This window comes from Vigna unguiculata, chromosome 10 (assembly GCF_004118075.2).
Source record: "Vigna unguiculata cultivar IT97K-499-35 chromosome 10, ASM411807v1, whole genome shotgun sequence".
Taxonomy (NCBI): Eukaryota; Viridiplantae; Streptophyta; class Magnoliopsida; order Fabales; family Fabaceae; genus Vigna; species Vigna unguiculata.
Window position 1 is genome coordinate 15066188 of NC_040288.1, and position 72089 is coordinate 15138276.

Below are 72089 nucleotides of genomic sequence, written 5' to 3' on the forward strand. Positions count from 1 at the left end.
GACGCTCCAGCGCGGCTCTGCGCCACCGTCCCGACGCTCCAGCGCCGCAGCTTCTTCTTCTTCGACCAACCACCACCGCACTGCTGTGCCCTTCTCCGACGACCAGCGCAGCTCTGCGCCACCGTCCCGCACACCTCCGACGTTCCAGGGCATTGTTTCGTCGCAGCACCGCACCGCCGCGGCTTCTTCTTCTTCTTCGACCAACCACCACCGTCGCTCCACCTTTGAGGAGTCGTGCACTGCCACCGGAGCCGTGTTTGTTCTTTGAGCAACCATCACCAACGGCTACTGCAATTCTGTTCGAGGAGGTTCTTCCGGTGCCGTTGCCATTGCCTCCATTCAATCCACCGCTCCTTGGTATGTTTATTTTTACGATTTGGATTATTTTTGGATCCGCTGGATTTAATTTTTTTGGATTGCTTGTATGTTTTTATATTTTCAATCTTGAATTTGAGATTATTAAAAATATGGAAGAAATTTTGGATTGTTTGTACTAGAAGATAATTTGGATCCTAGGAGTTAGTATGTATCAATTTCATGAGAATTTATTTTAAACTTTTGACAGTGTTGACGTAGTATCCCTGTTGTCCGACTGTGGGTACTGAAATTTTAAAGATTACTGAAATTGTTCACACAATTTCAGTATATAAACGTATGGATCGAGACTGGATTTACTTGCCACGCATCAGTGTTGAGTATGAGAAAGGAGTAGAAGAATTTATACAATTTGCGCAACGTTATGAAGGTAGAAGTGATGATGAAGTGAAGTTTAGATGTCCTTGTGTGAATTGTTTGAATGCGAGAAAGTTGAATGCAACTGCAATTAGGGAACATCTTATTTGCGATGGTTTCCTTCCAAGTTATACAATATGGACATGGCATGGCGAATTAATAGACTTTCCAACTGTCTCCCGAACTGAAAATTTTGTGGATTCCATCGTGGAAGATCAACATGAAGAAGACAAATTAGAGGACATGATTCGTGATGTTGGCGCTGAAGCTTTTGCCCAAGCGCACGTGTATGAGACAATCTCTACTGATTCAGAGACTCCGTTGTATGTTGGTTCAACTAAGTTTACAAGGTTGTCAGCGGTGTTAAGATTGATGAATTTGAAGGCGACTAATGGGTGGACCGATAAGAGTTTCACAGAATTATTAGTGTTGTTGAATGAAATGCTTCCAGATGGAAATACACTACCCACTCGCAACTATGATGCCAAAAAAATTCTTTGTCCGATGGGTATGGAGTATAAACGGATACATGCATGTCCTAATGATTGCATACTCTATAGGAAAGAATTTGAAGGATTGAAAAAGTGTCCGAAGTGTGGCTTATCACGGTACAAGGAGAAAATCAACAGTGAAGATAAAGGTGAGTTAGAAAAGGATGGACCCGCTTTGAAAGTAGTCTGGTACCTTCCAATCGTACCTAGACTTAAGCGTTTGTTTGCGAATCCAAAAGACGCTAAAAACCTTCGATGGCATGCAGATGAGAGAAGATGTGACGGCCTGCTTCGTCATCCAACTGATTCAATGCAATGGAAAAATATTGATCACGAGTTCCCCCAATTCGGTGAAGAATGTAGAAATATTCGCTTTGGTTTAGCTACTGATGGAATGAATCCATTTGGTAATTTAAGTACCAACCACAGCTGCTGGCCCGTTATATTATTTATTTACAACTTGTCTCCTGGACTTTGCATGAAGAGAAAGTACATGATGTTGTCTATGATGATATCCGGTCCAAGACAGCCTGGAAATGACATAGATGTTTATCTCAGTCCAGTAGTTGAAGACTTGAAGATGTTGTGGGAGGATGGGGTTGAAACATTTGATGCTTTTACTTCTAAGACTTTCATGATGCGTGCAATGTTATTTTGCACAATTAATGATTTTCCAGCTTACGGTAATTTGTCAGGATATAGTGTCAAGGGTCATAAAGCATGTCCTATATGTGAAGAAAATACTGCAGCTCATCAATTGAAATACGGAAGGAAAATAGTATATATGCGCCATCGAAGATTTTTGCAATCGAATCATCCTTATCGAAGGTTAAAAAAATCATTTAATGGACATCAAGAGAATGATGATGCACCAATTCCATTGAATGGCTTTCAAATTCATGAAAAAGTTAATAAAATACATCATGTATTTGGGAAAACCTCTAAGAAATCATCTACAACGAGCCCTTGGAAGAAAAAATCAATATTTTTTGATCTTCCATATTGGTCGAAGTTAGAGGTTAGACACTGCATAGATGTAATGCATGTGGAGAAGAATGTGTGTGATAGCTTGATTGGTACACTACTTAACATTCAAGGAAAGACAAAAGATGGAGTAAATGCTCGGTTGGATATGCTTGAAATGAATATTCGCAAAGACTTGGCACCAAGGGAGGCTGGTAAGCGTACTTATTTGCCTCCCGCATGTTACACCATGTCTAGACAAGAAAAGATAAGTTTTTGCCTTTGTCTTAAAAGTGTCAAGGTACCACAAGGATACTCTTCAAATATTAAGAGTTTAGTGTCAATGCAGGATTTGAAGCTTGTTGGCCTGAAGTCTCATGATTGTCACGTCTTAATGCAACAATTGTTACCGGTGGCTATTCGTGGAATTTTGCCAAAAAATGTTCGACAAGCTATAACTCGTTTGTGTTCATTTTTCTCTTCAATTTGTAGTAAAGTCATCGATCCTTTAAAGTTAGATGACCTTCAAAGTGAGATTGTTATCATCTTGTGTCAGCTGGAGATGTTTTTCCCTCCATCCTTTTTTGATGTTATGGTACATTTGCTTGTTCATTTGGTAAGAGAAATCAAGTTCTGTGGGCCAGTATACTTAAGATGGATGTATCCTATTGAACGCTATATGAAGATTTTGAAAGGGTACGTGAAAAATCAATATCGTCCAGAAGCTTCAATGATTGAAAGGTATATAGCAGAAGAAAGTATTGAGTTTTGTTCAGATTACATGACAAAAGCAAATCCGATAGGAGTTCCTCCTAGATCATGGTTGAACAGGTGTTCTATAAGTAACAGCATCCGGGGTGTGAATGTGGTAACCAAATCTCGCGCAGAACTATTGCAAGCACATCTATACATATTGAACAACACTGATGAGGTGATCCCTTACTTATCTGCACACAAAGCCATTGTAAAGAAACAACATCCAAGACAATCAGAGAAATGGCAGTTGATGGAGCATAACAAAACGTTCATGCCTTGGTTTAAATCTGAGGTTTTGAAAGATTCACAATCTTCTGAGACTTTGATGTGGCTAGCAAATGGATTGAAATTTGATGTCGTAACTTCTACAGGTTATGAAATTAATAATTGCACATTCTACACAAAGTCTTTGGATGATAAAAGCACAGTACAAAATAGTGGAGTGAGTCTTGAAGCTGAGTCGCTGCAATTTTCCACATCCAAAGATCAAAATCCGGTAATTGGGTCAATGACGTACTATGGTGTAATAGAAGAGATATGGGAGGTTGACTATACTGTGTTCACTATTCCACTCTTCAAATGTAAGTGGATTGATAATAAGAGTGGTGTCAAAATTGATGAATCGGGTATGACTCTAGTTGATTTTCGAAAGGTGGGTTATCGAGACGAGCCTTTTATCATGGCACATCAACCATCTCAAGTTTTTTATGTAAAAGATCCTGCAACTGAACATTGGTTTGTTGCTCTTCATGGCAAGAAACAAATTGATGTTAATGAAGAGAATTTGAGTAACCTTCATATTGCTGACACTCATCCATTTAAAACAGCGATAAATTTTGATGAGGCCCCAGTACTTGACGATGTACAAGCAATTCGGGAAGATCACGATGAGGGAATATACATATGACCAATCCATAACTTTATGTATGAATCTGAATTGTTTATATAAATTTACGTGTTTTGTGAAATAATATATTATTTGTTATTAATCTTTTGTATTTTTTTGTTTTAACAACAGATATATGGCTGACCATCAGACTTCATCATCATCATCGGAGGATGAATTGCCTAAAAAGAGAACCACTAGAGGAGCCACTAGATTGAGGAAGCTTATGTTGAGAAAAGCTAAAGGTAAGAAGACTCATGTCATTATTGACGTCATCATTGGTCAAGCTTCAGGTCGTAATGGAGACCTCTTTAGAAGCTATTTAGGAGTACTGGCACGTGAAAGAATATCCATCCTTACTCCTAGTTTCGATCATGTGTCTGAAGTTCAACGGAACATGATATGGCAGGATCTAACGGTAAATTATGTCACGTAATTTTTTTAATTTATATTTTTATTATATTGGTAAAACACTTATTGATGTTCATTTTCTTTATTGCAGACGACATTTGATATTCCAAATGTGCCGACACTTAAACATAGATGTCTGGCAGCAGTCGCCGAAGATTTTCGTGGTTTTAAGACAAAACTAACGTCTAGGTATGTCTATGGATCTAAAAAGAATGAAGATCCACGTGAGCTATACACTTCAATTGATGAAGACACTTGGCGTCAGTTTGTTGAGTCTCGTACATCTGAGCGATGGAAGGTTAGTTTACTTGAATTCAAAAATTTGTTGAAATTGTCTACAAGTTGAACTAATTCATAAAATCAATTATATGTTACAGGAAATAAGGACAAAAGCCCAAGCAATAAGTAAAAAAAATAAAAACCCACACATATTGTCTCGTGGTGGGTATAGAAAGCTTGAAGAAAAGATATTGAAGGAAAAAGAAAAATCTAGGCCCCCACCTTCTGAAGATGATTGTCTTGCGCCTCCTTCACCACCATCTCGTCATCAAAAGTGGAAGTTAGCCCGCCTACGATCATCGGGCACCTACACTTCCGAAACTGCACGAGAAATCTCTGAAAAAATTGTAAGAGTTAACTTTACTAAAATATTAATATCATTTTATACTGAGTTTCTCTTAATTTTCTTGTGTTATATTGTAGGACTCCTTGGTTGAGCAGAGCTCCCAAGGTACTTTCATTCCAGAAGGTCGTCATGATATTCTTGCTACTGCAATTGGACAACCTGAGCACCCCGGACGTGTGCGTGCTGCTGGATCAGGAGTCGGCATTCGTCAATTTTTTGGTGGCTCCTCTAGTCAATCTTCATGGACACATAGTGCTGAGTATGAAGAAAAACTGACTCAACGGTTGACAGAACAAATCACTGAAAGGGTTATGCGTCAATTCGAGCAACATTTTGGTGGTCATGGCAACCCTCCGCAACTAATTCCCCAAGCAGAACCTTTTGTGCCCCCAACAGGTAGAAGCAAAAAGGGGAGTTGCTCGGGTCCAGCTGTACCAGGGGATGATGCAGACAACACTCATCGATGTGAACTATATGTTGTGCATGGTACAGGGAAGACACTAGTTGCTCGTGGAACAAAATTTGAGGCAGCCACTATTCTTCATGGTATGGAGCTGGCGGATGATGAGGTTAAGGTCACTGTAGAGGAAGTTATTATACCAGATGCTTTAGTTCCTGTGCCAACAGATGAGGTATATACTGTGGCACAGGCATTTCAGTCTTTCCTCGCCTGGCCTAAAGATTTAGTTGGTTCTATTTCTGACCCTTCGGTATGGATCCCCAAACTCACCTTATAGTACTTTGCATTTTAAGTTTACATGTTATTTATGTTCACAATCAAATTATTTTTTCCATGTACTAATAGTCGCATGAAGTGGAAAGTCCTGAACCTATGAAGATTCCAATATCTTTGGACGATCCTCTTGGTGCATTACACCAGCTTGCTGACATCATTAGTGATAAGCCGATGGTAGTTCCATGGGATTCTGATGTATTTGGGAGAGATAGTGACATCCCAATGTACCTGCATAAGCAAGATGTCTTAGAGCTTGCGTCGGGTACAGAAGAACTGAATATTACCCTTATTCAGTTATGGATGATGTAAGCATCTAAACTATTCATTATGTTTGATTAATTTATATAGTAACTTATATTAAATAAATGTTTTTGTCCAGGTATATTTTTAGTGTCAGTAACAATATGGGGTTGAGTGATGTATATGGGTTCATAGACCCCCAACTCACTCATGTAGGCAATAAATTTGATGACATTCAAGCATACGTCACTGAATGCTTTGGACAAGGGAAGCAAATATATTTTGTCCCTTATATTTCTGGGTAAGTGTAGTTTGTTGACTTCTAATTATAATATATTATTTTAAGGTACAACAACGAATTTTTTTTTTATTGCAGGTGTCATTGGCAACTAGTTGTAATTTCCATGAAGGACAACATTGCTGTGTGGCTTTGTTCCTTGCACAGGCCTCCTCCTAACCATCTGAGACAAGTTATAGATTGGTAAGAACCTTAATTTTATGAACTTTCTTTCTTATATAATTGTATCTTAACACATTACCTTTTTCATAGTTCAATCGCTGGACATAGCATGTTGTTAGGAAAATCAACTGCTATGACAAAAAGGCTAGCATGGTTGAGCCTCAAGGTTTGCTATTTTGGTCTATAGTATTATAATTATTCAATTTCTTTTCTTCATCAATTACTTATATATGTGCATTCATTGTAGTGTAATTTACAAACCGGCTCATATGAGTGCGGTTACTATGTAATGCAATGGATATCAACCATTGTACGTGCTCGTATCACAAGTGGTTGGGAAACGGTAATTGTTTCACTATATGAAATACTTATATGCAATTTTGGCTTAGTTTATATACTAATTTAAATTATTCTCTTATGTGCAGAGATTTGGTACCAGTACATCAATCCCCGTCAAGTCCATCAAATATTTAAGGATAGCTTTGGCAAAGTATATTATTCAAATATACAATAGTACTTAGTATATTTGTTTATGGAAGCACATGATATTGTAATGAGTGCTACAATATGAATAGTATTTAAGTATTGTAATGAGTCCATCAATTATAATATGATATTGTTTCTGGCTGGGTTTGTATTTCTGGTTCAAAATTTGCAGGTTAAATGTGCTAGATTTGAATGAAATAGGACCAGAATTTAAAAAAAAAAAATAGCTTTATGCCTCGGTTGTAACCAAAACCGAGGCAGAAGATCATCGAATTTTTAATTTTTTTTTTTTTTTAAATGGCCATATGCCTCGGTTATACCAGAACCGAGGCAGTAAAATGCGCTTTCTGTCGCGGTCAAAACAGACCCGAGGCAGAAAGTACATTAAATTTTTTTTATTTTTTTAATTTCTGGTACGCATTAGGCCTCGGTTGGGCGGAAACCGAGGCAGTAAATATTTTATATGCCTCGGGTTGTAACCGAGGCATAAACTACTGGCTTTTTACCTCGGTCGTATATGCAGCGGTTGCGGACCCGAAGCCAAAAGCTGAAAATAACCGCTGTCATTTCCCTTCCCTGCACTAGTGTGTAAGGGTGGATACTTTGTAAAACTTTTGAAATAGTGCAAAGTCAAGCTAAGGTTGCCTTGACAAACTGGATGTAGCTCAGGTTTGAGTGAACCAGTATAAAAATCTCGTGGTGTCCTCTCTTTTCTAACCTTTCTCTCTTGCATTTTCATTTTAAAGTTTCCAGAACTTGTGCTTTAATTATCTTTTTCATGTTCTTGCATGTTTCCATGGCATCTGCCGCATTTAGCATGTTTGTATAATCCTTTGGAACTGGTCTTGATCATTCTTGAGCATTGTTTCTGGTTTAAAATTTAAATTTGCATTTCTGTATTTTTCCCAGTATTTCAGTCCACTATTTTCCTTTTTCAATCGGTTGATTATACCAGAACAGAATCTGTTTAGTAAAATCAATTGATTAACTCTGTTTTGATCGATTGAAAGTGTACAATTCAGTACTATTTTCATCCTAACTTGGTGATCTATTTGATTCAATTAAAGGTGGTTTTTAACTTGCAAAGATAGCCTAAATTTTTAACTAGCCAATTCAACCCCCCTTCTTGGCTTTTCAACCATTTCAAAACTAACAATTGGTATCTAGAGCAAGGTACTTGAAATTTTATCAAGTAAGGTCCTAAATTTGTTTTGAACAACTTGAAATGGCTGAAAACAAGTTACCCTTTGGTTAAGGTGCCTCAATTCATAGACCCCCTATGTTTAGTGGCATTAATTACCAATTTTGGAAAATTAGGATGAAAATCATTATTGAGTCAATAGATCAAGGAATATGGGATGCAATCATAAATGCACCATATACTCCTAAGCATATTGTTGATGATGTGCAGGTTAATAAGCCATGGACTCAATGGAATGAGGAAGAAAGGAGGAGAGCCCAATATGATTACAATGCAAAGAATATCCTCACTTTATCTCTCAACATGGATGAGTTTTTTTGTGTTTCACAATGCAAGAGTGCCATGGAAATGTGAGAGGTTCTTGAAGTGACTCATGAAGGAACCAATGATGTTAAGAGAACAAGAAAGCATACCTTGATTCAAGAGTATGAGCTATTCAAGATGAAACAAGGAGAATCCATAGCGGATGTACAAAAGAGATTCACTCACATAGTCAACCATCTCATAGGTTTGAATAAGGAATTTGACAAGGAAGAGCTAAACATCAAGGTGCTAAAGTGTCTTGATAGATCTTGGCAACCAAAGGTCACGACCATCTCAGGAATAAGAGATCTATCCACTTTGACTACAGCTGCATTCTTTGGTAAGCTTAGGGAGCATGAGATTGAGATGCAAAGGCTTAATGAGCTTGAGTCAAGTGAGAAAAAGGTTAAGAACATAGCCTTGAAGACTAGCACCAAGAAGAATGAGGAACTCAAGGATGAGGTGGCTGAATCAAGTGAAAGTGAGAACTTGAATCTCCTTGTCAAAAGGTTTGGTAAGTATCTCAAAAGGAAAGGTATCAAAGGTAATCCCAAGAGGTATACTTCTAAACACAATGAATCAAACTCTTCTAATTTTACATGTTATAACTATGGAAAACAAGGACATATCAAAATTGAATGTCCAAATGCTAACAAAGAAAAGGAGAAGAATGTTGATAGGAAAAAGGAGAAGAAGCCAAAGGAGAAATGTGCATACATTGCATGGGAGGACAATGATGATTCAACAACAAGTAGCTCCTTACAAGATGAGAGTAAAGAAGCCAACTTGTATCTCATGGCTGGTTATGAGTCATCTTCCTCAAGCCAAGTAAGTTCTCTAGACTTAAATGATTATAATAAATTGTTGCATATTTTGAAGAGTTGCATAATGAAGCAAACAAGATTTTTGCATTAAACAATTGATTGAAAGGCTTAAACAGCTGGCTGGAAAACAAAGTTAGCCAACTGGAAAAAGGAACAGCTGATTTAAAAACTGATTTTGAGCATTTAGAAATCATTCACAGTAATTCAACTAACTGTTTTAGAAATCAATCGGCTGAAAAACCCTGTGAAAACTGCACAGTTTTGAAAAATCAAGTGAAATACCTTATAAAGACCTGTGCAAGGTTCACAAGAGGGGAAGCAAACTTAGGCTCTGTTCTTGGTTCTCAAAACTGTGTGTTTGACAAAGCTGGACTTGGTTTCAATCCTTCTTTTCAAAAGAAAACCAAGAAGTTCTCTAGTTTCTTTTCAAAAAGTATGCCAAGTGACATGCCATTCATTTCATGCAACTACTGTATGCAAAAAGGTCATGTTATTAAGAATTTTCATGCTAGAAAATATGATGTTCCTAAAGGGATTATGAAATGGATCCCAAAAGGATCTAGAAAGGCATAACCATGATGGACCCAACCTATCAAAGGGTACCAAATAATCCAAATCTGTTTTGCAGGTCATGAAAGGTGATAAGAAAGATTTGTGGTACCTTGATAGTGGTTGTCCGAGACATATGACAGGAGATAAAACCAAATTTGCAAAGTTGGAATTGAAGGAGGAAGGGTTTGTAACCTATGGCGACAATAACAAAGGAAAAATCCTTGGAAATGGAGTCATAGGGAATGGATCCTCTTTCAACATCAAGAATGTGCTGGTCGTAGAAGGACTCAAACACAATTTGATAAGTATAGGTCAACTATGTGATAAAGGCTTTAAAGTCATGTTTGAACCAAATAGTTGTTTGATATATGATGCACATGGTAGTATTGTTTTGATAAGCAAAAAAGTCAATAATATATATCTATTTGACCTGCATCATGCATCATTCAGTATCCATTGTTTGCTTACAAAAGAGGATGATACTTGGTTATGGCATAGAAGACTTTGTCACATACACATGCAGCATTTCAATCGGCTGAATAGAAAACAGCTGGTTGAAGGACTACCAAAACCCAAGTTTGAGAAGGATAGAGTGTGTGAAGCATGTCAAAAAGGAAAACAAACTAAAGTCTCTTTTAAATCCAAAAATGTTGTTTCAACTAAAAGACCTTTAGAGATGCTTCACATGGATCTATTTGGTCCATTTCGAACCATGAGCCTTGGTGGCAATCTTTATCATTAGTCATTATTGATGATTTCTCTAGGTACACATGGACTTTGTTCTTAGCTGCCAAAAATGACAATTTTCATGCTTTCAAAAGACTTGCCAAGATGCTTGAAAATGAAAAGAGTTCCAAGATAGTGTCTATTCAAAGTGACCATGGTTGGGAATTCCAAAATGAAAAGTTTGAACACTTTTTGTGAAAAGCATGGCATTAACCATAATTTTTCTGCACCAAGAACCCCACAACAAAATGGTGTTGTTGAAAGGAAAAACAGGTCACTTGAGGAACTAGCTAGAACTATGTTGAATGAAAACTCATTACCTAAGTACTTTTAGGCTGATGCAATCAACACTGCTTGCTATGTTTTAAATAGAGTGTTGATTAGGCCAATTATGAAGAAAACCCCTTATGAGATTTTCAAAGGGAGGAGGTTTGTTTTAAGTCACCTAAAAGTATTTGGGTGTAAGTGCTTCATCTTAAATAATGCCAAAAAAGTCTTGCAAATTTGATGCAAAAGTGGATGAAGGTGTTTTTCTAGGCTATGCTACACAAAGTCATGCATATAGAGTCTATAATAAGAGATTGATGATTGTTGAAGAGTCTATGCATGTTGTATTTGATGAAACTAACCCAAAGTTGCAAGATCAAGTGCCAAAGAATGTAGATGAAGAAAATCTACTGCAGAAACAAATTTTTGGTACAGAAAAGTCTACTGTTGCAGGAAATCAATCGGCTGAAAAGGCAAAATAGTTGACTGAAAAAGCTGCAAACAACAACTTGCCCAAGGATTGGATCCAGCCTAGAGGTTTATCAAAGGAAAACATCATATGTGATATCAAACAAAGAGTATCTACTAGACGTAGGATTGTATTTTGTGAACATGTTGCTTTTGTATCTCAAATTGAACCTAAGAATGTGAATGATGCTTTGAAGGATAGTAATTGGATTGTAGCTATGCAAGATGAACTCAATCAATTCACAAGAAAGGATGTGTGGTTTCTGGTGCCTAAAACTAATGATGTGAATATAATTGGAACCAAATGGGTTTTTAGAAACAAAATGGATGAAGATGGTAATATTGTAAGAAACAAAGCTAGACTAGTTGCTAAAGGTTATAATCAAGAAGAAGGCATTGATTTTGATGAAACTTATGCACCTATAGCTAGGCTAGAAGTTGTGAGATTACTCTTAGCATATGCTTGCATGTGTAACTATAAATTGCATCAAATGGATGTGAAAAGTGCATTCTTGAATAGTTTCCTAAATGAAGAAGTGTATGTATCACAACCTCCTGGATTTGAGGATCATCTTTATCCTAACCACGTTTTCAAATTGAAAAAGGCCTTATATGGTTTGAAACAAGCACCAAGGCAATGGTATGAAAGGCTAATGAATTTTCTCTTATCAAAAGGCCATGCTAGAGGTGTAGTGGATAAAACACTCTTCATTAGAAAACATGATAACGATGTTATACTTGTTCAAGTGTATGTTGATGATATCATCTTTGGTTCAAATAACAACACACTGTGTGAAGAGTTTGTTGCAGCTATGCAGGGAGAATTTGAGATGTCCATGATAGGTGAGCTTACCTACTTTCTAAGGCTGCAAGTCAAGCAAATCAAGCATGAAACATTTTTAAATCAATCAAAATACTGTTTTGACTTGTTGAAAAAGTTCAAAATGGAGGATTGCAAAAAATTTGCCACTCCAATTGCAACAAATTGTCTTATGGATGCAGATGAGGCTGGCCAACCAGTGGATTCAACCAAATATAGAGGGTTGATTGGGTTTTTGCTCTATCTTACAGCAAGTAGGCAAGACATTTAGTTTGGACTATGCTTATGTGCTAAGTTCCAAGCAAATCCAAAGGAATCACACTTTAAGGCTGCAAAAAGGATTCTAACGTACCTTAAAGGAACAACCAATGTTGGTTTATGGTATCCATGTGATTCTAACATATCTCTTAGTGGCTTTTCAGATTCAGACTATGCAAGGTGCAAATTGGATAGGAAAAGCACAAGTGGTACTTGCCATTTGCTTGGATCAAGTCTAATCTCATGGAATAGCAAAAGGCAAGCTTGTGTGGCACTTTCCACAGCTGAAGTTGAATATATTGTTGCTGGACATGGCTATGCACAAATCATATGGTTGAAACATAAACTTTTGGACTATGGTGTAAGGCTAAGCAAGGTACCTTTGTATTGTGATAATACTAGTGCAATCAACTTAACCAAGAATCCAATACAATATTCTAAAACCAAGCATATAGAGATTAGGCATCATTTCATTTGTGATCATGTTCAAAAGGGAGATTAGGAAATCAAATTTGTTAAAACTGAAAATCAATTGGCGGATTTGTTTACAAAACCATTGGCTAGAGATAGGTTTAACATGCTAAGAACTGAACTAGGCATTTTAGACATCAAGAATGTGGTCTGATGTGTTTGTAGCATGTTAATCTTATGTACTCATGCATTGGTTTCATAAAAATATGTTGTTGTATGCAAAAGTTGAAAACTATCATATTCAACCTGTTGATTTTGCATTTCAACGTGTTGATTTCACTTAAATCTGCCTCTATTTGCACAATTCATGATCTGTCAACCTGTTGATTTTGTTTTCAACATGTTTATTTCACTTAAATTGCCACTGAATGATGAAAAATTGATCTGCTATGATTTTTAATCTGTTGTTGATCACATTAAACTAAGCATTAAAATTGGAATCAATAATCAAATCTGAATTTGAACCCATATTATTGATAGGGGGAGCAGGATCACATTTGTATACTTGTAGCTTGTGTGTATTGCTACTGTAAAATGTTTTTCAGGTTCACAAGCTTCAAGCTAAGGTATCACTTCATCAATTGGTATCCAACAAATGGAAGCATTTTGCAATGGAAGATAGAAAAAGATAGATGAAAGGAAATAGAGGTTGGCTTCATCAAATCATGGGGAGATTGTTGACATGAGAAGCCAAGGTGGTTTGCTTCTTGAAGATTTGATGAAGATTAAATGAAGCTCTTTTGAACTATCTTGGAGCCATTACCATTGGAATGAAGCCTACATTGATAAGGAAAGGAGATTTGATGATATCCATGGTGATCAAGGCTAGAACGTGTGCTCTCCATGTAGTTATATCATTTAGAAAGTGAATGTGTAGTTTGTAATTCATGTTGTACACCTTGTAGCATTAATTAGTTGTAGTTTGGTCTTTATAGTGTTTTTAATCTATTGAATGGTTTTTCAAGAGGTTAAAATGTCTCTTTTAGTCTGTTGAATAGTTTTTCAACAGGTTAAGAAATTGGCTGTAGTAGTCTTAAACTGCAACAAATTCAATCAGTTGATTTAGTTTTTAATCGACTGATTTCACTTAAGTCAAGTGAAATCAACCGATTGATTTGAAAATCAACCCGTTGAATTTCGTAACAATTTGACTATAAAAGCTGTGATTTTTGAAAGAGAGGTATGTTGATCATTTTAGAGCACAAATTTGTTCTGGAAACTTGTGGAAACTCTCTCCTTCATGATCATACGTGTTGCAGCTCTTGAAGATTGATCTTGGATCAATTCTTGGAGCTTTTGGCTTGGTTTGAAGCTTGGAGAAAGTGGTTTGTGGTAGGATAGGTTGTGATACCATTGAGGTTTGATCTTTCTCAAGCTTTATGTGTGTGCCTGGTGGTTTTCCAGGTCTACAAGAGGGTTCTTGTTGTGCCGATGTGATTCTTGTGTGATTCAAGAGTCTTTTGTGGTGTTTTTGCATATTTTGGAAGTGTAAGGGTGGATACTTTGTAAAACTTTTGAAATAGTGCAAAGTCAAGCTAAGGTTACCTTGACATACTGGATGTAGCTCAGGTTTGAGTGAACCAGTATAAAATTCTCATGGTGTCCTCTCTTCTCTAACCTTTCTCTCTTGCATTTTCATTTTAAAGTTTCATGAACTTGTGCTTTAATCATCTTTTTCATGTTCTTGCATGTTTCCATGGCATCTGTAGCATTGAGCATGTTTGTATAATCATTTGGAACTAGTCTTGATCATTCTTGAGCATTGTTTCTGGTTTAAATTTCAAATTCGCATTTCTGCATTTTTCCCAGTATTTTAGTCGACTGTTTTCCTGTTTCAATCGGTTGATTATACCATAACAGAATCTGTTTAGTAAAATCAATCGATTAACTCTGTTTTTGATCGATTGAAAGTGTACAGTTCAGTACTGTTTGCATCCTAACTTGGTGATCTATTTGATTCAGTTAGAGGTGGTTTTTAACTTGCAAAGATAGCCTAAATTTTTAACTAGCCAATCCAACCCCTCCTTCTTGGCTTTTCAACCATTTCAAAACTAACAAGAAGGAAACAAAAAGAAGAAGTAAAAGACTTAAAAACAAAATTCTTAGTGAAGGTGACATATACTAAAATGAAATAACAATTAGGAGACTGAGAAAAATATTTATATCCTTTTTGTGATCTAGTAAACCCTAAAAAGCCATATTTGTGTGACCTAGGAGATAATTTATCAAGGCTAAGACTAAATTTACGAACAAAACATGCGGATCCAAAAACTGTAAAAGGTAAGAGATGGAAAGGCTCATATGGAAATAAAATAGAATGAGAAATTATGTTATCTAAAATCGAAAATGAAATACGATTAATGATATAATATGCACTAAGAATAACATCAACCCAAAAACACTAAGGAACCTCACCATTGGTTAAAAACAGCAAATTACATCTTTAATAATCATCAATAATAGTGGAAATAAATATTTAAAACATAAATTTAACTTCACACGACTGTCCTTAAATGTTTAAGTAAGGAAGAAAGGGGTGAAACATTTTGTGAGATACTTCTAGGGAAAGAACTACGATTGTGTTTTCCTAATTAACATGACTTATAAGAAAAACTAGGAACAACTTGTTGCATCTTGGCTAGGTTAGGATGACCTAGTTGAACATGAATAAGAGAAGGAGAATCAACTACCAAACCAAACTATGAAAATGTCCATAGATGATAAACTTTGACATTCATACGTGATGCTTGTTAGCAAAACAAGAAGAATTGTGTTGCAAGATTTTGATGATGACAACCATAAGGAACCTCAAGAAAATATTAGAAAGACATTATGGGAAGGTTGTTTGTTTTTCACAAAATGCACGATGATAATCGATTATCACTTATGATAATTGATTATCATAAATATTTTTCAATTTTCGGAAATAACTCTTAAATAATTGATTATCAGCGAGAAATAATGTTTTCAGAAACTGCTCTAGAATGATCGATTATCAGATGTATTAAGAGGCTATTGTTTTTTTCTATGTAGGGGTTGTGAGAGTACAGGAAGACGTTTTAACGAACCATTAACATCTACAAGGCTTGCAATTGAACACAAACTACAGAAAACACCAAAAGGATGTCAATGTCTTATAGATTATAGATAGATGTCTTAGGAAATAATCTATAAATAGATTGGTTTGGAAAACATCTTTGGTACGCTTGTATCTAAGTTACTAAATGGAATTTGCTTATGCATATAAAAATTGTACATAATGTTTGATGGTACAATGTACTTATTTGTAAAAGGGATAGAATACCCAAAGTGTTCTTCTTTAATTTTATATATCTTTTGTTGATAAAAGAAATATACCTTAATTTTACACTATATTAATTTAATGCAAAACTTAAGTTCCAACAGATAAACAAAACAATACTTGTAAAAATATTACTCAATGATTACAAACGTTGATGAACATAGACAAATTATTAAGATAACAAATTAGTTAGAAAAAAAAAAGAAAAAGAACATTTATCACATTGCTAAAATAAAGATGCGGTGAACGTGGATCGAACACGTGACCTTCAGATCTTCAGTCTGACGCTCTCCCAACTGAGCTATCCCCGCTTAATGTCTTCATAATTATATTCTATTACAAGCGAACATAATATTTAATTGAAAAACACAATATTAATTTAATGAAAAACTTAAGTTCTAACAAATAAAGAAACAATACTTGTAAAAACATTACTCAACGATTACAGTTATTGATGAAAATAGACAAATTATTAAGATAAAAAATTAGTTAGAAAAAAAAAAGAAAAAGAACATTTATCACATTGGTAAAATAATGATGCGGTGAACGTAGATCGAACTCGTGACCTTCAGATCTTCAGTCCAACGCTCTCCCAACTGAGTTATCCCCGCTTAATGTCCTTAGAAATATATTCTATTAAAATGGAACATAATATTTAATTTAAAACACAATAGTAATTTAATGCAAAACTTAAGTTCCAACAGATAAAGAAACAATACTTGTAAAAACATTACTCAACGATCACAGTTGTTGATGAAAATAGACAAATTACTAAGATAAAAAATTAGTTAGAAAAAAAAAAGAAAAAGAACATTTATCACAATGGTAAAGTAATGATGACGCTCTCCAAACTGAGCTATCCCCGCTTAATGTTCTTGGAAATATATTCTATTAAAATGGAACATAATATTTAATTGAAAAACACAATATTAATTTAATGCAAAACTTAAGTTCCAACAGATAAAGAAACAATACTTGTAAAAACATTACTCAACGATTACACTAGTTGATGAACATAGAAATATTATTAAGATAAAAAATTAGTTAGAAAAAAAAGAAAAAAACTTTCATCACATTGGTACAATCATAATGCAATGAACATTGATCAAACACGTGAGCTTCAGATCTTCAGTCTGACGCTCTCCCAACTAAGTTATCCCCACTTAATGTCTTTAAACATATATCCATTAGGATGGAACTTAAAATTTAATTTAAAAACACTATTAATTTAATGCAAAACTTCAATTCCAACAGATAAAGAAACAATAGTTGTAAAAATGTTACACAATGATTACAGTAGTTGATTAACAGATAAATTATTAAGATAAAAAATTAGTTAGAAAAAAAAAGAGAAAGAACATTTATCACATTGGTAAAATAATGATGCAGTGAACGTGGCTCGAACACGTGACCTTTAGATCTTCAGTCTGACACTCTTCCAACTGAGCTATCCCCGCTTAATGTCCTTAGAAATATATTCTATTAAAATGGAACATAATATTTAATTTAAAACACAATAGTAATTTAATGCAAAACTTAAGTTCCAAAAGATAAAGAAACAATACTTGTAAAAACATTACTCAATGATTACTGTAGTTGATGAACATAGAAATATTATTAAGATAAAAAATTAGTTAGAAAAAAAAAGAAAAGAACTTTCATCACATTGGTACAATCATAATGCAATGAACTTTGATAGAACACGTAACCTTAAAATCTTCGGTCTGACGCTCTCCCGAGTAAGTTATCCCCGCTTAATGTCTTTAAACATATATCCATTAGAATGGAACTAAAAATTTAATTTAAAAACACTATTAATTTAATGCAAAACTTAAGTTCCAATAGATAAAGAAACAATACTTGTAAAAACGTTACACAACGATTACAGTAGTTGATGAACATAGACAAATTATTAAGATAAAAAATTAGTTAGAAAAAAAAAAGAAAAAGAACATTTATCACATTGGTAAAATAATGATGCAGTAAACATCGATCGAACACGTGACCTTCAGATCTTCAGTCTAACGCTCTCGCAATTGAGCTATCCCTGCTTAATGTCTTTAGAAATATATTCTATTACAAGTGAACATAATATTTAATTGAAAAACACAATACTAATTTAATGCAAAACTTAAGTTCCAACAGATAAAGAAACAATACTTGTAAAAACATTACTCAACGATCACAGTTGTTGATGAAAATAGACAAATTACTAAGATAAAAAATTAGTTAGAAAAAAAAAAGAAAAAGAACATTTATCACAATGGTAAAGTAATGATGACGCTCTCCAAACTGAGCTATCCCCGCTTAATGTTCTTGGAAATATATTCTATTAAAATGGAACATAATATTTAATTGAAAAACACAATATTAATTTAATGCAAAACTTAAGTTCCAACAGATAAAGAAACAATACTTGTAAAAACATTACTCAACGATTACACTAGTTGATGAACATAGAAATATTATTAAGATAAAAAATTAGTTAGAAAAAAAAGAAAAAAACTTTCATCACATTGGTACAATCATAATGCAATGAACATTGATCAAACACGTGACCTTCAAATCTTCAGTCTGAAGCTCTCCCAACTAAGTTATCCCCACTTAATGTCTTTAAACATATATCCATTAGAATGGAAATAAAAATTTAATTTAAAAACACTATTAATTTAATGTAAAACTTAAGTTCCAACAGATAAAGAAACAATACTTGTAAAAACGTTACTCAACGATTACCGTAGTTGATGAACATAGACAAATTATTAAGATAAAAAATTAGTTTGAAAAAAAAGAGAAAAAGAATATTTATCACATTGGTAAAATAACGATGCGGTGAACGTGGATCGAACACGTGACCTTCAGATCTTCAGTCTGACGCTCTCCCAACTGAGCTATCCCCGCTTAATGTCCTTAGAAATATATTCTATTAAAATGGAACATAATATTTAATTTAAAACACAATAGTAATTTAATGCAAAACTTAAGTTCCAAAAGATCAAGAAACAATACTTGTAAAAACATTACTCAATGATTACTATAGTTGATGAACATAGAAATATTATTAAGATAAAAAATTAGTTAGCAAAAAAAGAACTTTTATCACATTGGTAAAATCATAAAGCAATGAACATTGATCAAACACGTGAGCTTCAGATCTTTAGTCTAACGCTCTCCCAACTAAGTTATCCCCGCTTAATGTCTTTAAACATATATCCATTAGGATGGAACTTAAAATTTAATTTAAAAACACTATTAATTTAATGCAAAACTTCAATTCCAACAGATAAAGAAACAATAGTTGTAAAAATGTTACACAATGATTACAGTAGTTGATTAACAGATAAATTATTAAGATAAAAAATTAGTTAGAAAAAAAAAGAGAAAGAACATTTATCACATTGGTAAAATAATGATGCAGTGAACGTGGCTCGAACACGTGACCTTTAGATCTTCAGTCTGACACTCTTCCAACTGAGCTATCCCCGCTTAATGTCCTTAGAAATATATTCTATTAAAATGCAACATAATATTTAATTTAAAACACAATAGTAATTTAATGCAAAACTTAAGTTCCAAAAGATAAAGAAACAATACTTGTAAAAACATTACTCAATGATTACTGTAGTTGATGAACATAGAAATATTATTAAGATAAAAAATTAGTTAGAAAAAAAAAGAAAAGAACTTTCATCACATTGGTACAATCATAATGCAATGAACTTTGATAGAACACGTAACCTTAAAATCTTCGGTCTGACGCTCTCCCGAGTAAGTTATCCCCGCTTAATGTCTTTAAACATATATCCATTAGAATGGAACTAAAAATTTAATTTAAAAACACTATTAATTTAATGCAAAACTTAAGTTCCAATAGATAAAGAAAAAATACTTGTAAAAACGTTACACAACGATTACAGTAGTTGATGAACATAGACAAATTATTAAGATAAAAAATTACTTAGAAAAAAAAAAGAAAAAGAACATTTATCACATTGGTAAAATAATGATGCAGTAAACATCGATCGAACACGTGACCTTCAGATCTTCAGTCTAACGCTCTCGCAATTGAGCTATCCCTGCTTAATGTCTTTAGAAATATATTCTATTACAAGCGAACATAATATTTAATTGAAAAACACAATACTAATTTAATGCAAAACTTAAGTTCCAACAGATAAAGAAACAATACTTGTAAAAACATTACTCAACGATCACAGTTGTTGATGAAAATAGACAAATTACTAAGATAAAAAATTAGTTAGAAAAAAAAAGAAAAAGAACATTTATCACAATGGTAAAGTAATGATGACGCTCTCCAAACTGAGATATCCCCGCTTAATGTTCTTGGAAATATATTCTATTAAAATGGAACATAATATTTAATTGAAAAACACAATATTAATTTAATGCAAAACTTAAGTTCCAACAGATAAAGAAACAATACTTGTAAAAACATTACTCAACGATTACACTAGTTGATGAACATAGAAATATTATTAAGATAAAAAATTAGTTAGAAAAAAAAGAAAAAAACTTTCATCACATTGGTACAATCATAATGCAATGAACATTGATCAAACACGTGACCTTCAAATCTTCAGTCTGACGCTCTCCCAACTAAGTTATCCCCACTTAATGTCTTTAAACATATATCCATTAGAATGGAAATAAAAATTTAATTTAAAAACACTATTAATTTAATGCAAAACTTATGTTCCAACAGATAAAGAAACAATACTTGTAAAAACGTTACTCAACGATTACCGTAGTTGATGAACATAGACAAATTATTAAGATAAAAAATTAGTTAGAAAAAAAAGAGAAAAAGAATATTTATCACATTGGTAAAATAACGATGCGGTGAACGTGGATCGAACACGTGACCTTCAGATCTTCAGTCTGACGCTCTCCCAACTGAGCTATCCCCGCTTAATGTCCTTAGAAATATATTCTATTAAAATGGAACATAATATTTAATTTAAAACACAATAGTAATTTAATGCAAAACTTAAGTTCCAAAAGATCAAGAAACAATACTTGTAAAAACATTACTCAATGATTACTATAGTTGATGAACATAGAAATATTATTAAGATAAAAAATTAGTTAGCAAAAAAAGAACTTTTATCACATTGGTAAAATCATAAAGCAATGAACATTGATCAAGCACGTGAGCTTCAGATCTTTAGTCTAACGCTCTCCCAACTAAGTTATCCCCGCTTAATGTCTTTAAACATATATCCATTAGGATGGAACTTAAAATTTAATTTAAAAACACTATTAATTTAATGCAAAACTTCAATTCCAACAGATAAAGAAACAATAGTTGTAAAAATGTTACACAATGATTACAGTAGTTGATTAACAGATAAATTATTAAGATAAAAAATTAGTTAGAAAAAAAAAGAGAAAGAACATTTATCACATTGGTAAAATAATGATGCAGTGAACGTGGCTCGAACACGTGACCTTTAGATCTTCAGTCTGACACTCTTCCAACTGAGCTATCCCCGCTTAATGTCCTTAGAAATATATTCTATTAAAATGGAACATAATATTTAATTTAAAACACAATAGTAATTTAATGCAAAACTTAAGTTCCAAAAGATAAAGAAACAATACTTGTAAAAACATTACTCAATGATTACTGTAGTTGATGAACATAGAAATATTATTAAGATAAAAAATTAGTTAGAAAAAAAAAGAAAAGAACTTTCATCACATTGGTACAATCATAATGCAATGAACTTTTATAGAACACGTAACCTTAAAATCTTCGGTCTGACGCTCTCCCGAGTAAGTTATCCCCGCTTAATGTCTTTAAACATATATCCATTAGAATGGAACTAAAAATTTAATTTAAAAACACTATTAATTTAATGCAAAACTTAAGTTCCAATAGATAAAGAAACAATACTTGTAAAAACGTTACACAACGATTACAGTAGTTGATGAACATAGACAAATTATTAAGATAAAAAATTAGTTAGAAAAAAAAAAGAAAAAGAACATTTATCACATTGGTAAAATAATGATGCAGTAAACATCGATCGAACACGTGACCTTCAGATCATCAGTCTAACGCTCTCGCAATTGAGCTATCCCTGCTTAATGTCTTTAGAAATATATTCTATTACAAGCGAACATAATATTTAATTGAAAAACACAATACTAATTTAATGCAAAACTTAAGTTCCAACAGATAAAGAAACAATACTTGTAAAAACATTACTCAACGATCACAGTTGTTGATGAAAATAGACAAATTACTAAGATAAAAAATTAGTTAGAAAAAAAAAAGAAAAAGAACATTTATCACAATGGTAAAGTAATGATGACGCTCTCCAAACTGAGCTATCCCCGCTTAATGTTCTTGGAAATATATTCTATTAAAATGGAACATAATATTTAATTGAAAAACACAATATTAATTTAATGCAAAACTTAAGTTCCAACAGATAAAGAAACAATACTTGTAAAAACATTACTCAACGATTACACTAGTTGATGAACATAGAAATATTATTAAGATAAAAAATTAGTTAGAAAAAAAAGAAAAAAACTTTCATCACATTGGTACAATCATAATGCAATGAACATTGATCAAACACGTGACCTTCAAATCTTCAGTCTGACGCTCTCCCAACTAAGTTATCCCCACTTAATGTCTTTAAACATATATCCATTAGAATGGAAATAAAAATTTAATTTAAAAACACTATTAATTTAATGCAAAACTTATGTTCCAACAGATAAAGAAACAATACTTGTAAAAACGTTACTCAACGATTACCGTAGTTGATGAACATAGACAAATTATTAAGATAAAAAATTAGTTAGAAAAAAAAAAGAAAAAGAATATTTATCACATTGGTAAAATAACGATGCGGTGAACGTGGATCGAACACGTGACCTTCAGATCTTCAGTCTGACGCTCTCCCAACTGAGCTATCCCCGCTTAATGTCCTTAGAAATATATTATATTAAAATGGAACATAATATTTAATTTAAAACACAATAGTAATTTAATGCAAAACTTAAGTTCCAAAAGATCAAGAAACAATACTTGTAAAAACATTACTCAATGATTACTGTAGTTGATGAACATAGAAATATTATTAAGATAAAAAATTAGTTAGCAAAAAAAGAACTTTTATCACATTGGTAAAATCATAAAGCAATGAACATTGATCAAACACGTGAACTTCAGATCTTTAGTCTAACGCTCTCCCAACTAAGTTATCCTCGCTTAATGTCTTTAAACATATATCCATTAGGATGGAACTTAAAATTTAATTTAAAAACACTATTAATTTAATGCAAAACTTCAGTTCCAACAGATAAAGAAACAATACTTGTAAAAATGTTACACAATGATTACAGTAGTTGATTAACATAGATAAATAATTAAGATAAAAAATTAGTTAGAAAAAAAAAAGAAAAAGAACATTTATCACATTGGTAAAATAATGATGCAGTGAACGTGGATCGAACACGTGACCTTTAGATCTTCAGTCTGACACTATTCCAACTGAGCTATCCCCGCTTAATGTCCTTAGAAATATATTCTATTAAAATGGAACATAATATTTAATTTAAAACACAATAGTAATTTAATGCAAAACTTAAGTGCCAAAAGATAAACAAACAATACTTGTAAAAACATTACTCAATGATTACTGTAGTTGATGAACATAGAAATATTATTAAGATAAAAAATTAGTTAGAAAAAAAAGAAAAGAACTTTCATCACATTGGTACAATCATAATGCAATGAACTTTGATAGAACACGTGACCTTCAGATCTTCAGTCTGACGCTCTCCCAACTAAGTTATCCCCGCTTAATGTCTTTAAACATATATCCATTGGAATGGAACTAAAAATTTAATTTAAAATCACTATTAATTTAATGCAAAACTTAAGTTCCGACAGATAAAGAAACAATACTTGTAAAAACGTTACTCAACGATTACAATAGTTGATGAACATAGACAAATTATTAAGATAAAAAATTAGCTGGAAAAAAAAAAGAAAAAGAACATTTATGACACTGGTAAAATAATGATGCAGTGAATGTGGATCGAACACGTGACCTTAAGATCTTCAGTCTAACTCTCTCGCAATTGAGCTATCCCTGCTTAATGTCTTTAGAAATATATTCTATTACAAGGGAACATAATATTTAATTGAAAAACACAATATTAATTTAATGCAAAACTTAAGTTCCAACAGATAAAGAAACAATACTTGTAAAAACATTACTCAACGATTACAGTTGTTGATGAAAATAGACAAATTATTAAGATAAAAAATTAGTTAGAGAAAAAAAGAAAAAGAACATTTATCACAATGGTACAATCATAATGCAATGAACTTTGATAGATTACGTGACCTTCAGATCTTCAGTCTGACGCTCTCCCAACTGAGCTATCCCCGCTTAATGTCTTCATAATTATATTCTATTACAAGGGAACATAATATTTAATTGAAAAACATAATATTAATTTAATGAAAAACTTAAGTTCTAACAAATAAAGAAACAATACTTGTAAACACATTACTCAACGATTACAGCTATTGATGAAAATAGACAAATTATTAAGATAAAAAATTAGTTAGAAAAAAAAAGAAAAAGAACATTTATCACATTGGTAAAATAATGATGTGGTGAACATAGATCAAACACGTGACCTTCAGATCTTCAGTCCGACGCTGTCCCAACTGAGCTATCCCCGATTAATGTCTTTAGAAATATATTCTATTAAAATGGAACATAATATTTAATTTAAAACACAATAGTAATTTAATGCAAAACTTAAGTTCCAAAAGATAAAGAAACAATACTTGTAAAAACATTACTCAATGATTACTGTAGTTGATGAACATAGAAATATTATTAAGATAAAAAATTAGTTAGAAAAAGAAGAAAAAAACTTTCATCACATTGGTACAATCATAATGCAATGAACATTGATCGAACACGTGACCTTCAAATCTTCAGTCTGACGCTCTCCCAACTAAGTTATCCCCACTTAATGTCTTTAAACATATATCCATTAGAATGGAACTAAAAATTTAATTTAAAAACACTATTAATTTAATGCAAAACTTAAGTTCCAACAGATAAAGAAACAATACTTGTAAAAACGTTACTCAACGATTACTGTAGTTGATGAACATAGACAAATTATTAAGATAAAAAATTAGTTAGAAAAAAAAAAGAAAAAGAATATTTATCACATTAGTAAAATAACGATGCGGTGAACGTGGATCGAACACGTGACCTTCAGATCTTCAGTCTGACGCTCTCCCAACTGAGCTATCCCCGCTTAATGTCCTTAGAAATATATTCTATTAAAATGGAACATAATATTTAATTTAAAACACAATAGTAATTTAATGCAAAACTTAAGTTCCAAAAGATCAAGAAACAATACTTGTAAAAACATTACTCAATGATTACTGTAGTTGATGAACATAGAAATATTCTTAAGATAAAAAATTAGTTAGAAAAAAAGAACTTTTATCACATTGGTAAAATCATAATGCAATGAACATTGATCAAACACGTGACCTTCAGATCTTTAGTCTAACGCTCTCCCAACTAAGTTATCCTTGCTTAATGTCTTTAGAAATATATTCTATTACAAAGGAACATAATATTTAATTGAAAAACACAATATTATTTTAATGCAAAACTTAAGTTCCAACAGATAAAGAAACAATACTTGTAAAAACATTACTCAATGATTACTGTAGTTGATGAACATAGAAATATTATTAAGATAAAAAATTAGTTACAAAAAAAAGAACAGAACTTTCATCACATTGGTGCAATCATAATGCACTGAACATTGCTTGAACACGTGACCTTCAGATCTTGAGTCTAACGCTCTCCCAACTAAGTTATCCCCGCTTATTGTCTTTAAACATATATCCATAATGAAACTAAAAATTTAATTTAAAAACACTGTTAATTTAATGCAAAACTTAAGTTCCAACGGATAAAGAAACAATACTTGTAAAAACGTTACACAACGATTACAGTAGTTGATGAACATAGACAAATTATTAAGATAAAAAATTAGTTAGAAAAAAAAAGAAAAAGAACATTTATCACATTGGTAAAAGGGATAGAATACCCAAGGTGTTCTTCTTTAATTTTATATATCTTTTGTTGATAAAAGAAATATACCTTAATTTTACACTATATTAATTTAATGCAAAACTTAAGTTCCAACAGATAAACAAAACAATACTTGTAAAAATATTACTCAATGATTACAAACGTTGATGAACATAGACAAATTATTAAGATAAAAAATTAGTTAGAAAAAAAAAGAAAAAGAACATTTATCACATTGCTAAAACAATGATGCGGTGAACGTGGATCGAACACGTGACCTTCAGATCTTCAATCTGACGCTCTCCTTACTGAGCTATCCCCGCTTAATGTCTTCATAATTATATTTTATTACAAGGGATCATAATATTTAATTGAAAAACACAATATTAATTTAATGAAAAACTTAAGTTCTAACAAATAAAGAAACAATACTTGTAAGATAAAAAATTAGTTAGAAAAAAAAAAGAAAAAGAACATTTATCACATTGGTAAAATAATGATGCGGTGAACATAGATCGAACTCGTGACCTTCAGATCTTTAGTCCAACGCTCTCCCAACTGAGCTATCCCCGCTTAATGTCCTTAGAAATATATTCTATTAAAATGGAACATAATATTTAATTTTAAACACAATAGTAATTTAATGCAAAACTTAAGTTCCAAAAGATAAAGAAACAATACTTGTAAAAACATTACTCAATGATTACTGTAGTTGATGAACATAGAAATATTATTAAGATAAAAAATTAGTTAGAAAAAAAAGAAAAAAACTTTCATCACATTGGTACAATCATAATGCAATGAACATTGATCAAACACGTGTCCTTCAAATCTTCAGTCTGACGCTCTCCCAACTAAGTTATCCCCACTTAATGTCTTTAAACATATATCCATTAGAATGGAACTAAAAATTTAATTTAAAAACACTATTAATTTAATGCAAAACTTAAGTTCCAATAGATAAAGAAACAATACTTGTAAAAACGTTACTCAACGATTACCGTAGTTGATGAACATAGACAAATTATTAAGATAAAAAATTAGTTAGAAAAAAAAAGAAAAAGAATATTTATCACATTGGTAAAATAACGATGCGGTGAACGTGGATCGAACACGTGACCTTCAGATCTTCAGTCTGACGCTCTCCCAACTGAGCTATCCCCGCTTAATGTTTTTGGAAATATATTCTATTAAAATGGAACATAATATTTAATTTAAAACACAATAGTAATTTGATGGAAAACTTAAGTTCCAAAAGATAAAGAAACAATACTTGTAAAAACATTACTCAACGATTATAGTTGTTGATGAACATAAACAAATTATTTAGATAAATAATTAGTTAGAACATTTATCACATTGGTAAAATCATAATGCAATGAACATTGATCAAACATGTGACCTTCATATCTTCAATCCAACATTGTCCCAACTTAGCTATCCCATTTGATGTCTTTAGAAATATTTTCTATTAAAATGAAACATAATATTTAATTTAATACACAAATTAAGTTCTAAGAGAAAGTTAAAGAAATGAGACTTATAAATAAAACACACCAAGTAGTCTTATCCTATCAAAGTAAAACCTTTCTTATTTTATAATTTCAGTTTTTGCCTCTAATTAGGAGTGTAAAAGTGAGCCAACCCAGCACAACTCAGCTCACTTTTTGGTGAGCCAAAAACTTTACAATCCAGCCGACCCACCACAAGTTGGTGGATTATTGGGTTGACTCATACGATTTTTTTTTTTGCAATTTATTTTATATATTTATTGCATTACAATGAAAGTGAATTGGCTAGATTTATTTTTTATAATAGCAGAATCAAAGTGTTCACCTAATTCTCGAAATATTATTTTGAAGATAGTAGTTAAAGATTAAAGTATCAACATATGTAACTTGACAAACAAATAAATTAAATATTCAAACTATTCAAATATTATCGAGCAACATTCTAGTATTTAAAAATATCAAATTGTAACTTATATAATTAGAAGTGCTAAATAATTATAACAACAAAAATTTAAAAATTGTAAAAAAAATTAATAGTGTTGTTGGTGAGTTACGGGTCAACCCACCTTCAACTCTACTTGAACTCGTTTAACCCGTAGATTAAGTGAGCTAAGTTCAATTCAACCTACTTTAAAAAAAAAGCAAATTTTCTCAACCCAACCCAGCTAGAACCCTGGTGAGCCGGATTGGCTTAAGGATTGGATCCCATTTTTACATCTCTACCTCTAACTTTTCCAACATTATGTGAAAAATCTATATATAGTAGTATGATGATGAAAAATCTTTCAATTCTTTCTTTTCCTAAGTCTTTACAAGCTTCCCTTTGAATGGATGAAGTGCAAGCTTGTGTGAGTTGCATAAAGTGGTCCTGAGGTGATCCTTAGTAGACTCTCATTTGAGATTGATGAGTCATTATTTTACTCCATTCCACTAGCGTTTGTGTACCCATTTGATAGTTGTTTAGTGCTTAATTTTCTTTTATTAGTTCATTTTCCTCAATTGGGCTTCATTGGGCCATTATTCCGAATTTTGAGTAATTTGGCATTAATTGGTCTAATTATTGTTTGTAATTATTTTTATGTATTATGTGGAGCAAATTTTGGAGCTTGGACATTTATCTTAAGGTCAAGAGAGAGTTGTCACGTGATTTCCACATCATTGCCACGTCTGCGCCAAGTCAGTCAGCCTGTCCACGTCATTGGGCCAACATTTTTACCCCAAAGTGGCATTTTTGTACTTTTGAGTGGCAGAATGACATTTTTGTAATTATGAGTGGTAGAATTGATGTTTTGGAGAGCACCATTGTTAGGGTTCGGGCATTTTGTTGATTCTTCCATAAATTGGAGCAATTAGTAACGTTTTTTGCACATTATCTCTTTAAACTTGAGTTTTCTGTCTTATTTTCTCCTCTTAACTATGCATTTCAGTTCGTAGTTTATTGTTGATTCAAATTCTATAGGCAACTAATTTTCGTATGCATTGATTCCTTGCAAAGAATGAAATGAAACCTTGAGATTAATGTTTTGTTTAGTGGGTTTTGTTATTTCTTCGTTGTGGATTTGCATTTGTGTTTTAATTGAAGAACCCAATCTGGTTTTGCTTAATTTTCAGAGTGGGAAATTCGTTTTAGTTGATTTTCATGCTTAATGAACTATGACAAATTCAGGAATGCTTGCATTTCTTAATTGCATGTTGAATTCGTGGTTAACCTCCACTTAGTTGTTTAACAGCGAGTTTCATGAGGAATGACGAAACCATTTTAGTTTGTAATCTATGATAGGTGAAATTTCATTCAAAGCAAGGAATCACTGCTATTTTTGTGGCTGTTTAATCAAAATTGCAATTATGTTTTATTGTTATGTTGAATTTCCTGAACCTATCAACCCCCCTCCCTTTGGTGTTGTGTTTGAATCTGGAAATTAAGCTTTGGACGAAAATATTGGTTGTTGGGAGACGACTTGGTTCAACTTTCACATACTGCATTTAATCTGTTTTATTTTATCGGATACGACCTCGATCAGAGACTTTTGACCATTTGTTGAAGATCACTTTCTATTTTAAGGCCTAGCTAACCTTAATGAATACTTTTTGGCCATGTGAGGTGCTCCTTGGTAGACTCTCCAATGAGGTTTTTGACCATCTAATGGAGAGGGTCGAAGATCACTTTCTATTTTAAGGATTAGTTCACTCTAAGTCCCAAATTGGCTAATTATTGTTTCACTTGATTTATAATGCTTGATTCTTTGTGTGATGGTATGGCCATGTGAAGAAAGGTCTTGGTTGCCCACCCTCTCATTGATGAAGACCTACTTTTGCTTCTACTTACAAAAGAAAATCTATAAAAATACATGCATCTAAATAGAAAATTACTCTATACATTTTTGTACAAGACTAAGAAGAAGAAGAAAATCTTTATTTTCTAATCTTCAAATGTAGAGTCTTCCTCCATGTAAAGAAAGGTATTGGTTGCCCACCATCTCCTTGATGAAGACTTATTGAAGACCTACTTGTTGTTCTACTTTTTACAAAAGAAAATCTACAGTTATACATACATCTATAATAGAAAATTACTCTAAAATCTATAGTTATACATGCATCTACAATAGAAAATTATTCTATACATTTTTGTACAAGACTAATAAGAAGGAAGAAGATCTTTATTTTCTACTCTTCAAATGTAGAGTCTTCGTCCATAAGGCTTTATGTTCTCCTATTCTCTTGGCCATAGTTTTTTTCGCTGAATGGTTTCCATCATGATAACATTGATAAATTATGACAATTATCAAATGCAACATGCTACTAATGGAAAAATAAAAGCTATGTGTGCATAAGATGAACACTATCTTGATATAAATTTGTGTTGTTTAAACTTAAATTAAAATTATTTATTTATTTATACAATTTAAAAGTTCAATTACATAAAGAAAAATAAAAGTGCTATGTTTAAATCTCATTTATATTTTATTATAAGTTGAAAAGCGTAAATAAAGTTCATTTTAAGTATTCATTAACAAAAGATAATATCAAGTCACTACTAAAATTTTGGATTTTTGCGTCAGTTTAATGTGTTATTTAGTGGCGGTTGGAATTGCCACTATTTTTTCTACCGTTAGTTAATTTAACTGTTATAGAATTTAGCGCCACAAAGTAATATAACGTTGGTTTACTAAAACCGTCGGCATAACCACCACTAAAATGGTTAATGCCAATTTAACCGCCTCTAAATCAATTTTTTTAAAAAATAAATACTTAACGACACTTGCAACCGCTGGTAAGCCTAGGAATTTAAAAAAATGGTGGCGATTGTAACTGCTAGTAAGTTTTGGAATTAAAAATAAATTGTGGCGATTGTGACTTGTAACGTCCCATTTAATAAATAAACTTGATAAAATGAGATATCACATGCAATATAACATAAAGAGCCACACAACGAAGTATATATGTGTTAACCATTACAGTCATCCAAAATATACTAGAAGAGTAACTAAGGCACACCACGATGCCATGAACAGAATAAGAACAAAAGTTTGACAATTATCCAAAAATACATGCTCATAGAGCAAGTTAGTACATAAGCCACATTGCTTTAAGAAATACTCAGAGCAAGGGAATCCAACCCAAGATTAGCTACGCTGCGGAGTTTCTATCACCCTGATGACCACTAGGGGTTCCCACATCTGCTCACATCAATAAATTGATGATCATCGCAAAAGGAGAAAACCACACACAAGGCAAACACAAACAAACATAAAGGGTAAGCTAGATTATAGATCAGTTTAACATGTTATGGCACACAAACACTTAAAGCAGATCATAGACATGCAACAAGATAAGTAAACGATCATGTGATAGCAAACAAGCAAGACTCGAAGACTTAATTATCTGGATACATATAATCAGTCGGATTCACTAGATGTTTGCACTTGTGGTGGCCTCTACTGCTCTGCACAACCATTGCCAATAGGTTTCACCCTACCACACACAAGGTTAGCCTTCAAACATCTAATGATATTATCCTGCCAAAGACTAGGGCATCCTACTACTCTCACCACTTGAGTCAGTACGCTCTACGTGAGACTAACCGACTCTTTAGAGTTTCAGGATGCAATCCTTACTTGAATCCATACTTAATTATATATGCTAAAGCACCACCATAAAACCTTACTAAGAGATTCGTGGAATTACGTCCATTACTTGAGGCATCACCATGAGCTCTCACCAAGAGGGTCATGGAATTATGTCCATTACATGAGGGACCAACATGAGCTCTCACCAAGAGGGTCATGGAAGTACGTCTATTACACATGGCACCACCCTGAGATCTCACCAAAAGATTCATGGAATTACTTCCAATTCATACCAAAGCCATGCTTCACCAACCAACCATAGAGTTATCATGCATACCAATCTCATGCCAATATACAACCAACCATCCAATCATGTTTCATATGCATAATCATACCAAGCTCATAAATTCCTGCCCACATAATCAGATATTAGATGCATATTCACATACTTCGTACTTTAAATAGGGTACTCCAACCAATCATACAACTAACAACCAAAAACATGGAAAAGAATAGCAATAGAGCAAGTTCTTGCACTAGTCTCGCTCAAGCTGTGGACCCTCGCTCAGGCGAAAGAGGTCTTTCGCTCAAACTATTGGCCCTCGCTTAGGCGAGACTGCCAACAAAGAGCCCCGTAGGTTTCGTGAGTTCTCGCTTGGGCGAGACCTCCTCGCCTGAGTGAGACTACTTTTCGCCCAAAGGTGAGGTCCCTCACTTCAGCTACAACTACAGCAAAACACATCAGGCTCTCACAAGTTCGCGCTTAAGTGGGACTCTCTCACTTGAGCGAGATGCTTCCTCGCTCAAAACGAAAGCCCTCCTCCTAAGCGAGAGCTCGAGCGGAAACCAGGGTAAGGTTATGCTATTCTCGCCTAGGCGAGACAAGCTCGCTTAGGCAAAAATACCGGTCCTCGCCACTATTCAAACACGCATCAAATAGATATTCAATGCCAAACACCATCTCAAGGTTTTCCATGCAATCACAATATCACACAAGTCATATGAATCATGAAGCAAAGCTATAAACAGGCATATATACAAAAAATACGCAAACCCTAGCTTCCCTTACATGGAAAATGCTAGCAAAAGACACAAACACCCCAAACAGACAAACACTATCGCTCCAAGAGCAAATTCGCGAGCTGAAAACACTGGAACAAATTGAATACGAGGTTACCACGGTGAACCCTAAATGGAATCACGAAAACAGAGCTTAGAAAAGAGAGGGTATGGGTTGAGAACCAACGCACGTGAAATGGAAGATGGGGTTGAGCTAACTTGACAAGGAACGAGACCAAACCCTAGCAAAGCTCTACGTTTCAACTGTGAGAGGGAGGAGAGGAATAGTTTTCTGAAAATGGGCAGAATGAGATGGTTAGGGATGGTTTTGGGGTTTTAGGCACCATGTGGGCCAGCCTTAGGCCCAACTGATTAGGGTAGGCCCTTAAACATTGGGGCAGAAAATAAGTGGGCCTTACATGACTACTAGGAAGCTTAAGAATTTAAAAAAGTTAGTGGCAGGTGTAACCGTCGGTATGTTTAGGGTATAAAGATGTTTTACTTTTAATTTAATAAAATGATATAAACATTTTTTTAAATACTTGGACAATTGTCATGATTATAAGCATTTTTTGTCCAAAATGATTATTCATTAACCTAAATTGCTTGCCCCATGTATAGTTACCCATGTTTGTGTGTCGTATCTCTTTCTCACGCAACTTGTTCAATGAACTTGATACCCCCACACACCACACCACACCACACGCCTCTTTTATTTAATTTTACATAACCTTTTTCCAAATCCTTAAAAGGCTGTTCTTACAGCACCAATAGCAACAACGAAGGTACCAATGCAAAAGAGAATACCCAAAACCTTAATCTTCCATAAATCCTAATCTCATTGTTGAATACTACTGAAATTTGTTTATAACCTTTTTACATGCAGAATAAAAGATTTGAAGGTTCAATATGAACCTGTTGTACCTGTACATGCTAGTAAAAGTTTTGCCTTCTCTTATTGGTTTGACACTAAAATCCCTTGTTGCTGTTATTTATTAGAGGTTCCACAATTTTTATGTCTTTAAATAAATTTTTAAATTTAATTATCTACTATTGTCTTAGTTATAAAGTGCATATATTTCTTTTGTCAATTTAAAGACTAATTAATGCAATTAACTTTTAACAAACATAGAATTAAACCAAATAGACATTCAAATATTAAATTAGCTACATCAAGATATATAACTCATTGATCCAAGTTTTAGTGAAAATTCCACCTAAAATTAAGATTATTACAAAGATTAACTAATGCACATTATTTCATCAGAATTATGCAATTAAACGTGTTTATATGAGAATAATATTAAGATTGTGAAAAGTCCTCTTATTGCACCTCAAAATTGAAAAAAAAAATAATGAAGGGAAATAAACATTTAATGTGCATTTTTTTTCCTTATGAACATGTAGGTTATGATGGTTTTGGGCATGACACTTTCTGTTTTACTACCCTTTTCGAAACCTTACTGGAAAGAAAATTGCAGAGAATAGAAGGTTGATGAATATCTCTTACACATGGAATATTGAACAAATAATGTAATTTCTTAAATTTTCCAAATATACTAAGAAAATTTATCTGAGGAGAATAACTAACGAAAAGTGGTAGAAAAAGTGGCATGTAGCAGAAAAAGTATATGAGGATGTAGCAGAGATGCTTCCCGAGGATGGTAAACTAAGGAAAGTAACTTTGTAACATGATGCTCAGTTTACTCAACAATTCATACATATGGTACTAATATACTCTGTTAATCAATGTTTAGTGTTTAATGCTTGAGATGTTACCATAACTCCAAAGATAGTCACTATATCACCTGAGATGTTTAATTCAAAAGTCTGACTCAAAATGATGACAACAACATAGTCACTATATTGTAAGACCCGTGGAATTAAATTAATTAATTAATAAATGCGGGTAGGAAGAACATTTATTGTATTAAATTCTGAATTGTATGACGTGAAAAAGTACTAGCTTAAGTGGTTGAGAGTACTTTTATTGTGTGAGAGGACTTGGGTTTGAGTCCTTTGTATGCCGGTTATAGGTTATCTATGTGATTATATATTTTTATATATACAATCATGTTGTGGAATGATATAATAATTAAATTATGTTAGTTTGCATGAAACATGAATTGGTTAATTGGTTGTACATTGATTTGGCAATTGGAATGGTTATGGGTTCAAACCTTGGTGGAACCTATATTAAGCTTTCTTTTTGATAAACTTGATTTTTGGCAAAGAAAAGAAGGGATAGAAACCTTAGCAGCCAGGGGAGGAAAGGGTTTTGTTTGGTCTTTGTTGGTACTGCACGTAAAGGGAGAAAAATCAGAGTGAAGAGAGTGAGTTGAGTGAATTATTGAGGCAGTTTTGAGGAAGCAAGTAGGAATCTAGAGCCATTCAAGTTTTAAGCAAAAGGATCCAGGTTAGGGGAGTTTTCACGTAATTTTTTTTATGTTGTGTATGAACTGTATGAATAGTGGTATAAATTATATGCATGTTTCTGGTTTTGGTTGCATTTTCAAAATTCTAGAAAATTTCCAGAATCCGCCTGGCAGGCTGTTCATAGCCGCTAGGCGGCACATGCACTTAATCATGGTTTTGGGTTTCTGGGGACGAACCGCCTGGCGGCACATTCCCAACCGCTAGGCGACGCATGGGGTTTTTACCAAATTCTAGGTTTGTGGATGAAGGGCCTGGCGGTGCTGATCGAGCCGCCTGGCGACGCGAGCAATATGTCTCGATTTCGTTGATTTTGGGGTTCTGGGTGATTTCCAAGCGGGGAAAATCTGTGATAATGGTTGATGGATGATCAGATGTTAAAAATTACTATTGAATGTTGTGTAATTGAAGGGTAGTTGACTTAAGACAGTGCGGGTAGGTATTAAGATCGAAAAGTTGGAAAAATTGATACTGCAGAACCATTGGGGTGTCAATTTTGAGGGAAAATTTAGGGAACTGGTGTAGTTCGTATATTGGACTTCATGTAGGTGAAGTTAAGGGAGAAGTGGGAAGATTGGACTCTCGCGGGTGTAGTGCAAAATTCTGGAATTCCCAAGACTGATGCACCGCCTGGCGGCACGGGGCTAGCCGCCAGGCGCCGGCGTAGGGAAATGCCTCTGCGTGGTGGCAAAGTACAGTTTTGCATTTTGGGAGGTTTGATGAATAGGGGTGTGGAAAAATAAAATCAAGGATTGGTAGTTTGTTATTTCGCAGGTGAAGGAAGTGTGAAGAGGTACGTCTAAGTGGAAACCTTAGTACAACTATCACTAAAGCTTAACCATGATATACTGGAAATTGGGGGATTAGTATGAATAGGAGGGAGAGCAGTTAAAGGAAGCAAATAATTTATTGTATTGGACTAGGAATGATGGCTATCTAATCTGTTTTGGTATCAAGGGTTTTAAGACTTAGCTTAGTCTAAGGTTCGATGCAAGGGAAATCATGACTTTGGGTAATTGTGTGAGTGAAATTTAGTACATGGACAGTTTCTTAGGGGATAGTAAATTATGAAATGAGGTAGGGATGCACACTTAGGTGGTGAATGAAGCAAGGAACTTGGTACTCCTAAAATAGGTTGGAGTAAGGAGTTAGAAGATTACCCTAAAGTTCAAGTGGCAACATTAGAGTGGATTCCATATCAAAAATCTTAATGAGAGAGAGGGATCAATAAGAGATTGGATAATATAGGGAGAAGTCTGAACCATAATATGCAACTAAGTCAAGAATCTAGTATGTGCGTTTGAGGTAACATCAGAGTGGCAAGCTATACAAGCTGAACCAAAACTAGTAAGCTCGATGTACTGGTATAGCGCTTGGCTGGGATGTTGGTCCCGCTAGGCGATAACGAGGAAATAGTGGGATTCTGGTGCAGGAGGCGTCTGGTAGAGGGGGAGGTTCCGCCAGGCGATCGTGGCAGAATTAGGGGACCTCTGGAGTACGTGCGCCTGGCGGCGTGTGCTGTCTCGCCAGGCGGTGTCTGCGTTAATTGATGGTTTTGAGGCGCTTGACGCCTGGTGGTACGTGTCCCCCGCCAGGCGGTCTGGAAGCTGGCAGCACCTAGCGGCACGTGTCCCCCGCCAGGCGATTTTTTTGTTGCAACACTGGGTTGTTAAAGTCTGTATGCGTGATCTACAAGGCTTTTGGTGATGCTTCAAAGGTGGGATTGTTGGGTTCCTTGAGTTGAGCTCGGAACGTATCCCTTGAGTTGAGCTCGGGATAGGGGTTACGCACGTAGCATTCCTCAAGTTGAGCTCGGAATGGCATCCCTCGAGTTGAGCTCGAGATGGCGGATGAACACGAGGGACCCTTGAGTTGAGCTCGGGTTGGCGAGTGTTGCCGGTGTGAGTGTGCTGGTTGTGGCCAGTACGGATGGGTCCAGATGGATTGCCCTCCTCAGTGATGAGCTGACGAGTTTGGTAGTCTTGGAACGTTACGAACCATGTTCGTATTTGGGAACTCCACCTAGCATTATGGTGTATGATCTGTAGCATGGTTTCCTGCATGTGCTCTATCGGTTGTGGCCGATAGGTATGGCAGCAAGTCACCTTGAGGTAATCATTAAAAGAGGTATAACAGAAATGACCTGGTTGTGGCCAGGGAAGATGAAATCGATTGAGGGATTTTGTTTGGTATGTTGCATGAAATATATAAGTGACTCATATATATGTATATGAATGTGTTTTGTATGTTTATTTTGTTAAGCTCACCCTATCTGCTTGTGTTTGGCGATGATCGTGTGCGCGGTACACGTGAGCAGATGATGTTGATGCAGGTGGTGCTGGTGAGACTTAGCCACGGAGCGGGGATAACATGGGAGTCTTTTTATTTATTATATTTGGAAATAAATTGTAAACTCTCATGAGACATTTTGGTTATTATCCCAGTTTAAAACACTATGGTTGTTTTATATTATTTTTGAGTTTTATACATTATGGAATTTTGGACTTGTCTTAGATTTAATAAAAGTTTTACATTTCCCGCGTTTTGGGAAATAAGATTTTATTAAATGAAAATGTTTATTAATTCTTTATTTATTATTAAAATCCGTAATATTCTGACGGGATGTTACATATATCATCATCATTCCCTCATTCCTAATACCAAGCACAAGATCTAAAATATTCTAATAGAGCTTAAGATCTAAACCATACTGTAGTTAAAACATCAAAAGTACAATAATAAGTAGAATACGAACTTCAAAGTAATTATAAGGTAAAGACTGGTGTTAGCATTTGATGAGCAAGGATGGTCACTAAACTTTATTGTTGCTGCAACAATAAAAGTAAAAGAATAATTAATTATTTCTGCAAATATATTGATTTTTATAGCTAATCATGGAATATGGTAAGAAAAACTTACAATAACATCAAGAAGTTCAGCAAGTACTGTCATGGATGAATGTCTTAGCAGTTGAGCAAGAAGTGTAGCCATTGTTTTCATATTCCCATCCTTTGTCTCTATTTGATTTTTCAACTCTTGAACTTCAATCTTAAGTTCTTGAACACAACTAGTAGAAGTAGGAATGCCACCATATCGTGGGTTGGAATGTCCAAAAATTTGGGATGGAAAAACTCTATCTCCCACACCTCATACCCAACCTGGATGTTCTTTTCTAAACACTTGACCAAGAGAATCGTTAGGTGAGATTTGCACAGAAGTAGTTCCATGATTCTCTATCTCAAAAATCTTCTCCTGTGTAATTAAAGTTACATGATATAGATATAACTTAAAAAAATTAACCAAACATACAAAACATTAATCATTTACACAAACAATTCAAGCCTCTTCATTTATGTATGTCCCATCAACTCTCATATGAGTATGAATATACAAACTACTCACTGGTTGGCCAGTTTCCATCATCTATTTATAACAATCATATTTATATTTGTTAAGCATATCAATTTACCAAAAAGGAAAAAAAATAATAGATTGGACTTGTTTTTAAATACTTACAATCTCTGCTCTTTTTCTTTTCAATTTTTTAGATCCACAAGTGTGATTAATCTTGAGTTTGGATCTATTTTCAGCATTCCTTTTGCACATTTTCTACAAATAAACATATACAAAAAATGAACTTTATAATCACGGGCAACCAAATTATAAATATTGAGTAAGAAAAATACCTTTGTGTTTTCTTTCAATCTATAGTCTATGAAAGTTGCCCACTCAATTTTTGGAATTGACAATGGTGGGTTCTTCACATTTTCATCTCGGCTCTTTTTATCACAATAGTAAGTATAAAACAATTTTAGCCTATTCTCGTTCCATTTTTGCATATGCCTTTCATCATATATACTTTTGCTGCAGTTTCGTAGATTGGATCCCACCATAACTTAGCCTAGAATAATTAATATTTGTATGTAACAATAAAAGCAACTCTTTATGACAATATATAAAAGTAAAAATAAAAAATGTACTTTTTGCCTTAATGACATCATTCCATGCTCAATTTTTGTAGTTGTTAAGCACCAAATGCCAATTCTCAAAACAGATGGGAAACATTTTAGAATCTGCTACCAATTAACCTAAAAATCCTCCTAAAAGACCATCTACATTTGTGGCACTTGGTTGGTTTCCATCAAAAGGTATCACAACTTTATCTCCCAATGGAAGGTAATAAATTTCCTTAACCATTAAACCAGATTCTTTTATCTCTCCTTCATTAGCTATAAATAAGAAAAGAATTGTTAAAAAATTGTTATCAAACCTTTCAAGTAATGCGAAAACAAATATTTAGATTAATAAATGCACATTATTTGACTTACTTCTCACTCGAACAATCCAATATTTTCTTTTTGATTTATTTCTATGCGAATGGGATGATAGTTCATCATGATGATCATGTTGAAAGGACTTATCATTGGCTGAATCATGAGAATTTTGAGGTGTCTCTATATAAAGAAAGTAGAATATACCTATTTACCGTAAAAGATAACTCATTAAAAGTACCATAGAAACCTAACATGAAATATTGTCTTCTTATTCTTGATGAACCTGCAACTGCACAAGTATATTAGAAAATATACCTTCCTTCTTCTTTTCATCATTGCCAAACTTGACTTACGAAATAATATATTTATGAATATTAATCCAAAAGCATTTGAGTTTAAAAATATGGATAGTAAAATTTAATCCAAGACAAACAGAAAATGAAATTATTATGACTTTAATTCAAAACTAGACACCTAATCAAATTCTACATTTACACCTGGCCTAGACAAATGAGTTTCAAAATTATCATCTAAACAAAATGAGGCTAATTGTGGGTGCAGAGACTCACTTTCCTAAGTTATCGCTGTAGCATCCCCACCCATTTCAAATAAGTATATCGACTTTAAGTGAACGGGGGTACACCATCCTTCATCTTTCTTGTCTTCCATATAATACTCAAGTTGAGCTTGAGAAGCTTGAATGTATGGTTCATCATCCTCCCTTTCACCTGTATGTATCAAATGAGAAAAAGTGATTGATGTGAACCCTAATGCATCTTTTCTAATATATCTAGAATTTGTAGCGTTACTCGATTGGCATTTAAATAAATGCACCATGAATCGACAAATAGTAATTTAATTCAATAATGTCAACTAGCTTCCCATAATATGGCACTAAGCCTTCTATTGGCCTATTATCACTTGTACATGCATAAATTTTAGTTCCAAAGCTACAAAACAAACCACTATTTTGAGTTTCCATCCTTTGCTCATGTTGTTTTGTTTGAAATTTATTCCCATTAACATTATATGCAGTAAACGTTTTGGCTTGTTGAACTAGGCCTTGTGCAAGGGCATGATCTCATCAGAGTAAGCTTTAGGGTTATTGTTTATTATCTACTTGAAAAACAAAAACAAAAATCATTAGCAATTCATATTAACTATTTAAAAATGACTAAAATGATATTTCATTACTCACATGACATCGGAATCACTCAACAATTCCTCGATGAACTTCTTTTTCTATCACACTTGATAACCTCGTTCGATTTCTTAACCTCCTTTTCATAATAATTCTAAATTCCCTATATATAAAATTATGTTAGTAATATATATAAATATTGCTTACATAATAATGTGTGTGTGTGTATATATAAGTTGTTTGAGGAAGGCTTACTCAATGAAGTGTTGTACTTCTTTACAATTAATTAACACATGTCGATGTGCTTGAAGCAATTCAATTGGAGTCAAAGTGAAAAAAGATGAACCTCCAATAGGTTTGCCTATATTGGGAAATAGAATTGATGAAGACTCAAACGGAACATCATCGAGACGACCTCCTCGGTCGAATCTTGTCTCTATTTCATTATCCAAGTACCTTGAGCAGAAAGTTAACATCTCTTCAGAAAGGCAACCTTCAGCTATCGAGCCTTCAGGTTGTGCTATATTATGAACATAAGACTTTAATTTCCCCAAAAATCTACAACTTGGAATAATTTATTACATTTAGAAACTTTAAAAAAATAGCAAAATAAATATTTGAACACATTAAAGTTTAGAAGTCGTAATACCTTTCTATTGCATACATCCATCTATAATGTACTGGCCCTCCAAATTTAGCTTCATCAGCTAGATGCACCATTAGATGAACCATAATTGTGAAGAATGATGGATGAAACAACATCTCCAAATGACACATTATAAGAGTAATTTCTTCCTTAAGCTTGTCTAGTCATTATGGCTTAACACTTTAGCACATAGTAACTTCAAAAATCTGCATAAATAAACCAATATAGTTGCAACTTGGATAGGTAACACATTTCTAATGGACAACGGCAACAACAGCTCCATTAAAATGTGACAATCATGGCTTTTCAACCAAAAATCTTTCTTTGATCTATATCAACATATTTACAAATGTTGCTTGAATATCCATTTGGCACCTTAACATTTTTCAATGTGTACAACAAAAATGTCTATCTTTTTTTTCCCATCATTTGGTGGCCAAAGGTGTCTTCTTATACCCATTGCTTGCAAGTCTCTTCGAGTCTCAACATGATCTCTTTTTTGTCTTTGTCATTTACCAATGTGAAAATTATTTTTTCACATACATTCTTTTCAATATGCATCACATCCAAGTTGTGTCGCAACAAATTAAACTCCCAATATGGAAGTTCAAAGAATATGTTTTTCTTCTTCCATTGTTGTGTTTGATGTTTTTTTCCACAATTTCTCTTTTGTTTATCTAATGATTTAGGTTTCTAACCAAATGTGATGTTTATATTCTTGACACAAAATTTCCAAGCCAGATAATTGTTGTCGTAGGTCCCTATCCTCAATGTTTCCATTAAACTGGACTCGGTTCAATAGAAATTTATGCCCTCGAGACAAAGATCGTCGATGACCTATAAAACACCATTTATTACTAAATGGAAGCCGAAGTGAAGTTGCATCAAAATTACAAGATGGACAAGCTAGGCTGGTATAAGTATTCCATCCTGAAAGCATCCCAAGACCAGGAAAGTCGTTAATGGTCCATAAAAGACATGCTCGCATCATGAATACTTCATTCTTTGAAGTATCATATGTTTCAACACCTTTTTCCCACAACTCTTTCAACTCTATATAAGTGGCTGCATGTAGACATCAATGTCATTACCTAACATTCGCTTTCCAGGAATTATGGTTGATAGAATAAAGTATGTTTGCTTCATAAACATCCAGGGAGGAGTGTTGTATGGAATGAGAACCAATGGCCAAATACTATAATTATTGCTCGAAGATCCAAAGGGATTAAAACCATCACTTGATAAGGCCAATCATACATTTCAAGGATCCGAAGCGAAATCATGATATTCTAGATCAAAAGTCTTCCAAGCATTTGAGTCTCTAGGGTGCCTCATCAACCCATCATTGTTATTATGCTCAATGTTCCAAACCATACTCTTGGATATCTTTGAAGACATAAACATCATTTTCAACCGTGGGATTAATGGAAAGTAACGTAAAACTTTTGCTGGCAATTTTATTTTGTTGCTTCTCATTAATCAAATTGTGTTCACTAGTAGTTTCATGACCATTTTGCTTCCATTTAGATCTCTTACATGTTTTGCATTCCTTTTTACCTTAATCCCCTCCCCAATATAACATACAATTGTTAGGAAAAGCATGAATCTTAGTATAATGAAGGCCAAGCTTGTTGAGGAGCTTCTTTGTATCGTAATTAGATGAAGGAATATTTGCATGTTTAAAGGCATTGTGCTACAACTCAAGGATCATGTCCATTGTTTTGTTCCTAATTTGACACAAAACTATAATGTGATACAATTTCACCAAGAAAGACAATTTTGAAAACTTTGCATATCAATCGTAGAGTGGTTGCTTCCCATCTTTAAGTAAATCAAACAACTCTTGAGCCATAATATTTCCTCCATCTTGTGATTCTAATACACCTCCTTCAACATCATTTATATGTTCAAATGATGATGCAAATGACTCTTCATTGGTGTACATGTTGGACAATCCAAATGCATCATTTATCATTATTTGCATTAGATCTTCATATTCTGTATTTTTCATGCCATCTTCATTTACCAATATAGGCTCCTCCGATATTGGTTCCATGTTATGACACCAAAATGTTTAACCTTGAGAAAAGGGTTTACAAAGCAAATGGCCATATACTTCTTCTCGAGTTCTCTACTTCCTAAAGCCACATTTACTACATGGACATACTATCGTATTCGCATTGGCGCCATATTGAAAGGCAAAATCCAAAAAGTTATTTAATCTCACTAAATCTTTGGTGTATTGCGTTAAGGGTGTTCGACCCAGGTCGCTTACTTGTGATAAGGGTGGGCAACTACAAACGAATTAACATCAAGTTAAGGGTGTTTGACCCAGACCGCTTACTTGTGATAAGGGTGGGGAACTAAAACCGAATGCGAAAGTTAAAATAGAGAATAGTCGTACAGTTGAGAACCCTTTGTTTTATTCATTGAATCTGGGGTAGGGTTGACGGTGGTGGCTGCATAGTCATTGCAAAATTTGGTGTGGAGGGTCTGCATTTCCTCCATGCGGACATAGTCGGTCGCACGCAACTTGAGTTCGTGCATAGAGGCAGGTGGGTGGAGGTAGACGTTTTTGGCGAAAGGGCCGGGTTGTAGGGTGAGTGCCATGCATTGGATGATCATTTCTTGGTTGAGTTGTGGGGTGCAAAGGGCTGCCTTGCTGAAACGATCGATGAATGCTCTTAGCGGTTCCCCTTGTTCTTGCCTGATGCCCAAGAGGGAGATTGTGGTAGTTTGATGCGGGCGGCTGCCAGCAAAATGGGTGGAGAACATATGGGAGAGTGCGTCGAAGCTATCGATGGAGTAGGGTGGAAGGGTTGTGAACCATTCTAGAGTAAGACCCTTGAGGGTGATGAGGAAGGCCTTGCAAAAGACTGCATCCTGGGACGTGTACAGGGCGACATGGGTGATGTAGACTTTGAGGTGTTCGTCAGGGTCGGTTTCACCGGTGTAGCGATCTAGTGTGAAGGGTTCCCACTAGGCAGGAAAGGGGTGTTGGCGATGAAGTCGGTGAAGGGGTGGCGACGTCTGGGTTGTTGGGGTGGTAGCGGATGGGGGGGATAGGATGGTTAACAAGAGTGGGAAAGGTGGAGGTGAAGTTATGAGGGGGGATGTGGGTTGCCGGAAGGTAATGTGGGCTGTAAGGTGGGACGTGGCTAGTGTGTAGGGTGGTGGGTATGTTGTAAGGGATCTGGGTGGTGGGGAGGGTAGCAATAGGGGTAGGGGTTGCGGTGTGCCCTGGTTGGGTGGAGGGGAAGTAAGTGGGATGGGTGGAGGGAATGGGTGTTTGTTGGGTGGTAGTGAAGGTGTGAGGGGTGGGGTTGTATTCGCTTTCTTCTTCTGTGGGGTGGAAGTCCGGGGACCTTGTAGCCTCAGACGCCTCCTTGGCTTTTCCTTTCAGGGTGGGATCAACTTCGATCTTTCGCCTGAGGCGAGAATTCTCTTGTCGTAGCGTCTCCATCTCATCAACGCTGTGTTTCTTTAGATCTGCCAACTCTTGTTGCATTTTAGCCTGGCCGTCTAGGATGGCGGCTAGGTCAAGGGTGATGTTAGCGGGTTTTGAGGGACCACCATCAGCCTGCTTGTTAACTCCAGCTCTGCTGCGGGTAGAAACCATCTTCAGAGAAAAACAGGTACTAAGGTGTTGTCTCGTGCCCCACGGTGGGCGCCAATTGTTCCTGTAGAGAACAAACAAGATAAGTTAGGCACAAGCGTCACCTTACCCATGTAGTCCGCTATCTCCCTAGTTGGCCTCTTCTCCGTTGGTACATGTCGGCTTGGACCTAGGAGGGGTTACCTGTAGAAGGGGCTCCGAAGCTCAAGTGAGTCAAAGCTCTCAAAAGGTCAAATCAGATGATTAATGGAGTAATGAATGCATACCTTTAATTATTGGGGTCCACGTGTATTTATAGAGCATTAATTATGTTCGGTTACGTCATGGGATGGACCCTAGTTTGGGCTTTAGGTGGGCTTGGGCCTTGGCCCAGGCCCTTAGTTCGATTATTGTGGGCTTATTGGATGTCAGGGGGCTTTTATTTCGCTAAGTCTTTAGGAACGGTCTGATCTGGTTACTTCTCCAGTTGGCTGAGGTCGTCTTTGGTCGTGCACTGTCCTAGGGTGGTTGTTTTGTTATGAGTTTAGGTTTATGCCGGCCTGAGGCGTGTACTTGGGTTGTTTCCGACATATACGTGGGGGTCGTTATTTATATGGTTAAGTTGGCCAGGTACGGTACACGTGGCAACTTAATCCAAGATTTATCCATCTCTAAATATAAACACATGTAATCATTAGGTGAATATAGAAATAAAAGATATAAGATGGTGCAAAACAAATTTAAATTACTTATACAAAAAACTTTATGTCATACATTACCTCAATCTGTAGGTTAGCATTGTATTCGTGTTACAACGCACCTAGTAAAGTAAAATCTAGTATAATATAAACCATATTATAAGTTTTTTATAGGCAACAAAAAGTCAAAATATTTTTGGCATCTACAGTATTGCAGTGAGATATAATATCTTTACTTATAAAATATCTTTATTCTCTTATTGAGAACAACAAATGTAGAGAAGAAATACTTGAGAACAAAGTTATAATAATAGGGTTGATGTTATTCTTAAATTCAAACTTAACCTGGAATTGGTGTAAACCTATTCATGTTACGGTCAACTTTATAAGGTGGTTGGCAATAGAAAATGATTTTGATAAAATTGGAAAATACAATAACATCTTTACTTATAAAATATCTTTATTTTCTTATTGAGAACAACAAATGTAGAGAAGAAATACTTGAGAACAAAGCTATAATAATGGGATCGATGTTATTCTTAAATTCAAACTTAACCTAGAATTGGTGTAAACCTATTCATGTTGCGCTCAACAGGTGGTGGGCAATAGAAAATGATTTGGATAAAGTTGGAAAATACAATAAGTGATGTTTCCATAAATTGGAATACGACGTGACTCATTTGTTCTACTACTACTACTACTAACATCTACCATTATGTGTGTGCATTCGTGATACTCAATTCATCTACATTATTATAACCCACTTTCATGCTCCATTGGCAATTCATTCTTGACAACCCATTTTGAATATTCTTCCCATGCCTTGTTGTAGTGTTGTTTAATATTGGACATGGCGCCGATATGGCGGAAACCGGTTGCGGTTTTCCGGCCAGCCGCCAAAACAAGGCGGGGGCGAATCAGATTTTTCGTGGCGGCCCATGGTGGCCGCTTTGTGCGTGGTGGGTGGCGGTGGCAGAGCGCTCATGGTGAAAATCTTGGACAAAATAAAAAAAAATGGAGAAGAGAAGAAATAAAGCAGTGTGGTGTGTATTAGTTGGAGGAAGAAGATGCGACGATGCTGGTTGGAGGAAGAAGCGACGGTGCAGGTGTGTTGGTTGGAGGAAGAAGGAGAAGATAAGAAAACCTAAACCTAATTGTATGGTCTATGGTCTGATACATTTAAAATTGGGCCTAGCCCACTTCCCCAACGTGGACAACGAATATATGTGCAAATTTCCATTACTTTACTATTTCACCCTCATTTCAGCCACTTAACATTCAGTCACTTAACATTGCAGAAACTTCTTCTTTTATTATTTTACTTTTCTACCCTAATGCAGAAACCTCTTCTCTTATTATTTTACTTTTCAACCCTAATTTTAGTTACCATTTTTATTCTTTAAAACCTAAGCCTGGCCTATTAAACACATATTTAACCTAACATATCTGCCAAACTTTCTTCATTCTCCATTATTTTATTCTATTAAAAACTATTATTTTATTTAAAACCAAAAGTTTCTAAAGCTTCCCCTACCGGCCACTGCCACCCGCTGCCACCAACTGCCACTCGCCGTCAGTGGCCACCGTCGTGGCCGCCACCGTCGTCGGCTGCCAAGTTTGTTGTTTTTTTCAATTTTTTATTCTTTTTCTATTTGTCTAATTTCACTATAATTATTTTGTAAAAAATATACCTATTTTTCAGCAATAATAATGGCCAATGATAATGATCCTTCAAGAACATCCCATAGGAGTGACCCGAGATGGAAGCATTGTCATCCGATGGATGAATCAAATTTAAATACAATTATTTGCATTTATTGTGGGAAAGTTATGAAAGGAGGAGTTACTAAAGCAAAAGAACATCTCATGGCAAAGAAGGGCAATGTTGATGCTTGCACCAAGACTCCAAAAAATGTGAGAAAAGCAGACAGCTCCTCCTTCAATCCTAGATATACTGCAACCAATAATAACCATGAGAGTGAAGATGAGGTTAAAATTTCCACGGCTAGTAATGATAAAGGGAGAAATAGCAGTGGAAGAAAAGGACCAATGGATATGTTTTATAGAAATCCAACAGCTACGATAGAGAAGAGAAAAAAGGAAAAATTAAGGCAAGCTAATATCAAAGAGGCATGTGACAAAAATTTAAAGGCCTCAATTCATCAATATATTGCTCGATTTTGGTACCAAGCAGGATTGTCATTCAACCTTGTGAAGTTGAAAAGTTTTCAAGATATGATTGATGCCATAGGGATGAACCTAATTTACCCGCTCCTAGTTATCATGAAATCAGAGTTCCACTTCTCAACAAGGAAGTTGAATACACTGAAAAGTTGTTGCAAGATCATAAATTGCATAGGAGCAAACATGGTTGTTCTATTATGTCAGATGCATGGACTGATCGAAACCAAACAATGCTTAATTAACTTTTTGGTGAGCTCCCCTGCAGGGATAATGTTTGTCAAGTCCATTGATGGTTCAAACTTTGTGAAGATAGGAGAAAAAATTATTTGAGATGCTTGATTCCCTTATGGAAGAGATTGGGGAAGAAAATGTTGTTCAAGTTATAACAGATAGTGGGAGCAATTATGTGTTGGCTTGATTCCCTTATTGGACTCCTTGTGTTGTCCATTGTATAGATTTGATGCTTGAAGACATTGGAAAGCTTCCTTTGATAAAGAAAACAATTCAAAGAGGAGTTAGTAACACATGTCAATCTAGTACCTTGAGTTTGTTGAGACAATTTACAAATAAAAGGGAATTAGTAAGACATGTTGTTACAATGTTTGCTACCTCTTATTTATCATTACAAAGGTTGCATCAAGAGAAGGGAAACTAGGTTGCATCAAGAGAAGGGAAATTTGAGAAAAATGTTCACCTCTGACGAATGGAGCAATAACAAGCTATCTAAGGAAGCCAAGGGGAGGGAGGCTACAAAAATTGTTCTTATGCCTTCATTTTGGAATCAAGTAGTATTTACTCTCAAAGTTATGGCTCCTCTTGTTCATGTGCTTTGTCTAGTGGATGGGGAAGGAAAAGTAGCTATGGGTTATATATATGAAACAATGGAGAAAGCCAAGGAAATAATAATGAAGTCATTCAACAACGATGAAAGTAAATACAATGATGTATTTACAATCATTGATAACAGATGGACATGTCAACTTCATTGCCCCTTGCATGTTGTTGGTCACTTTTTAAACCCATAGTTCTTTTATTCCAACCCAAACATGGAATATGATTTTGAAGTTACAAATGGATTATATGATTACATTAGGAGGTTGGTGCCAAGTAAAGTTGTGCAGCAAAAATTTTTAACTATGTTGCCTCTTTATAAGAGTGAAAATGGACTCTTTGGTGATGATTTTACCAAAGAATCAAGGAAAACCACAACCCCAGGTCAAACACTTAAACACTTTTTAAATTGTGCTAAGATATAATGGTTACATTCTAAGCTACTTTCGTTGCTTGTGTATCTCAATGGTGGAAGAATTATGGGCATGCAGCTCCCAACTTCCAAAAGCTAGCAATCAAGATTTTAAGCTTGACATGTAGTTCATCGGGATGTGAGCGCAATTGGAGTATTTTTGAGCAAGTAATAAGACATGACTCATTTCATTATTATATTAGTTTGTAAGTTGTAGAAACAAATTAATTTACATATTACTTTTTCACATTACAGATTCATTCAAAGAAATACACTAGACCACAAAAGGTTGCATGATTTGGTTTACATAAAGTATAATCAACAACTTGCTCAAAGATACAATTTTAGGGATGAAATAGACCCTATTCTATTAAATGACATTGATGAATGTAATGAGTGCTTAGTGGGAGAAGTTGATGATGATAACGATAATGAAGAGGGAGGTAATGATTTGGTTTTACATGATGATCCCACTCTTAATTGGGCAACTGTTTATGAAGCTTCAGGTATTGAAGAACCAGTAGTTTATACAAGGAGACAAGCAACTAATAAAAGAAAGTAACCATCAAGTGATGGCATTGTTATTGGATCTTCCCATGCTTCTAAGAAAGGTCCAGGTGCAACTCCAACTCCAACTCAAACACAACCTAAGAAGGGTAAAGAGAGGACTCAAATTCAAGTTCAAAATGGATTGCATGATAGCTCTGATTCTGAGTTTGAAAGATTACTTAACTTTGACAAGAGTCTCTTAGAAGGGAAAGAGGAGGAGGGATATGCCCCATTGGATGATGACATTGAAGACAATTATGTTGGAGTTGAAGAAGAATATGATGATTAGAAAGAAACTTAATGCATACATTTAATGATTTGTTGCTATTTTATGTTTTGAACTTTAAATTTGTAGTGTTTTGATATGATGTTATTATTAATTGATTTTTTATACATAATATTATTATTTTTTCATTAAAATTATATATGGTGGTATTATATTTTTCTTACCACAATACTTCCGCCATAACCCGTTATGGTTTCCGTTATAACTTTATAAAGGTTTTTGGAGTCACCGATATTTTCTGTTATTCGATATCAATAACATTGCCTTGTTGGTTAGTGAATGAATGCAAGCCATATCTAAAAAGTATGTTTCTTCATTCCTTTATTTAGCCTTTATATGTCACATCTTCACTAGAGAAAACCCAACTTTCCCAAAACACTTGTGGACCTCACTTATCCGCCACAACTCTAAAACCACTTTTATTTTCCCATCTTTTCTAATCTCCCAAAAATATAAATAGTCTTGTACGGATGACACACTCAATAGCATGTAATCTTAGCCTACCATGTCCATTGGCTCACCAATAAGTCAAAACTTAGTTAAGAATACCTATAAAACCTTCCATAAATGTCTATTCGAAATCATTAATGAGCCTCAAAGTTTAGTTAACAAATAACTCTTCCTTTTAGCAACATGTCTTGAAAATTTTGACTCAATTCAACTTTTCAAAACTATATAGCAATGAAGACAGTCTAAATACTCTTCAAAAATTGAAAAAAATGAAATGAATGTAATTCCATCAGAGACTAAATTTTCTAGAAAGGCAAAGATAAACATAAAACAGCTATATGAGGAAATGTTATATTGGTCTGGATTCGTATATGCATTATACATTTCAATAAAGAATTGGAGAAGGTTGCAATTGTTATTAGAGAAAGTGCACGAATGGAAAAAAGAAGGTAGACAATAAATAAATAAATAAATATATATATATATATATATATATATATATATATATATATGACTATGGTATTTTTAAATGTTATTAATAATATTCTTGTATCCATGAATAAGCAGCTTTATCAGAAAGAACAGTTTTATCATGTCTTATCCAATCTTCAAATCTTCTGGATGGATACTCTTCGGTCCTGCCGAGTGACGTGACCCCACAAAGCCCAATTGCACCTTCAAGCCCAAGCCCATTAAAAGGTCCAATAATAAGAAGTATGATGAAGAAGATTCAAATGGGCCTCCCAATAGATGGACAAAAATCTAATGGGCTTGTCATATTATTTTCATGGGCCAAAGAAATCAACAAGACTTGAAGAAGTGCATCAAAGCCCAGTAGACTAGATTTTAAATTGGGACAATATTTGGGTTTTGCTTTCAATAATGGTGTAAGACATAAAAATAGGTGTTACATGTACAAATGGGTTCGGCCCACTAAGAGTCTCCCTTAGGCCATGACTTCCTCATGGATCATGCATCCCATGGAGCCAAGTCCACACTCCACCCATGTGCCTCCTTCATCCAAGGGCTAAGAGAGTGTCTTTTTTTCCAAGTCTTCATCCAAAGGCTAGGAAGATGTCTCCTTCTCCAAGCCACCATCCAAGGGTGATGATTAAAGCTTATCCTCCAAGCTTGATCTAAGGGCCAAGAATTAGCCTAGCTTTTAGGCTCACATATAAAAGCCAAAAGTAGACCATTTGTACATTTTACTCTTGAAATTTCTAATAGAATGTTTGTGTTGGGATCACTCCACCCTTCTATTATTTTGAGAGCACCTAAGCTAGAGGTTTACAAAATTTCCTCTAGCCACCTTCCACTAGTCTAGTTTCTAGTCTAGTTTTCCTTTCATCACTCCAAATTCCATTGCTACAAGAGTCTTAAACACTTGTCTCCATGCCATTTTCCGCTGCCTATGGAGTTCCTACGAGCCACCACACATTGGAGCTCCATCAAATTGGTATCAAGAGCCACTTATTCTTGGAGTCTCAAGTTTGAGTAAGGTTCTCGGTTTATTCTTGTGTTTTTCTTGCAATTTTCGTGTTGTTCATCCATTTTTCTTTGTGTTCTTTCATTTTTTGTGTTATTCTTCCATTTTCTTTGAGTTTTCTTCAAGTTTCCTTCAAATCAACCGAACATCTATTAGTCTACATGAATTCTATGGATTCAAATGGTAGATCTCCATGATTTTTGGTTCACATATGTTCTTAATTTCCATTTATTTTTCCAGCAACATTTTCTTTGCTTCCTAGTGTAACCTTGGTACTTAAGAAGTCTGTGAGACTCACCTCGCTTACCTGGAGGTACACTTGTGCTAGTCCTCTTCTTTCACCCTTTTATCCAAGTGCATAAGTTCATTTAATCACCATGAGTACATATTTTACATATAGTCCTAGGTTGCATAAGCATGGTAGTGATGAGTTGCATCATACATTTCATAATGACATTCCATTCTTTGGGGAGGATATAGGACCAATATCATTTAGAGATTGGATGTGGGATACAGAGAAATTGGTGCAACCATTGTTTAGTAAATATAGTCAATTTGACATTCTTAGGCATGTTACTTCTAGGTTTATAGGACGTGCATCCGAGTGGTGGCAAGAGAGGCGGTATAGAGTGAAAAAGGGGAGAGAATCATGCATTAATACATTTTATGAATTAAAAACATACATGTGGAAACATTTTATTCCCCCTTCATTTAGGATCACTAAAGAACAACAAGCTAGGATAGAAAACTTTATTGACATAGGTGATGCATTCATCCAAAATCTTGCTAAGTTTTCTAGACTAGAAAAAGATTTTAAGAAAAATTTGGATTTGCTCCTGAGTGAACAAAGAGAAAGAGAAAAACAAAAGAGAGCACGAGAGAAGCTTGAAAGGTTTTGCGAGTTTGATATGCAAAGAGAAAAAGAAAAGTTTGATAAGCTTCGTGCTAAAAGAGAACAAGAGGAAAAAGAAAGAAAAGAGTATGAGGATAAAGAGAGAGTAAGACAAGAGGAAGAATTAAAAAGAAAAGAGGAAGAGTTAAAAAGAAAAGAGGACGATATTAAGAGGAAAGAAGTAAAGGAACTATTGTCTAGGGCAATAATGATACAACATCCTTGCATAAACCTCAAGATCAAGATTCCAAAGGGAGTGATTCCATCTTTACACTCTACCTTATCTTCCATTAATTCTTTTGTCTTGGTTCTTTCCAAAATTGTTTTTCCACCTTCATTCATTATTTCAAACTCCTCAAAGGATTTTTCAAAACCAAACTTTGACTTAGAGTTACCTTTTAGGTTTCAATTAAGTCAAAGTGAAAATCACAATTTTTGTGAAATGGGTCGACTGTCACATTTTTCCAAACTTAGTTCTCGTAGTGATGGTCCATTCAAAATAATGAAAAAGATCAATGATAATGCTTATCAATTAGATCGTCTTGTTGAATATGGTGTGCATCCAACTTTTAACATTACTGACTTAGTTCCTTTTACAGGTACTATGGATGTTGAGGATGACCACCAGGATTTGAGGGCAAATCCTCTTCAAGGGGGAGGGGATGATGTGACCCCCACAAAGCCCAATTGCACCTTCAAGCCCAAGCCCAAGCCCATTAAAAGGCCCAATAACAAGAAGAAGATTCAAATAGGCCTCCCAATAGATGGACAAAAATCTAATGGGCTTGTCACATTATTTTCATAGGCCAAAGAAATCAACAAGACTTGAAGAAGTGCATCAAAGCCCAGTAGACTAGATTTTAAATTGGGCCAATATTTGGGCTTTGCTTTCAATAATGGTGTAAGACATAAAAATAGGTGTTACATGTACAAATGGGCTTGGCCCACTAAGAGTCTCCCTTAGGCCATGACTTCCTTATGGATCATGCATCCCATGGAGCCAAGTCCACACTCCACCCATGTGCCTCCTTCATCCAAGGGCTAAGAGAGTGTCTTTCTTTCCAAGTCTTCATCCAAAGGCTAGGAAGATGTCTCCTTCTCCAAGCCACCATCCAAGGGTGATGATTAAAGCTTATCCTCCAAGCTTGATCTAAGGGCCAAGAATTAGCCTAGCTTTTAGGCTCACATATAAAAGCCAAAAGTAGACCATTTGTACATTTTACTCTTGAAATTTCTAATAGAATGTTTTGTTGGGATCACTCCACCCTTCTATTATTTTGAGAGCACCTAAGCTAGAGGTTTACAACATTTCCTCTAGCCACCTTCCACTAGTCTAGTTTCTAGTCTAGTTTTCCTTTCACCACTCCAAATTCCATTGCTACAAGAGCCTTAAACACTTGTCTCCATGCCATTTTCCGCTGCCTATGGAGTTCCTACGAGCCACCACACATTGGAGCTCCATCACCGAGTATGTCTTCATGTCCTATTGCCGGATGAGACATTTTGGAGGTTACTTGCAGAAAAGGACTCCAACGATCAAGTCAGCGAGAGCTCACAAAAGTCAAATCTTAGTTTTAGTATATATGAATTGCGTAGCTTTAATTGTTGGGGTCCACTTGTATTTATAGAATTATTAATCATGATTTACCTGGGTTTATAGGTTGGGCCTTTGTTTATCTTGTTAGGCCACTCTTTGGGCTTGTGTGGGCCTAGTTCAGGCCCAAGTGCTAGGCTTATGCCTTGATATTAGAAGTTCAACTGTTGTTTCCAAAGTTTGGAGTAAGCAACCCTTACTTATACGTGACATGCTTAAAGTAGGCGGCTCTAACCGCCATATATATATATATATACTATTATCTTATATAGTTAACTAATGATTTATCCAAATAGGACTATAGGTTGGCGACTAGGACTGAATATCTATTCATACCGGCCATGTCCACGTAGTATAGTACATTTAATAATATCATAAAGTAGTTTTCTGGTTGACTTTTACATTAACTGTGGATTACAACATGCTATTTATAACCGTAAACCAAGTTCATTTTAAATATTCATGGCAAACAATAATGACAAAGTTACATTTTTGAGAAGTTAATGTTAAAAAAATAGCTTCTTTAATAATATTATAAAATAGTTTTTATGTAATAGTTTTATATAACTACTAAACTCGCTGCGTATCTTTAAATGGAAAGCTTTACGAAAAGAATGAACTTATCTAAGTTAATTGTAAGGCTTAAATCCAATAATAAATGTATATATCTCTTTCCCACAAATTTTAATAATAGATTTCGTTATTTGATTATCCAAGGTTAAATAATTTTCGTCTACGGTTAATATTTCATTAATAGAAAATATTAACATATTTATTACAATAATATGTATTAAAATTGGTTGTTAGACTTTGTCATTGCCATTTCTCGTGATTGAATAATTATTACTATTATTACTTATATACATATAATACTAAATCTTTTACTAAAATTTTGTATAAACCTATATTAAAATTTTATATAGACCAAAATTGTCCATTATTCATAAAATTACAAGACTAAAAGTGGATTTGACGGTGATTTTAATAGGTTCAATTTGATTGTTTTACCTTAATTCATTTTAATTTATTCTTCTAGATGTAGAAAGCCATTTCCAAAAATTGGCTATAAATTCTACTATCACTTGAACAAGAAAGCTATATTGAAAAAAATCCAAGAAAATTTATAAATTTATTTTCTTAATATAATGGTTAAAATCAACGACACAATAACACAACTATAACAATAATAACAATATATATTCCATGACTTAAGATTTTACGTCAAAAGTAATGTAAATTTTTTATGTTCACTATACTTAGATCATATTTTTTTTTAATGAATCTATTGGAAAAAAAATATCCAAGAGTGGAATCAAAGTTGATTATTTGTCTTGATGATAGACCAAGACCGTTGGGACGAAAACAACCAAAGTATAAGTAAGTTAAAGACTTTATAAAAAATAAGAGATTGTTGAGAAATTAAATCCAAAAATGAGTCTAATCTTTCCATAATGACTCCATAGAAAAAAGAAAAAAAAAAGCAAGCTACACTATCCCAAAATAGATTATTACTGATGAAATTTTTTGGCTTTTTTACATATGTGAAAATGAGTCAGGTGACGAAATATTTACAAAAATGGAACATGTCGTACTGATCGAAAACGATGTCTAAAATGAAATCGTCTTGAAAAATGAAGTCGTCATCAATCATTACCACTTCTTTGAATTGACAATGAACGAAAATTGTTATGAGTCTTAACAACTTTATTTCAATTGTGACATTGTTTCATTTAAAAATCATTAAGATTCGTTATGACTTTCATTCATTAAGACTTGTAATGACTTTCATTCATTGATACAAAGAAGTCGTCATGATTAATGACGGTCACCTTTTTCAAAATTTTTAAAGAAGTTGTCCACTGACCCATTTTTATAATTAACGGCCAAATTTGACGCACACATACAAAAAAGCCTGATTTTTTTTCAATTGAACAAATTTAACCTGCAAACAAATCTTAATCTTTTCACTAGCTCCATTTACACTATGCATATACAGAGACAAGGAATTGAGGTAGAAGAAAAGAAGAAAACAAAAGTTCTTCGATGGTGCTCTAAGCTGTTGTTTCTAGCTTGTTCCTTTCAGTAGCTCTTATATAGCAGAAAACTGACACCAAGAAGGTGGTGGCAAGACCTCCAAGAATGACTCCTGCCCCTGCTATGGATTTGTCAAATGAGTGGTGCTGCTGCTTCGTCAAATGGATCTGACCATGATGAGAACCCAAAACCCCTCCATTTTCTGGTTCAATAGAACTTCTTTCATTAATGCTCCCTTCAGAACCAGAATGCATTTTGTTTTCACTTTTCGGTGCTTCAGACGGTGTGGGACTTCTGGTATCATAGGACCTGATTTCATTACGTTGGTGCTTACCAAGTTTCCTTCCAAAGGGTTCTAATGTCTCTGATCTCTGGTCACCAGGACTCTGAGCAGGAGGGTTTGAAGATGATGTTGAAATAGATTGAAAAATAATTTGAGGCTGGTTTGCAGCATTGGTTAGACTCAAAAGGGTATTTGCTAAACAAAAGTACAAGAAAAGAAACTTTGCCATTGTTATAGATTTCTCAAGAAGTTAGGCTTGAGGCTATGGAGAGGAAGATGTTTTTGGGGTTGGTTATATAGCTTGTGTATTATTATATATAATGAGATCCTACAATCGTGTGGTTTGGCAGAAATTTCCTGTTGGATTCTGACAAATAGTTTATTTTCAGTTTTTTTATGTTTCTTTTGTGTGGAGTTGTCTGAGGGAGGGGAGAAATTAAACTACATGTGGAGACAGTAGAATAAGAGAAATACAACTAAGAAACAACAGGGAACAAGATGTCACTGATGTTTATAGACAGAGTTGTGATACAATTGGATTCCATAATTATAAAAATCAGAGCCTAGTTTCTGCAAAAAATTTGAAGTTAGGGAAGATGATTGGAAGTTGCTTAGTTTGTAATGAAAGGGCCTGATTTTTAAACCCTTTTGTTTTCCCTGTCACGTGAGCCACATCCTACAACAGCATGGGAAGTTCATTTCATGCAGACACCAAAAAATTCCTGTTTTTCTTTTTGACTATTTTCAATGGATTCGATCTGCTTTAAAAGATTGCAATGAAATATGATACTGTTTTTTTCTTGATAGTATTAAGAGAGGGTAAAAAGCCACAAATGCCGAATTGCTCACAAATTTGAGTAGTGATATTAAATTTCAGGACGATAATATTTTAACAACTTAATTTTATAATATGAGATGATAATTTTTAAATAGTTTTAAAACATAAAAAAATGAAAAAATAGAAAAATTGAAAGCCACTTAAAAATTGTTACTTATGTTCTAAAACAAAATTTTCAAATTTAATTTTCAAAAAATTATTTTCCTAAAAGCTAACACTATCATACATTAGTTCCCTGTTTTGGAGAATGCAAATTAAATGGCACGCTTAGCGAAAAAGGAGATATCGGCCCAATGGTCATAATTCATCACACGAGCACAATGACAATTAGAATAATTTCGATTGTTTCATTTCATTTATTATTTAGTAAGGAAATCTTCTTTCTTTCTTCATGCGCATATATTTACTTTACTTTTTTATTAATTACTCAACTAAATTTTTAATGTTTTAAAATTTTTAACAGTAATAATTTAGAATGTGAAAAAATAAATTAAAATAAAAAAATTTACTAAAATTGAGTCATTTTGAAACGACCTTTCATTAAAATTATAAGACCGAAATCATGTCAATATGGCATGACTTTGCTTTCTTTATGTTTATAAAAAAGTCTTCCTATTTTGACACGATTTCAGTTTTGATTAACAAAAATCTTCTTATTTTGGCACTACTTTCCTTTAGTGAATTTGTTTTTTAAATTTGCACCATAAAAAAACAAATTGCACCTGAATTCTAAAAAAGTCTGAACAAGTTCATTCAAGTAAAAGTATATTAAAATATTATAAATAAATGAAAATATTAATCTATATATTATTTGTCCTTCCCTTTCTAAAAAATAAAGCAAAACTTAATCTCCTTTTACAAAAATAATTTTTGTTGTTTTCAGTTGTGTCTTGAGAATTTGAGTCGATCAATCTTTAAATATTTTTAATGAATCAAATAAATTTGATTTTGTAGATTCTTATGGGATTAAAAAAATGTTTTTCGATCTAAGTTGGAGTATTTAATTCAGAATTCGAGGATCAACACAAAATTTAATTGTAAACCATTTATATCTAGAATGAACTTTATAAATATATTTAATTCAATGTATTGTTGTTTAATATGAATATTAGTTAACAATTCTTGCATTATTGCTTAAAATAGATAGATCTTTAGAAAGTTTTAGATAATTTGATGGAGGCATGACTAGGATCGTTCCAGAGATTTCAGAGTAATTGATGGAATCATGCCTAGAACCTTCAAAGAGATCTTGAATTAGCTTCGAATCGCATAATAGAAACTCGTGTTGTAATTTATTGTAATATTTATGTTTGAGCCTTATCAGACCATTAGTCGTGTTGAGATTTTTTGTGTTTTGGCCCATAGTATATAAACCCTTGTGAAACACCTTGTATTCAGATTTGAGTTATATGAAAACTTGAGTTTGCTCTCAAGTCTTGAGGTTTTCCTTAGAACCACCAGTCCTTATCTTTGAATCTCTGATTCAAAGTGGCGGATCTTTCTCACTTGTCTTGGAACCTCCTCCAAGTGGCGTGCTTTCCTCACGTTCCGCAAACCTCAAATCAATGTCCTCCAATTCCCACCCCCCCCCCCCCCCCCCCCACCCCCATTTGTTTTAGGGTTCATACCTAATTTCGTTTAAGACCAAAATTTGCCCCATATCCAAGACGATCCTACATCATAATCTTAAAAACGTAACACTTAAAATCCTAACTTGCTTTTGAATAACATAAATGGTAATGTTGAAGAAAAAGATAATAAATGTGTTTGAAAAAAAATGAATTGAAAAGTGAACCAAATTGCTACAATCTTCATTGGAGTTGTCATTGTCCTATTTGTGACATTCTTATAAGGTTTTTGTTGTAAATACAATTTGCCACCATGTTTTGAACACAAGTAATCCATTTATATTTCTTATCCCTTTTGATAGTTAAGTCAAAATAAAAATAAAAATAAAATTACATAATGATAAAGATAACTATCTAAATCTGCTTATGTTTGCATCAATTATTGTCCACTAAGTCCATGTATGCAACAGGTGCTTCTCTTCACCATCCCCTTCAGTTTTGTAACTTCTCCTTTGATCTTATTTGTGAATGCTTCTATTGATAAACTGAGTTTTCCTCATTCTCCATCATCCTTTGACTCCTTAATTGTCTTCCCTTAGCTTGATCATTTCCCGATGTTTAGGGGTGGCTCTAGGGTTTGGGTGACCAAAAGCAAACTTAAGAATGAGGCCTTTTATTTAAAATTTATTTTTCAAGTTTTTTTTTTGCAAAATTATTTATTAAGTTTTTGAAATTAATTTCATTTAACATTTTTTTTCAATAGATAATAAGGCTAAATTTTTTAATCTTTTTATATATTTTTAATAGTTATTGTTGTGGTACACCCAATAAGTCACACATTGCTTAGGAGTCGAGGCTAAGTGCAATTTAAATACTTCTTCATCCCTTCACCCTCTAAGACGCCTTTTAAGGACAAAACCATGACGAAGTTCAATGCTCCAATGACGAGGCTATATGTATTTAATTTTTTTTAAATTATGTATATTTTAAAATTATTTAAATTAAATGTATCTTTTTAAATTAGATAGTATTATATTGAAGAATTAATGAAAATTAAATTAATTATTATTTTTATTTCTTTTATAAACTATAATATTTAATATTAATAAATAGAAAAATATAAAATCAAAAAAAATTATTAAGATAATTTTTATTTTTTCTTCTTATTGTCTTTTGAGTTTTTCATATGTTGTAGTCATCTCTCACCTTTACCTACTTTCTTTTGTTATCAAAGAAAAAAAAGTTAAATTGAAACTCATTATTTTTGTTCTCATTCTTTATATCTTTTCTTCCATTTTTTAAAGAAAAAAACTTGTCTCACTTGATAGTGAAATACTTGTTTAATATTTAGCACTATTTTTTATCTCATGACATTTTGTATGTTATTTTTTATGAATATAGAAGAGTAAGTAATTTATTATGTGATTTTTTATAGACAATTTTTGAGTGGACTTGATTATCATAATTTTTTGTTCTCTCTTAATTTTTTATTAGATTGTGATAAATTATTTTTTAGTCTTAAACTTATTTTTTAAATAGGTATATTGATGAAAAACAAAAGAATAAATCCATTTTTTTAAAATTGATAAAAAAGTGAAGATCAAAACAGGACAATATAGTTAGTCACTGCATAACAATGAAATAAAATGTTTGTGATGACTTTTGAATGGATATGTGCACATTAGTAAAATGGAAAATGAATATTTGTAGATAATATGGTTATTTATATTGAAAAAAAAAATAGCTGAAAAATTTAGTTGTGATTGAATAATTTGATAAGTTCAAGAATATGAAAAAATAATGGAAATTTTTCGTATATGTTTAGTTTCTTTTATAGTTATAACTATACTAAATTATCTATTTATTTTTTATTGAATTAGTAATAGTAATGTTAAATATATAAATTTTAAGTATATTATTTTGGCTCCCCCAATAATTTTCGTCAAGATCCGCCACTGTTTTCACCTATATCTATATTGTTATTATCTTGTTCATTCAAAGAGCACACATTTATATTTCTTAATTCATTTTTATTATCTATTTTTATAAATTTATTCACACCTCCTTTTTGTGATGCAATTAAATCCTTAACTTTTCTCTTCTTTTGGACTTTTAAATAGTCCTATTCAAATTTTCTAATTCACATATCTATATATTTTTATATGAAATAAAAAAAATTAAAATATATAAAACACTACTAAAAATAAGTAAATAAAAATAATAAGTTAAAACAATAAAATATGTAAAATCTGGTTTCGGTTGTCAAAAAAGTAAACTCAATCATAGACTTATAGTATCTTGAAAGTCTCTTTCTCTTTCTCTTGCAAGCCTATGTTGTGGATCCAATATATTTTCAAGCAGGTATTATCCATATTCATATCTATATTCAGCCAATACAGAGATTTCTCTTCGAAATGGAGACGAATTTAGATAATACTCACAAAACATATTAATTTGTCATCTCTATTTGAAATGTACATAATCAAAGGCTCTATAAATATTTTTTTTTTACTTTTAATTTTCTTGTTTAAATTTCTATTACAAAATTTCATTAAAAACATAGAAACGCAATAATCAACTTTCACCTTTGTCTCTCTTCCTACATTCCTTATTTTTTTCAACATTTATTTATTATTCATAATAACTGTATAAATATCTCTGTTACTATAAATCACGTTAGGCCATAATCATGATATTACGATGTAATATAATTGAAACTTTACGTTAAAGACAATATTAGAATGAAGGAGACCCGTAGTAACATTCTGGAATATGGAGCTCATATTTATTCGTGTCACAAAAATCCAGACGCATCGAACACTTTTTGAAGTAGAAGCTTCACCAAATCATTAATTTAACCTTATTTTTAATTGATTAGCAAAAGATAATATCGATGATCATTAAGTAAAAGGTGTTATGCATACCTCGGTACCCGGAGCCTAACACAGGGTTCTATTTGATTATTGGTTTATGTCAGTAACTGTCTGTGCATTATTAGAATTGAACTGAATTTGGTTCATCAAAAATGTTAAACAAAAACAGTTGGAAACAATAGCCAGCTCATGCATAAGTGGGCATCCAAATGCACAGACAGAGGTGTGCTGGAATGCTCAAATTCACTATAATTTAATATATACGAATATTAAAATTAATTAAATTGTAATAGTAGAAGTGTTACTATACAAATGTTGATTTGGTCTACTTTGTCACAATAATTAATACATCATGAAACAATCTCTCAGCAATTATCTCACTTGGAGTCAAATTCTCTTTAGTTATAACCCAATCCACTTGTCTACACCACAAAATAATTATACACCCGGTGAAAATCTCTTCCTAAGTAATTGTTCATAAAAAATCAAACTAAGTAATTGCTCATAGAAAATCAAACTCGTTATTTTGATTCTCACAAGTTATAATTAATGGTAACAACACAATTCTTTCTACTAAAAAATGTAATAGTTTAAGTGTCACAATTTGATTGTAATTTGACCCACTTATAACCTTTATCATAGGATAATGGATGTCTCCTACAACACATATAACTAATGATTTAGATTGTGAAGTAATTTGGATAGATTATTAATGTTATAAACTTTTAATAAAAATCTCTATCTTATTTTTAAATAAATAAAATAAATATATTAGTGCATATTGACTTCATATAATCTTGTCTAAAAGGTTTCTAGAGACCTGACATTGTTAGACGACTCAGCAGATACATTTGTAGTATGTGAATATTAGATGCCCAATCTTATATAGTCTATTACAACATGTATAATTTATTTGCATCGTCTTATGGATATCGTCTAATGGTTACTCAATGATATGTTAGAAGCACTAAACATGTTAGAAGCACTAAACATGTGTATTCAAATTTGAGTATATGTGTGTCTCGTACTTGTTAGTTATAACAAAATTGTTGTGTAAATAGGATCTCTTAGCCTTTGTATTATGTTAACTTGAGTTGTGTTGAGTGAGAGTTTTATAGTGAGAAAGAAAACTCTATGTGTTGTAATGTTTAATACAGTGAATTCCTTTTGTGGAGGTAGATTGAAGTTCTTAACTCTTCATTTAAACCAAATTTTTATGTGTGTTTATTTTTCTTGTTTTCTTCGATTTATCTTTTACTATTTTAAGTACTAGTGATTATATTTTGTTTTCTACTATTTGTGTAGTAAGACGATTTTGAATGAGTTTGTGAACAATTTCACAATAATATCAAATTTCTAATTAAAAGGGTTACATGTATAATTTTAATAATTATTTTCTAACAGTAAACTATAATTTTATATATTTTAAAAAATTCTAATAAAAAAATATAAAATTTAAAATACAATTATAAATTTATAAAAATTAAAATTTCCATAATTGTAATCTACTACCTCAATTCGAGTGTTATTATTTATTTTATTAATTTTGTTTATCACATTATGTTTTCAATGGACTCGACGACACACCCAAATTTGTTTGGGATTTCTTTTAATTTGTTAAAATGGCTTTTATTTACTAAGGGCGAGTGTGTTAATCCATCCCAACATAAAAGCGACAAAGGGAGTTTTGAGGTTCTAGAAAATGGTGCTCCATGCTTGACTTGAGGATACATACCAACAATGAAAGGATCTTAAAAGATATTGTTGGAAATATTCTTATATTTTGAAAATGAGTTTCATTATTTAGACATATAAAATAAAGACATACAGTATAGAACATTTGATATAATTGTTTTTATGTCTCACTTTTTTACAGACCTATACAGTAAAATATGGATCAAATTCAAATGAAATTCTTTTCATTGAAATTGTTCTCAAAACATCAATTATGTTTTCAAAATTTTAGGTTCTTTCGTAATACCTTTGAGCATTTAGATTATTATTCCCTTATCAAGTTGTTGTTCAATCGTTTTTTCTTGGTGTTATAGTCCCGTGTCACAAGTAATGAACCGACGTCAAACTAAAATACAACCAAAAGTTTGTAAAAATCACCCGAAGAGAGTACCTTTATCATTACAAAATTACCAAAAACTTAATTAAATCTAATAAAGTTATATTTATGTTTATCGAGGTTTATAGGAAGAATATTTTCCTCAATTGATCTCACTGACTTGGAATAAATACACTGTACAAGTCGTAATCTTAGAAAACTAATTAGGTAACTAATAATATAAGGCATATATTTAGGAAACTAATTATAAACTAAATATATGCTTACCTAAAATACAATAACAAAATATATTTGCAAATATCTTAACATCTTAACACAGCCCGCAGTCACAACAGGTGAACGACAAATACTGAAATTGTCCCTAAAATCATCAAACAACAAATGCGGAAGTCCCTTATAAAGATGTATGCGATCTGATATCGTGAAGGCACAAGAACAACTCGAATCTGACCATGTGCAATCTTTTCTCGTACAAAATGTATGTCCATCTCAATATGTTTGGTACGTTGATGTTGCACCAGGTTGTCCGACAAATAGATTGCACTAATATTGTCATAATACAAAAAAATAATCTTGGTAACCAGACAATGCAATTTCAATAACAAATTGTGAAGCCAACACAACTTAGAAACCACATTAGCAACACCCCTATACTCGACCTCTACACTAAACCAAGAGAGTGTAGATTGACTCTTAGAGAACCATGACACCAAGTTGTCACCCAAAAAAACACAGTAACTCGAGGTAGAACATCTTGTATCAGGGCACCCACCTCAATCAGCATCAGTATAAGAAACAAGAGATGAGGTCGAAGATGAATTGAGATGAAGACCAAAATCAGGTATACCTTGTAAATACTAGATAATGCGTTTAAGAGCTTGCATATGGTCCACCCTTGAATCGTGCATATGTAAGTAAACTTGTTGCACTGCATAAGAGATATTCGGCCAGTGAAAGTGAGATATTGTAGAGCCCCAACAAAAATCCTATAAAGAGTGGGATCCTCATAAGGTGTGCTAGAAGTAGTACCAACCTTAGCATTGGTGTCAACCAATGTTGGAGACAACTTGCAAGAAGACATACCAGCCTGGTCAATAATTTCTTTGGCATATTTGCACTGTGAAAGGAACATACCACCCTTATGTTGGGTCATTGCAATGCCAAGAAAATAGTTCAAAGGACCATGATCCTTCATAGCAAATTCCGAGCTCAGAAGGTTCATAATATTTAATCGGAGAGCATGAGAAGATGCAGTAAGTATAATGCATCAACATAGAGCAAAATGTAAGCCATGTGCGAACCCTTTCAATAAATAAATAATGAGTGGTCACATTTGCTATTTGAGAAACCTAGAGACAAGACATAATCAACAAACCGCTTATACCAAGCATAGGGTGCGTTTTTAAGCCCATATAATGACACCCATATAATGACTTACGCAAACGACACACATAAAATAGATGAGTACAATCATGATACCCTAATGGTTGATGCATATAAACTGTTTCTTGTAGCTCACTATGAAGAAAGCATTTTTGACATCCAACTGATGAACGAACCATGCCTTTGAAAGAGAAATAGAAAGAACGGTGTGAATCGTAGCCAGTTTCACTACTTGGCTAAAAGTTTCTCCACAATCAATGCCAAAATATTGAGTTTTCCCATTACCTACAAGATGGGCCTTATGCCTCTTAAACATACCGTTAGATTTCTCTTTATGAGTAAAAATTCACATAGACTGAATAACATTAACATTAGGTGGATGGGGCACTAACTCGTATTTTTAATAAGAGCTTCATATTCATTATCCATGGCCATTTTCCAATTGGGATCACGAAGATCCACAATTAGGTTACGAGGTAATGGAAATTGAGTAACTGAATTGGCTAAGCCATATTCATCATCATATTTCTTGTTTGGCTTAAAAATGCTTATTTGGTTTATTGTGACCATACTAGCGATTGGATGGGACTGTGAGGGGAAGGTACTGTATGGTCCATTGGTGTGGAGATAGGAGAAGAGGATGGACTAAGGGAAAGAGAGGCGGGTGGTGGTGAAGGGAAATGTGGCTTGGCGGTGTTTGGGCTTACATGATCTAGGCCAATAGGGGTTGGGTTTGTGTTTCAGGTCGGTCTGTGTGACGTATATAAATATTTGGAGATTGATTATGAAGGTGATGCATTGTATAGGCACTCATACCATCACATAAGAAATCATAAGCAATAGAAGAAGGGGAATGCAATTTATGAAATGGGAAAACATGCTCATCAAATGAGACGTGATGAAAAATTATAATTTTACTAGAAGATAAATCATAACATTTGTAGCCATGATGATGCGAAGGGTAACCCAAAAACACAAAAGGGATAGATCGAGGTTGTAATTTATTGACTGTGGTGGAGGAAAAAAGAGGATAGCACAGACACCCAAACAACCTAATGTGAGAATATGAAGGATCCCGTTGGTATAGAATTTGAAGAGGAGAAGTACTTCCCAAAACCTTACTTGGAAGTATATTAAGAAGATATGTAGCCATTTGTAATGCATGATGCCAAAAAGAAGAAGGAAGAGAGGCATGAGCAAAAAAAGTACGAGACATATTATTGATAGTTCGAATTTTCCGTTCAACTTTTCCATTTTGAAGTGATGTATGAGGGCAAGAAAGATGGAAAGACATACCATGAATTTTACAAAAGTCCCAAAATGGTCCATTATCAAACTCCCTGCCATTATCACATTGGAAATTTTTTATATGGCATTCAAATCGAGTGAGAATGTGGGCTCGAAAAGCTAAGAATTTCTCAAAACCATCACACTTTCTAGCCAACGTAAAAGTCCACAATAATTAGAATAATCATCCAAAAATAAAACATAATATTGATGTCCCACTGAACTCAAAATAGGAGATGTCCAAATATCACTATGAATAATATCGAAAGACATCGACATACTCGTAGAAGAGGAAACAAATGGCAACTTAATATGTTTTCCTACAACACAAGATTGACAAAGACTAGAACTAGAAAGACGATTACAAGCAATGCTTTTATTTTGCCTAAGAACATCTAAAATAGGAGCACCCGGTTGACCCAACCGATCATGCCAAACCTTAGGCGAAATGGCGGCAAAGGTTAAAGGAAGATCACTCTAGCTATCACATCTCATTATTGGCATCCTCGTCTAAAAATCCTTCACAAAAAAACCAAAAGGATCAAATTCCATGGTCAAATTCCAGTAGTGAATTTTCTAACCGAAATATGATTCTTGATAATTTTGGGAGCATGTAGAATATTTGTGAGAGATAGGGAAGGATTAGGGGAAGGCAAGCAAGTAAGACCATAATTATGAATCGTGATAATATGACCTCTACCAACAAGAATGCCATGATGATTGCTCAAATTAAAATAAGACGAGAAATTGCCATGGGAAGATGTCATATGAGAGGTAGCTCTGGTGTCCATGTACCATGATGGATCAAGGGGACTCAAAGACATAGTATGCATTGTTGCCCATTCTAAGAGGCCATGTAAGCCTGTTGTGGTCCTGGCCCAAGAACGTCAGGTTGTTATTGTTGTCTTTGTGGTGCTGGACCCCGTGCCCACCCTTGGTTTGGATATGGGCATGAAGGAGCCCATTGAGGCATCCAACCCAAAGGTGGGTAATTTGGCCAAGGCAAAGACCCCCATTGTGACTACTTTTGTGAACTCCCACTAGACTGCTACAACTACCACTTCCACCACCGTCATCAATTTTTTTTCTAGAATTCTTGCGATATCCATATTGCTTCCCACAATGCTGATGGTTGTGTAGCTGATTCGTGTAAGACTTGAGAAATTAAATAAATAAATAAATATTTATGTAATATAAATGCGGGTAATATAATCTTTATAGTATTTAATGTAGGGAGTTATGACAAGGGATAGTGATAACTTAAGTGGTTGAGCATGTGGAGTGGAGTGGAGAGGACTTAGGTTCGAATCTTGTGTATGTCATTAGTATGTTAATTTAATGGTTTAATTATTTTGCGTGTACGCTTAACCATGGAGCGTGATAATATAATCATAGACGAGTATGAATTATCACAAAATATCAATTGGTTGGTTGGTTGTGCATTTCTTGGTGATTGGGTGGATGTGAGTTTGAACTCAATTTCTGAGTTTTTGCCAACAACCACTCGGCGACATGAACTAGGCTGTTAGGCGACACAACAAGAGTAACCAATTTCTAGGTTTTGGCATGATCCGCCTGTCGGTGATGAATGTCCGCTAAGCGATGCAAAGGGTTTGGGGAAAATTGGGGATTTTGGGTTCAGGAGATAGTTGTTGTATGAATTGCACTAAGAAGTTGGTGAGATGTGTATGAATTATCATGAAACATGAATTAGTTGGTTGGTTGTGCATGGATTTGGTAATTGTATGGTTGTGTGTTTGAACCTTGATTGACGCTAAATAGGTCTTTTTTGTCCAAATTCTTTTTGTCATGAATGGGCAGGTTCATAAACCCGAGCTATCATAGGGAGCAGTTAGAAGGGCTAAGAAAACCAACAGTCTGGAAGGGCTGAGAGAACCACCTGTTAATGGCATTTGATGGCAATTAACGTTCCCTTAAATCCATATTTTAATTTTAATTTTAATTTAATTAAATTAACGGATGAAAAGGGGAAAAGGAAGGGTAGTGGAAAAATGGAGAGAACAATTTGAATGTGGCAAGGTAAGAGAGAACTTTAAGAGCACCAAGTTGGACCTACAAGGAAAGGAAAGGCTAGGAAGGGGGCGTAATTGCTAGAGGTTAAAAGGAGACCAAACCTTGGGCAAGTGGAATCCTAGAAAGGTTTTTGGAGCAAAGAAATCCAGGTTAGAGGAGTTGAAATTCATGTATAATTTCATTTGTGCAATTGTATAATATATGATTGTGTTTTTTGTCCTTTATGTGTTCTGGATTCTATTCATGTGTTTGAAAATTTTACTGAAATTGTCTGGCGGCCTTGAAGGTCCGCCAAGCAACACAAACTTTTTTTGTCGTTGTCTGGGTTTTTGGGGATGAATCACCTAGCGGCGTTGAAGGCCCACCAAGCGACACCTCAGGAATAACCCAATTTTCTAGGTTTTGGCAAGAACCGCTTGGCGATGATGAACGCCCGCTAGACAACTCATGCAGTTTTGACTCGTTTTTGGATTTTTGCGTACTCTAGGGTGATTCTGGTAGGAAAAAATGGTCCTTAGTGTTTTATTGATTGATGAATGCTATGAATTTATAAATTTTGTGGGGTTTGGATGATTTGGGGAGCATATGGGTGAATAAGGGTCGAGAAAGAATGCAAAAACTGAATTTTAATCTAGATAATAGTGAATTGGTAATTGGATGGTGCAATTAGAGGTGGCTAAATACTGGAAAATTATTTAGGATTTAAGTCATACGGTGGGATTACTAGGTCGCAGGATAGGGAAATTTTGGGTTACACGTAGGTGTAGGGGATTGTGGAATTGCCCAGAATCTAATGTATTGCCTAGCGACTCGTCTTTGTCGCTAGGCGACACGTAGGAACTAGCAGTCTTATGTTGGTTGGGTTGTATGCGCACTGGGGAAATTTGTTGGGGAAAAACAAGTGGAATTAATTATGTGAAAATAAGAGGATAATTAGTATTTTAGAAATATTGGAAAGGATAAATATGATTTGGGTTTTGCAAGAATTATGACACAAAGAATGTGCATATGAGATTTAGTTGAATGAGGATTAAGCATAACTTGGTTGCAAAATATAACTTAGGATCCTCTATTGAGTTGCCTAAGTTGAGTGTATGGTGTAGAGGTGTAAGACCCAAGAAATTTAAATAATTAAATAAATAATTATTTAATAAATGCGAGTGATGGAAACCTTTATGACATTTAATGTTGTTGTTTATGATGTGAAATAGTACTAGCTCAAGTGGTTGAGAGTACTCAATTATTAAGATAAATAAGGTATAGTTCACAAAAATTGTAAAAATGCCACCATGTTCTTATATGCTTCATTTTCGCAAGAATTGGGGCATATAAGGTGATTTTGAATCAAAAAACTACACTAGTGCTACCATGGAAAATTGTTGTGGATCCCCAATTGTCATGGCTTGTAAGTTCGTCAAATCGAACTTCTCCAAAGTTGACCACAATGACAATTTTTCCAGAGTTGAATCTGTCAATATTGAACATGCCTTAGAACAACAAAAAAACTAGAACCACGAAGAACGAACGAATCCCCTAACAAAGAAAGCAAATTGCAAACATACCAGAACATAAAATGTGACAAAAAATATGGTTCAAAGTGAAAAGAGAATTTTCTCTTAGAGAAGAACAAACATAACCTAAGAAACCGAAATATGTCACTTAAATTCAATTCACATAGTAATTTACAATGACAATGCTACAATGAACACACATAATATGTATTTGTATTTATTATGTGAGTTCTAAATTCACCAGATATAATAAAGTTAATCTTTATTACAAAAATTATCATCACTCTACTTATTATGACAGTTCTAATCTGAACTAACATAATAAACTTGATGTTTATTACAAAACTTTGACCACTTTACTTATTATCATAAGTGAATTACACCCTTCTCATAACATTGGGTAGAGGGGGAACCACAAGAATTACTAGTAGTCAAAATATAGGTTAAACATCTTCAATGCAAACAATAAACTTTGTTTTGATCGTCAAATCTTAAATCAAATACTCTAACTTAGGTTGAAAAATGACTTGTTTTCTAATCTCATTAAAGAAAATCTACAATTGAGTTTATTTGGTTGATTAAAAGTATTTGAACCAAGTATCAATCTAAATTCTCGAGAAAAAATATATCTTAAAAGTTGTTTCTTGTTTTTTCTCATTTAAATTCAAGAAAATAATATTTAGTACTTCTTAATTCTTATACTCTTTTAGATGAGTTAAAGGTTTAATTACGAAAAATAAAGCTGAAGGAAAAATAGGCAAGGTTGTTTTGTTAAGATAATATTTCGTGGAACGTGTTTGTCTTGAAGGGTTTATGGTTTTCCTAATGTTAGCATTTTTATTGACCTTCTCATTTAAAGAAAGGTGATGCTCTCTTAAAAATAATAAACATTTTAACAGGGCCATAGATTTCTTTTTAAAATTCTCAAATTTCATAGTTTCATAATTATGATAGTAGTTAGGGATGACAATAGTGCGGGACGAGACAGGGCGGGCCGAGCCAAATTTCACTATTCCATACCCATTTCTATAGAAAAAATTCATCATCATTTTCATATCCAAACCCAACGAGTATCAAGCTTTTGTCCATCCCCACCACCCACCAAGTAACGGGTATATACTCGTATTTGTACCCATACGTGTCTTCTTACTATTTCAATATTAATTAATTAACTCTTATAAAATATTAAAAAATTACATTAAAAGAAACATAATATTATGCAATATTTAATATTAAAAGGAGTTTTGTTTATTCAATATTAAATATTTAGAAATAAATTATATTATAATTATATATATTTCAAATTAGAATACCCTGAAAACTAAAACATTTATTAATTTTGTCAATATTAATGAAACTTAATTGATAAAATTTAAAAATATTTTTAAAAGAATATATAAGGAAAATAAATATTCAAATTAAAAATTATTTTAAATGTCTATTTACTTTAATTTTTTAAATTCTAATGAAATATCTTTTTTATATACTAAGAAAAGTTATATTATAACATTTGATCAAAATCATACAAAGAACAAAGATTAAACTAATAATAATAATAAAATTTTAACATAGATCTTTCACATTTTGAACTTCAATATATTTTGGATGATGATAAAAAAGATTCATGGCGATTAAATTAAATTATTATATTATATTATATAAAATTTATTTACAAAATTATGGTGATAAAATTACACATATGATAGAAAATATACATATATATATATATACATATATATATATGTATATATATATATACATATATATATATGTATATATATATATATACATATATATATATATGTATATATATATATATATATATATATATATATATAATAAATGGATATAAGGTTACTTAATAGATAATGAGTATTTTAATAATTTAAACAGGGACGAGGATATAATGAGGTTGGATATTAAGGTGGGTATGGGGATAGGGACAAGGTGGATATGTACATCCACATCCCCAAACCCAATCAAAAAAGTCAGTTA

The 72089-nt window shown here is 33.6% G+C and overlaps 1 protein-coding gene and 11 non-coding genes across 12 annotated transcripts; all 12 read right to left on the reverse strand.

Moving 5' to 3' along the window:
- Positions 1-16215: 16215 nt before the first annotated feature.
- On the reverse strand, positions 16216-16288 carry TRNAF-GAA. Its single transcript has one exon. It is a non-coding gene; the product is annotated as a tRNA-Phe (tRNA).
- Positions 16289-17361: 1073 nt separating this feature from the next.
- TRNAF-GAA lies at positions 17362-17434 on the reverse strand. Its single transcript has one exon. It is a non-coding gene; the product is annotated as a tRNA-Phe (tRNA).
- Positions 17435-18805: 1371 nt separating this feature from the next.
- On the reverse strand, positions 18806-18878 carry TRNAF-GAA. The gene has a single exon. It is a non-coding gene; the product is annotated as a tRNA-Phe (tRNA).
- A 512-nt stretch (positions 18879-19390) lies between these two features.
- On the reverse strand, positions 19391-19463 carry TRNAF-GAA. The gene has a single exon. It is a non-coding gene; the product is annotated as a tRNA-Phe (tRNA).
- Positions 19464-20833: 1370 nt separating this feature from the next.
- Positions 20834-20906, reverse strand: TRNAF-GAA. The gene has a single exon. It is a non-coding gene; the product is annotated as a tRNA-Phe (tRNA).
- Positions 20907-21418: 512 nt separating this feature from the next.
- TRNAF-GAA lies at positions 21419-21491 on the reverse strand. Its single transcript has one exon. It is a non-coding gene; the product is annotated as a tRNA-Phe (tRNA).
- A 1371-nt stretch (positions 21492-22862) lies between these two features.
- On the reverse strand, positions 22863-22935 carry TRNAF-GAA. The gene has a single exon. It is a non-coding gene; the product is annotated as a tRNA-Phe (tRNA).
- A 515-nt stretch (positions 22936-23450) lies between these two features.
- TRNAF-GAA lies at positions 23451-23523 on the reverse strand. Its single transcript has one exon. It is a non-coding gene; the product is annotated as a tRNA-Phe (tRNA).
- Positions 23524-25234: 1711 nt separating this feature from the next.
- On the reverse strand, positions 25235-25307 carry TRNAF-GAA. Its single transcript has one exon. It is a non-coding gene; the product is annotated as a tRNA-Phe (tRNA).
- A 1047-nt stretch (positions 25308-26354) lies between these two features.
- TRNAF-GAA lies at positions 26355-26427 on the reverse strand. Its single transcript has one exon. It is a non-coding gene; the product is annotated as a tRNA-Phe (tRNA).
- Positions 26428-27196: 769 nt separating this feature from the next.
- Positions 27197-27269, reverse strand: TRNAF-GAA. The gene has a single exon. It is a non-coding gene; the product is annotated as a tRNA-Phe (tRNA).
- Positions 27270-56042: 28773 nt separating this feature from the next.
- Positions 56043-56810, reverse strand: LOC114167498. Its single transcript, XM_028052596.1, has one exon. The coding sequence runs from the start codon at positions 56756-56758 to the stop codon at positions 56264-56266; it is 495 nt and encodes a 164-aa protein (XP_027908397.1). The 5' UTR covers positions 56759-56810; the 3' UTR covers positions 56043-56263.
- Positions 56811-72089: the final 15279 nt, after the last annotated feature.

Bases quoted from the DNA above. Each gene is read 5' to 3' on its own strand.
- LOC114167498 (XM_028052596.1), bottom strand. From the start codon at position 56,758: ATGGCAAAGTTTCTTTTCTTGTACTTTTGTTTAGCAAATACCCTTTTG.